The 72089-nt window shown below is 44.4% G+C and overlaps 2 protein-coding genes across 8 annotated transcripts in view; one reads left to right on the top strand and one right to left on the bottom strand.

The window, feature by feature from the left end:
• The window catches only part of rufy3 (RUN and FYVE domain containing 3), a 69827-nt gene extending 34752 nt beyond the window's left edge, over positions 1-35075 (top strand). For 4 of the 7 annotated variants that reach the window (XM_060851779.1, XM_060851778.1, XM_060851782.1 and 1 more), the window contains 12 exons: positions 3716-3781; positions 4681-4750; positions 5493-5594; positions 7545-7661; positions 10709-10876; positions 12722-12819; positions 19400-19519; positions 27214-27331; positions 29418-29503; positions 31068-31101; positions 31193-31273; positions 32882-35075. In XM_060851779.1, the coding sequence (XP_060707762.1) occupies positions 3716-3781; positions 4681-4750; positions 5493-5594; positions 7545-7661; positions 10709-10876; positions 12722-12819; positions 19400-19519; positions 27214-27331; positions 29418-29503; positions 31068-31101; positions 31193-31273; positions 32882-33028 (1207 nt within the window). In that variant the 3' untranslated portion in view covers positions 33029-35075. Of the gene's footprint in view, positions 1-3715; positions 3782-4680; positions 4751-5492; positions 5595-7544; positions 7662-10708; positions 10877-12721; positions 12820-17135; positions 19187-19399; positions 19520-27213; positions 27332-29417; positions 29504-31067; positions 31102-31192; positions 31274-32881 lie in introns of those variants that run through there. The other 3 variants (XM_060851783.1, XM_060851784.1, XM_060851785.1) reach the window with 1 other exon arrangement.
• Positions 35076-39462: 4387 nt separating this feature from the next.
• grsf1 (G-rich RNA sequence binding factor 1) lies at positions 39463-71755 on the bottom strand. Its single transcript, XM_060851391.1, has 10 exons — positions 71472-71755; positions 65699-65846; positions 62959-63114; positions 58363-58506; positions 54906-55044; positions 47617-47786; positions 45983-46095; positions 43644-43779; positions 42645-42728; positions 39463-39776 (listed from the first exon to the last, which is right to left on the bottom strand). Exons 1-10 carry the CDS (start codon positions 71664-71666, stop codon positions 39760-39762), a joined length of 1302 nt encoding a protein of 433 aa, XP_060707374.1. The 5' UTR covers positions 71667-71755; the 3' UTR covers positions 39463-39759.
• Positions 71756-72089: the final 334 nt, after the last annotated feature.

Raw genomic sequence — 72089 nt, 5'->3', positions numbered from 1 at the left:
GCACAGCAAGATCCCAGGCAAGTGACACACTGGTTTATAATGTTAACCAAAAACAGAAGTTGCTGGACAAACTCAGCAGGTCTGGAAGCAACTGTGGAGAGAAACACTTCAGGTCCAGTGACCCTTATTCAAAACAGGACCTGAAATGTTAACTGTGTTTCTCTCTGTCCATAGGTGCTCCCAGACCTGCTGAGTGTCTCCAGAAATTTGTGTATTGGTTTGATTTCCAGCATCCACAGTTCTTTATAATGCAGGTAAAAACAATGACTGCAGATGCTGGAAACCAGATTCTGGATCAGTGGTGCTGGAAGAGCACAGCAGTTCAGGCAGCATCCAACGAACAGCGAAATCGATGTTTCGGGCAAAAGCCCTTCACCAGGAATACAGGCAGAGAGCCTGAAGCGTGGAGAGATAAGCTAGAGGAGGGTGGGGGTGGGGAGAAAGTAGCATAGAGTAGGAAATGACCTGGGAGTTGCAGTGGGAGAGGGACTCCCTGAGATTCTTGTAGAGAGAAGAGGAAAACTTCTTCAAGGCAGGCATCCTTGCAAGAGGATTCGCAGTAGGGTTAAAATCAACAAGGTAAAAACAGTGACGTACCCTGCTGCAGAATAAATAAACAAACAAACACCATTACCAGACATCGATCTGCTGAAACACCCAGAGATGTGTCTGTCCTTGTACATTATGATCTGATTGTACTGTGTGCAAAACAGCCTTTCACTGTACTTGGGTACGACAACAAATCAAATCAAAAACTCCACCACAGTCTGTGCCTGAAGAGTTTGAGCTGGCTCCTAAATTATGCAGTGAATTTCACAGAATTCTGAGACTGAAGGAGGTCATTTGGCCCATTGTGCCTGTGCTGGATCTATTCCCTAGCGCCAGTCTCCTGCCTTTTCCCCATGTCTCTGACCCCCATTTCAATCCTAATAACTATCCAATGCCCCTCTTCAATGCCTCTGTTGCCTCTGTCTCTGCCACATTTCCACCACAGACCCTGTCTACTCTGAGCGAAAAACACTTCTCTCACATCACCCTTGCTTTAGTTGCAAGTCACTTTAAATGTATGCCATCTCATTCTTCTCTTCTCTTCCTTCCTTCCTTCCTCCCTCCCTCCCTTCCTCCCTCCCTCCCTTCCTCCCTTCCTCCCTCCCTCCCTCCCTCCCTCCCTTCCTCCCTCCCTTCGTCCCTCCCTCCCTCCCTCCCTTCTCCCTCCCTCCCTTCTCCCTCCCTTCCTTCCTCCCTCCCTCCCTCCCTTCCTCCCTCCCTCCCTCCCTCCCTCCCTCCCTTCCTCCCTTCGTCCCTCCCTCCCTCCCTTCCTCCCTTCCTCCCTCCCTCCCTCCCTTCCTCCCTCCCTTCCTTCCTCCCTCCCTCCCTCCCTCCCTTCCTTCCTCCTTCCCTCCCTCCCTTCCTCCTTCCCTCCCTCCCTTCCTCCTTCCCTCCCTCCCTTCCTTCCTCCCTCTCTTTCTCTCTCGACCCCCTCCCCACCCAGTACCCACTGCCTCCCCCTCCACCCCTGAGCAGAACCAGCTGCTCCCTACCCAGCTCCCTCACTAATTTGAAAACTTTTATTCAATCTCCCAGCTGCTTTCTCTCCAGAGAGGACAGCTCCAATCTCTTTAATCCCTCCTTGTCCCTGAAGTATCTTTGTCCTGGAGCCATTCTCTTACATCATGTGTGCGCTGTGTCCAGTAGGTTTACGTTCTTCCTGTAATGTGGGGCCCACACCTGTACACAATACTTCTCGTGAAACGCTGGCCATTCATGGTTGAAAATAACTCTTGAATTGAGCGATCCATGTAACATTTTGTCGTAGAGAACTTGTAAATTAGACTTGCATTTCTGTAGTACCTCTGGCAGTCTTGGGACATCCTGAGGCAGTTTACAGAAAATCTTTATAAGTGCAGCTGCATGTTGTACATCAGAAAATGTGACCGGTGATTCACACATAGCAGGATCCCACCAACAGCAACATGGCAATGGCTGGGTCATCTGATAGGGATGCTGACTGAGGCAGGAATGTTGCTTTTGACAGAGTAAATCCTCTGCTGCCAGATGTTTCCATGGGATCTTGTGTCAGCAAAGTACAGAAGCAGGGATATCTTGCTGCACTTATACAGGGGACTTGGTGAGATCACCCCTGGAATATTGTATGCAGCTTGGGCCTCCTTATCCAAGGAAGGGTGTTCTGGTAATTCAGGGAGTGCAGCAAAGGTTTCCTAGACTGACTCTATTCCTGTTCTGAGGAATGATCGTCAAACCAGAAATGTTAACTTTTGACTTTTCTTCACAGGTGCTTTCCAGCAAGTTTTTGTTTTTTTTGTTCCTGGGATGGTCAGACTGATTGGTTCAGTTAGGACTATATTCGCTCGAGCTTAGAAGAAAGAGGGGAACTCTCATAGAAACCTATAGAATTCTAATAGGAGTAGACAGGATAAACACAGGAAGGGTGTTCCCAATGAGCAAGGGGTCACAGTCTAGGGATATTGGGAAGGCCATTTTAGATTGAGATGAGGAGAAATCTCTTCACCCAGAGAGTGGGGAACCTGTGGAGTGCCCTCCCACAGGAAGTAGGTGGGGCCAAAACATTGAATGTTTTCAAGAAGGGGTTTGATATAGTTCTCAGGGCTAAAGAGATTAAAGAGTGATCGAGATGTACAGCTTGGAAACAGACCCTTTGGTCCAACATATCCATGCCAACCAGATAGCCCAACCAAACCTAGTCCCATTTGCCAGGATTCCTGATAAAAGGCTTTTGCTCGAAATATCGATTCTCCTGCTCCTCGGATGCCACCTGACCTGCTGTGCTTTTCCAGCCCCACACTCTGGTCTCCGGCATCTGCAGAATTCACTTTTGCTATAATCCTCTTAAACCCTTCCTATTCATGTACCCATCCAGATGCCTTTTAAATATTGTAGTCGTACCAGCCTCCACCACATCCTCTGGCAGCTCATTCCATACACGTACCACCCTCTGAGTGAAAACATTGCCCCTTAGGTCTCTTTTTTATATCTTTCCCCTCTCACCCTAACCTGTGCCCTCTAGTTCTGGACTCCCCGACCCCGGGGAAAAGACTTTGTTGATTTATCCTATCCACGCCTCTCATGATTTTGTAAACCTCTATAAGGTCACCCCTCAGCCTCCGACGCTGCAGGGAAAACAGCCCCAGCTTATTCAGCCTCTTCCTGTAGCTCAGATCCTCCAACCCTGGCAAGATTGTAAATCTTTTCAGAACCCTTTCAAGTTTCACAACTTCATTCCGATAGGAAGGGGACCAGAATTGCTCACAATATTACAAAAGTGGCCTAACTAATGTCCTGTACAGCCGCACCATATGGGGGAGAAAGCAGGAACAGGGACTGAGTTGGATGCTCAGCCGCGATTGTACGGGATGGCAGAGCACGGTTGAATCGCCTCCCCCTCTACTTCCTATGTTTCAGTCTCAGATGACAAGTGATCTGAGGTTAATGGTCTTGCCTGAAAGTTACTCTCTCTGAAAATGCAACACTCTTTCAGTATTGCATCAGAGTGTCACTCTGGATGTGATTGGGCTACATGGGAGGTCCAGCCCACATCTTTCAGATTCTGAGGGGGGAGCATTAATGAGGGAATGCCACCAGGAGTTGGTGACCAGGTCTGCTCGTCATGTTTTAATGTTTGCCTCACTGTTGCGCACTCGACCAATTTAAAAGAAGGAATTATCTCCTTTCCTAGGGATGGGCAAATTACTGCCATTTTGGATCAGAAAAACTACGTGGAAGAACTTAATCGACACCTAAGGTATGAAATGATGTGTTGGTCCAGGACTAGCTCTACATTAGAGTCAGGGTCAGACTTTCACAAATCATCACAGACTGAGCAGCCCCTCCCTGCTCACTGTCCCCTGGTAAAGTGATTACAGCCCCTCCCTGCTCACTGTCCCCTGGTAAAGTGATTACAGAGCTGCTGTTTGCAGCTGGAGAGCTCGGGTCTCCAAGTTATAGAAACAATCGAGGTGTTGAGGAAGGTGCCAATGAAGAAATGATTTAGGAAGATGATCCTGAAACTGAGAGGGTCTAGCTCAGATATCTGAACGGACTGGGACACTGATTGCAGAACAGAGAAGATTGAAGGGTGCACTTACTGAGGTGTTAATTATTCTCCAAGGCATGTAATAGGCTTGACTTGGAGGAGATGTTTCCATTTGTGCTGAAGTCCAGAAATAGGACGTCAATATGAAAGTCACTGATAAATCAATATGCGAATTCATGAGACTTTTATTTTAAGAATCAGAGAGTCCCCACAGTGTGGAAGCAGGCCACTCGGCCTATTGTGTCCACACCGACCCTCCGAAAAGCATCCCAACCAGAGCCACGCCCCTATCCTATCCCTATAACACTGTATTTCCCATGGCTAACCCTCCTGGCCTGCACATCCCTGGACACTAACCGCAATTTCCCATGGCCAATCCACCCTAACGTGCACATCTTCGGACTGTGGGAGGAAACCGGAGTACCCGGAGGAAACCCAAGGTGATAAGAATGTGGTGCCATTCCCACAGTGATTGCTCAAGGTGAATAATATAGACTGATGTAAACCTGTGAGGGAAGAGGTGGGCCAGTTGGGCTAAATGGCCAGTTTCTGTGCTGTAAATCTGAAACCTGCACGTTATTCAATTAACATAAATGTTTTTCTTGCAGTGCAACTGTAAATAATCTACAAGCAAAAGTGGATGCGTTGGAGAAATCGAACACAAAGCTTACCGAAGAGGTCAGTGGAAGTTGGTGCAGTTCATGCCGTGTTCTTCTGTGTGATCTGTCCGAGACAGTGTGGCAGGCTGGGTGTTAGAGAATTGCAGTAAATGTCTGACCATACTGGTGTAATGGCAGAGGAGGATTTGAATACCAGGGTGGACTTTGCTCATCCAGGTGCCTTTTGGGCTGGACTTTGACTTGTTGAGTACACTGAGCTTGTCAGATGAGGAGTAGCTGGGGATTCTGGGTCTGTACTTGATGGAATTTAGAAGGATGAAGGGATCAATACTGAGAGGCCTGGGGAGAGTGGACGTGGAGAGGATGTTTCCACTGGGAGGGGAGACTCTGATCTGAGGCACAGCCTCAGTGAAGGGAGATGGGGAGGAATTTCTTCAGCTAGAAGGTGGTGAATCTGTGGAAGTCATTGCCGCAGAGAGCTGTGGAGGCCAAGTCATTGAGGATATTAAAGACCGAGATGGACAGGTTCTTGATTAGTAAATGGATCAAGGGTCATGGGGAGAAGGCGGGAGAATGGGGGTTGAGAAATATGTCCGCCATGATTGAATGGCAGAGCAGACTTGATGGGCCGATTGGCTGTGTGAGACAGTCGCAGCTCTGTGAGCCATATTTTTTCGCTGTGTTCTGCCTGTCGGGGAGTGGGGGTGCAGGTCGCTTTCATACTATGGTAGTGCATCCTGTTTTTCATGGAAGATTAAAGTTTACATTATTTCCCCCCCCCCCCCCGCCCCCACTTACAGCTCGCTGTAGCAAACAACCGAATCATCACCTTGCAGGAAGAGACGGAACGAATTAAACAGGAAAATGCCTTCTACTCCGACTCGACTCGGAAGAAGATGGAAGTAGGTACATTAGGAGGGGCGCACAGTGTTGGTTAAAATTCATCTCCAATCACTTTGCCCCCCTTCCTTAAAACAGTAGGAAATTAATTTCAATAAGGAAAACCTGCATTTATGTAGCATCTCTGCTGTGGTGGGATATCTTGAGGTAGTTCAGTGTTTTAAATCAAACATGCAGGAACTAAGCTGCCGCGACCTATTCCTAACTTATTGGCTGAATAACTCACCCTGAGCAGTAGCTGGGTGAAGTTAATGTGTTTCCATTTTGTAAGAACTGTTAGAGTTTGATTGCTGTTTTAGCTCTGAAATGGGAATTAGTCTCAGCGGCCAGTTTCTGCCTGGCATTCCTAGTTGGGGCAAGAGCACTTCAACTCCTGTATTAAGTTCGCTGATTCATTTGGCTTTGCTGATCTAATAGTGATTTATTCCCACAAATTGGGTGTGGTTCGCTGAAGAGAACATCTCTGGAGGTATTTTATTCACTGGATCTTGGTGGGACAGTAGCGCCATGTTAACTGGATCCAATTATGAATATTCCAATCAGTCTGGACCTTTTAACTCTGCAGGTACACTTGATGGGATTCAGGCCACACTCTAGAAAGGGAACAGTTTATCATGTGTTAATAATCACTCTCAAGGTTCTATTTCTCTTGTTGTTTCTCTAGTTTCTTCTCAATTCTTTTAAATCCCCATTGGTTAAGGAGATTGGATGTTAGCCTGATGATAGATTGAAGGTTCTACACTCCTGTGTTGTCTTTGTGCTGTTATAAACTCTTGTTCCCACTGAACTTCTGCACCCTTTCATGGGACGTGGGTGTCCTGGCTGTCTGTCCCTAATTGTCCTCGATCTCGGTGGTTTACTGAGTCATTTTAAAAGGTAGTTAAGGATCAACCACATTGCTGTGGGTCAGTTAAGGACGGCAGATATCGTTTCCTCAAGGACTTTGGTGAACCAGGTGGGTTTTGCAGCAATCAGTGGTAGTTCACATGATCATCATTACTGAGACAAGATTTGTAATTCCAGATCTTTATTAACTGAATTTTAATTTGACCAGCCGTCCTGGATGAGTGTTTGATGTGTCATAACGTTCAAGGCTGTGAACTGAATGTGTGAAAGTCAGACCAGTGTAGACAGTCGTGTATTTTTGACAGTACAGACCTAATGGGCTGAAGGGCCTCTGCTATTGTGTCTGATTCTGTGAATCCATGTCTCCATTAGCCTAACCTGTGGTTTACTGGTCAGTCCAATTGTCATTACGCCACTGTCTTCCCATTGCGGTGTTCTAGGCCAAAGTTAAAAAGCGAGACATGAAGTCTACTGACCGAAATAACACATTGAGATAGCTCTCTTCGGCCAGACCTGAGCTGTTATTCCTGGTGGTGTTGCAATTCATAAATAATACACTTCTTAATATCTGTGTGTAGGGGTAGGGGTTAAGCTAGTTAATGATTAAAGGTAGTCGGTAACAAACAAAACTAGCAAAGCATGTGGAAGCTAAATGGATAGCATTCACGGGGCATTCAGATTATCAAGACCAGTGGCTAAAAGCCAGACTGTTGGAGGAGGTGGGTGAAAGAACAGCCAGTGTCTGTGAAGGAGGTAGACTCAAAAATAATATAGGACATGAGGATACTGAAGTGTGAGAATTATAATGTGCAAGCTGTAATTTCCGGGTGAACTGTATCCACTCAGTGTTGAGTGGCTCCTCTCCATACCTGAGCATTAAATAAACAATCATCACCCATCCCCCTGAGGTCCTCCATCAGTTTGTCAGAAACCACAACGGGATGATTCTAGTATCGGCAAAACACTGAATATAGCTGGTTTTTAAAAGGAAATCCAGGGATGGGATTTTGTGTCTGTAGGTCATGAAAGAATTCCGCACTGTTTTGTTGTTCTGACATTTTGCCCAGTTTCTGATGTCTAAAGTTCAATGCTTTTGTGTTTTGCAGGTGGGGAAGCCAGATGGGAATGCGGAGGGACAGGTTCCGAGACCCCCTCGCCAGGGGACAGATGATGTCCACACTGAGACCAGGAAACAACTGAAGGAGGAGACACAGCTCCGTCTGGTCGGTCACTACAATGTGATAGGGTTATAGAATGATCACAGCACAAGGGGAGACCATTCAGTCCATCTCCCGTGCTGGCCCTTCAGGAGCAGCTGACCTATTTCCCCTGCGGTGTGGTCTGTGTTTTCCCCGTCAGATAATAATCAGATTCGCTTTTGGAAACATGCATTGAATCTGACCTTACAGATTCTGGGCTACAATCCCAAGTCCTAGCCCAAAACGTGTCCTGTTCAGGTTTATCTTTTCCTGTTTGAATTAACTCCCTGGGAGGCCAGGATCCCGTCGCCCTTTATTTACACGGGGAGAGTCCTTGACACACACCCAGCTCTCAGAGTGAACAGAACCCCTAACCCTCCTGTTTATTTTATTTAATTTTCTTTCTTTTTTTCTATTTCTCATTTTCTTTTTTCTTTTTTCTTTCAATTTTCCTTGTTTCCTTTTTCTTTCATTAACCCCACACTCCCGCCTAACTGCGGTAGTGCTTATTTTTTCCCCAGTACCCATGGTGTGTGCATGCAGGTGTGAGACACAGTGCACAAATCTTTATTCAATTCCCACCACCAGGAAGATAGGAAAACACCCGAGTGGCCAGTGACAAGCTGTGCTCTTCATGTCAAAGGGCAATGCTGTGTGATCAAACAGTGAAAGGCAGGGCAGGGACTAAATCAAAATAAGAGTTGGAGGGGGAAATGCACTCCACTCCCTGCGGCACCCACCTCTCCCTGAACAACTCCAGGGTGTTGGTGGACACCGTGTGCTCCTTCTCCAAGGACACCCGGGCCCTAACGTAACCGTGGAACCCTCCTGTTTATATCTGTCAGCCAGGGCTCCCTGATTGTAGCTAGTAATTAGGCCTAATCAGGGAACTTGGATTCTCAAGTCCACGTTGTTGACATTGTTACGATCACTTGACTGTTCCTGTTCAATCAGCCAGTGAGAGGGGTCTAAACTCACCAGTACCCTGAGTCAGGTGAGGTTTTTTTGTATTTTAAATCCATTCTCTGGGTTTGTGTAAATATTTCTGTGGTTTAGTTTATCGGTAGGTTGGAAAGGCTGGGCGGGTGCTCCCTGGGCAGAGACAGACGTGAGGAATTTTGATTGAGGTTTTCAAAATCACGAGAGGTCTGGGCAGAGCAGAGAGAGGGAGAGAAAACCAGGTCCCATTGGTGGAAGGATCAAGAATCCGAGGGCATTGATTGGTGGAGACTGACCAAAGGAGTGATGATAAGATGGGGATAACCTTTTGTAGTCATTGGGTGGTTAGGGTGTGGGATGGACTGTCTGAGAGTGTGGGGGAGGGGGGAGTGTGTGTGTGTGTGTGTGTGGGGGGGGGGGGGGGGGGGGGGGGGGGGGGGGGGGGGGGAGAGGGGGGGGGGGGTGCGCAGTGTGGATGTCTAGTGCAGGTGCACAGTAAAGGCAGGCTGTTTCAGACTGAAAAAGAGAAGTTGCTTAGCTTTGAGGTTGGGGAATCTTTGAAAATTTCCACGCCAGTGTTGTTGACCGAAATTGATACATTTGTAGTTTCTAATGACATCAAGCAACGTAGAATAGCACAGTAAAACAACACCAATGTAGATAATCAGCTATAATCTCGGGACTGACTGGCTTACTCCAACTGTACTGTGTACATCACAATTTAGTGTTCCTGCTAACTGAGCTAACTAACTCCTGCTCACATAGAGTCATACAGCACAGAAATAGACCCTTCAGTCCAACCAGTCCATGCTGAACATAATCCCAAACTAAACTGGTCCCACCTGCCTGTTCCTGGTCTATATCCCTCCAAATGTCCCGTCTCCAACAGTATAATAAAGCAGTTAGAGCTCAGCAAGGCCATTCAGCCCGGTTTGGATGGGTCGTTGGGGTACAGAGTGATGGGCTCAATTCAGTGGTTAGTGTCTGGAATGGACCGTCTGAGATCACAGGAAGAACATTCTGGACCTCTCCCCTCGCCTGCAGCGCAGTGACCCTCTGGTTTGCACGTGAGCAGGGGTTACTGGAAGTGCTCTGGGATTTGATTCCACTTTATTATATTAAGTCTTTAAAGAAACATTTGTTTGAGTTTTAACTGCAAGAAACTACACTGTCGGGCTCACAATCCTTGAGTAATTTGTGTTGGTTGGGTTAGGAATTTGACAGGAATGAGAGAAAGGGAAGAAAATTTTGTAAAAGGTCTGTGGTTCTCAACAGTAATTTTGGAGTTGACTCCATGTTCTTTTGAGTTGTCATCTTTATGAATTGGTCAGGTGGCTATTACTTTGTGAAGTGAGATGCAGTGATCGTGGGGCAATTTGAGTGATTTCCAGTGTCCTCGAGGATCAGTAGCCAGAGGTTTATGGGAAATCCTAAAGAAACTACAAGGGAGCGATGAGAAATCTTTACACACAACGAGTTAGAATCATAGAATCCTGACAGCAGGACATTCAACCCGTTGAGTCACACCAACCCTAGGGACAGCATTCCTTTACCTTATCCTGTAACCCAAGGTGTTGTGCTGTGTGCAAAGCGATGTTGGAAGCAGATTCCATCAGAATTCTCAAAAGGCAATTGGATAGATAGATTCCCTACACTGTGGAAACAGGCCCTTCGGCCCAACAAGTCCACACTGACCCTCCGAAGAGTAACGCACCCAACCCCATTTCCCTCTGACTAATGCGCCTAACACTATGGGCAATTCACCTGACCTGCACATCTTTGGACTGTGGGAGGAAATCGGAGTACCTGAAAAAAAACCCACGCAGACACGGGGAGAACGTGCAAACTCCACATAGACTGGAGTTGCCCAAGGCTGGAATCGAACCTGGCACCCTGGTGCTGAGAGGCAGCAGTGCTAACCACTGGGTCACCATGCCGCAAGGAAGAAATTGCAGGGCTGTGGGGAACTCTCTCAAAGAGAGAGCCAAGACTGAATGGGCCCCAATGGTACCATCTCCAAGTGCTGTGCCAATTTGTAGTTTAAATACTCACTAAGAACCAGAATGGGATCTGGGAGAATATCCATTTGTGCGGAAACTAATTTAAACTTTTCACCTCTCTGGCTGGTTTAGGATGTTGAGAAAGAGTTGGAGGTTCAGATTGGTATGAAGCAAGAGATGGAACTAGCTATGAAAATGCTGGAAAAAGACATCTGTGACAAACAAGACGTGTTGGTAACATTCCGGCAACAGCTGGACGATGTCCAGGCTCTCAACCATGAACTGTCCCAAAAACTTCAGGTAAGCAACACAGCGAGTTGGTGTGGCAACAACAAAAACATTGATATGGTGCCTTATGATGTAGAAACACCAGCTGGTGCTTGACATGGGCAGTGTGTTCCCTCAGTATTTGTGTGCTGCTGATGATAGGAAACACTAGCCTTCATGCTGACCTGGCTAGCAGCTCTTTAGGTATAGCTATTCAACAAGGCAGCTACACCACTGTGTTTTCAAAAGAGCAATTCGCAACGGTTTCACCAGGAAGGCCTCACCAATGGCACCCACGTCTGGTGGGAGCGGTGACCAAAGAAGATTGACCCATTTGCCTGTCCTTAGCAGTGTCACACCACACAGTGCAGTGAATTAATATTGGGCAGCTCAAACAAGATTCCAAATTTAAAGCAGTCCTTGTAGATCAGAAACAAAATCCCAAATTTCTGGGAAAACTCAGCATGTCTGTTAACATCCGTGGAGAGAAAGCAAAATTAATGTTTCAGGTCTAGCGGCCAGGTCTGTTTCCAAGTTTAGTTCTGAGGGATGGTCACTGCACCCAAAACGTTAACTCTGATTTCTCTCCTCAGGTACTGTCGGACCTACTGAGTTTTCCCAACAATTTCTGGGATTAACATATATAATTCTTTGAGATTTGCATAGACAGGATCGTTAGGAAGGCGTTTGGCATACTTGCCTTCATTGCTCAGACCTTTGAGTATAGCATTGAGTTATAGCTTTGAGTTGGGACGTCATGTTGAGGTTGTACAGAACATTGGTGAGGCCTCTTCTGGAACACTGTGTCCAGGTCTGGCCGTCCGGTTATAGGAAGGATATTATTAAACTGGACAGTGTTCAGAAAAGACTTAGCAGGATGTTGCTGGGGCTGGAGGGTTTGAGTCAGAAGGAGAGGCTGGATAAAATGGGATTTCTTTTTCATGGAGTGTAGGAGGTTGAGTGGTGACCTTCTAGAGGTTTATAAAATCATGAGGGGCATATACAGGGTAAATAGAATGCTCTTTTTCCTGGGTTGGAGAGTCCAGAACTAGAGGGCATAGGCTTAAGGTGAGAGAGGAAAGATATAAAAGGGATCTAAGGGGCAACATTTTCAGGCAGAGAGTGGTACATGTATGGAATGAGCTGTCAGAGGAAGTGGTGGAGGCTGATACAATTACAAGATTTAAAAGGCATCTGGATGGGTATATGAATAGGAAGGGTTTAGAGGGATGTGAGTCAAATGCTGACAAATGGGACTAGATTAGTTAAGGATAACTGGTTGGCATGGACAAGTTGAACCAAAGGACCTGTTTCTGTGCCGTACATCTCTATGGCTCTCTCACACAGTCTCTTGCACTCTCAATGCAGCCAGACCTGGGTTTCTCCAGAATTTCCTTTTTGTATGCCCGATCTCCAACATTGGGAGTATTTTACTTTCAATAGGATGTCTTTGAGCAGGCAGGGAGAGGTGGGGAAGTGGTGGATTTTAGAGAAAGGTGGGGATGAGCTGGGTTAGGGTGAGGTTAGGAATCGAGGGTGATTAGAGTTCTGAGGTGTGTCAGAACAGTAGATAATGGTAGTGTTAATGGTTGTAGAAGAGACTAAGTTTACATCCACAGGAGGTGTTAATAGCGGAGTCGAAGTACATCAATTTGAAAGAGAGAAAGTGAGGGGGGCCTGGGGATGTGGGGGACATGAAACTTCCTCCCCCCCACCCCCACCGGGGGATTGAGATTAACATGCTCCGTATTGGGAGCTGTGGGTTATACGTTCCCTAAACACACTGAGGGACTCTTGTCAGACAGACTTGGGTCGGTCTCTCATGGTTTCGTTATTTAACTGTTTTGCAAATTGTGGTTCTTTTCTGAAATATCACAGGGCTCTGATAATGTGATTAGACAGAAGAATGAAATCATTACTCGTTTGGAGGAGAAAGCGAATCAGATGAGCTGTACAATTAAACAGCTGGAGCGAAGGTAAATGAACAGCGAGTCTGGGCACGGTTGGTTTGCGGGTTATTCGGGAAATCCATGTCTGTCCCCACTCTGAACAGCAGAGTGCTGTTTTATGAAGCAACAAATATCCCCATCCAGAACTGAGAGCTGGGATATAAGAGAGGAGGATTTGGGTGATTTTCCACTCAGGAGGGCCCCCCCTCTCAGTAATAGAAATGTAAATAATCCTGGATGGAATAACCATCACAGCTGAAAACCTGTCACCTGTGGGCTGTTTAATGCATAGCATGACTTTAATACTGGGGTATGTTTGGCCCTCTCTGCCTTTCACTCCCAGCACGGTGGCTCAGTAGCTGCAGCGGCCCAGGCCTCTCAGCACCAGGGACCCAGGTTCAATTCCACCCTTGAGCGACTGTACAAACTCCACACAGACATTCTCCCCGTGTCTGCGTGGGTTTCCTCTGGGTGCTCCGGTTTCCTCCCACAGTCCAGAAGATGTGCAGGTTAGGTGAATGGGCCATGCTACATTGCCCATAGTGTCTAGGGCTGTACAAGCTAGGTGGGTTAGCAACGGATAATGCAGGTTTACAGTGTTAGGGTGGGGAGTGGGGCTGGGTTGGATGCTCTCCAGAAGGTCAATGTGGACTCAATGGGCTGAATGCTCTGCTTCTATATTGGAGGGATTCTGATTCCTGTGACTGCTCCAGTCCCCTGTATTTTGGCTTTGATTGTATCTTGCTCCATTCCTTGATGCACGTTGCAGTCTAGCCCCATGCTGACACTCCCATTCCCAGCATCACTGTCCCCATTGTGTCATTGGCGCTACCTCGGTCAAAGGAATTAAACTGAATGGATCGTCCTATTCCAGTGTGGGAATGCTGGGAGCTGTATGCTCCCGAGTGTGGTCAGACCATGAGGGAGTGAAGTTGTGCGTGTGAGAGAGTGTGGATGTTAAAAATATGAACCTTATAGAAACTAGGAGCAGGAGGAGGCCATTTGGCCCGTCAAGTCTGCTTTGCCATTCAATATGATCATGACCAATCATCCATGTCAGTCCCCTGTTCCCACTTTCTCCCCACACCCTTCAATCCCTTTAGCCCTGAGAACTATATTGAGTTGCTTCCTGAAAACATTCAATGGCCTCAACTGCTTTCTGTGGCAGAGAATTCCACACGCTCCCCACTCTCTGGGTGAAGAGGTTCCTACCCCTTATCCTTACACTGTGACCCTGGCGATCGTTGGCAACTTGTTCTGTTGGAATTTTATAGGCTTCTGTGAGATCTCTTTCCCGACCCACCTCCCCAGTCTTCCAAGCTCCAGTGAATACAGTCCTGACTGATCCTGTCTGTCTTCATACCTCAGTCCTCCATCAAAACGTGTGGTGCTGGAAAAGCGCAGCCAGTCAGGCAGCATCCGAGGAGCAGGAGAATTGACATTTCGAGCATAAGCTCTTCATCAGGAGTGATGGGGTGGTCCAAGTGGGCTGAGAGACATATGGGAGGCGGTAGGACTGTGGGGAAGGTAGCTGGGGACGTGATAGAATGTCAATCTAATGTGGATTTCACTAGTTTCCTTATCTCCCTGACCCCCACCTCATCCCAGATCCAACCCTCCAACTCAGCACTGCCCTCTTGAACTGTCCCACCTGTCCATCTTCCTTTCACCTATCTGCTCCGCTCTCCCCTCTGACCTATCACTTTCACCCCCACCTCCCTCTACCTATCACATTCCCAGTACCTTACCCAAGTCCCACCCCCCTCCCATTTATCTCTCTGCCCCCTTGGGGCCATCCCCTCAATCCTGATGAAGAGCTTATGCTCGAAATGTCGACTTCTCCTGCTCCTCGGATGCTGCCTGACCTGCTGTGCATTTCCAGCACCAAACTCTTGGACTCTGGTCTCCAGCATCTGCAGGCCTCACTTCCTCTCAGTCCTGCCGTCCAGGAATCAGTCTGGTGAATCTTCACTGTGCTCTCTCCATCCCTTCGCGTCTGTCCCACCATTCTGTAGTGTCCCAGACAGTGACCACCTTCACGAGCTGGACAGGGGCCTGGGAGAGCTGAAACAAAGTTCAACACTGTCACTGAGTAGATCGATCCGAGATAAATAACAGTTGTCTCTGCAAGTTTTGAGGTTTGTAGCTCAGGGTGAGGTTCTGGATGTAGATTTGCTCGCTGAGCTGGAAGGTTTGTTTTCAGGAGGCCCACTGAAGATGTTACCGAGTAGGGTGACGAAACGTCTGGAAATGAACCTTCCAGCTCAGCGGGCAAACTACATCTAATAGTTGTCTCTTCGACAGACTCAACACCTTTGTTCAATTAATTTTTCCCAAGTTTTAAATAAACAGAATGCTGTTTGAGAGTTCCATTTCCAGATTCCAGTCGGGATCTCCCCATTGTTTTAGATACCTCTCATGGAGGCCATTCAGTCCCTTCTGTCTGCAATGGCTCTGTGAAAGAGTTGTTGGGTTAATCTCCTTCCATTGTTCTCCCAGTAAATTGTACTCGGTAACCTGCATTGCTCGTTTGTCCCCTCCATCTTGCATTCTCGCCACCCCCCCCCCGCGCGTTCACCCCCCCCCCCCCCCTTTTCGTGTGTCGCCTCTCACGCTCCCTGTCTCTGTCCTGTGCACAGTCTGCTGCACTTTGTGTTTGTGTGAGCTATAAGCAAACCTGATGCTGGGCGTTTGCCTGAATCTGTCAGAAATGCTGCTCGAGTGAAATTCGATCAGCATCGCGTCTGATGCCTGGAAGCTTTCTCCTCTGAGACGGTCCCCAGGGTTACTGCTTTCCTCTGCCTCAATTGTTCCCCTCTCGTGGTTTAGTTACAGAGTATGAGTGATGGGGCAGGAGGCGCTGTTTGTTGAAGATGGTTCCCCCTCCCTGCGCACTCGATTTGGATGGTTGGACATTTCAACTTGTCCTTTTATTCAAACACCCACCACCTGTTGCAGAGACAGTGTGCAGAATGTACACACCAGCCTCTGAGAACGTCAAACTCTGGGACAGTGTGGGTTGGAGGTGGAAGGGGGTCAGCACTCGCAGGGGCAAGGCCAGTTTATGCAGAGAAACAAAACCAGAAATTGTTGGAAAAACTCAATGGACATGACAGCATCTGTGGAGAGAAATCAAAGTTAATAATTTGGGTTGAGTGACCCTTCCTCAGGTCAGTTTACAGAGAGATCCATTTAATTCACCGACCAAGCAACTGCTTCAACAGTGCTCTGCATAGTCTATTGATTTTTGTTTTAAGAAAAAGGAGTCTGTATGAACTACAATCACTAACACCCATTATGGTGCGGAGGTTCAGTGGTTAGCACTGCTGCCTCACGGTGCCAGGGACCCGGGTTTGATTGCAGTCTTGGGACCACTGTTTGGGGTTTATACTAGGTGGAATGGCCACGGGAAATGCAGGGTTACAGGGATAGGGTAGAGGCTGGATGTGGGTGCTCTTCTCAGGGTCAGTGTCAACTCGATGGGCTAAATGGCCTGCTTCCACACTGGAGGGATTCTGTGATACAATGGCAGGCCCCTTCCTTCAGTAAGATGCAGCTGGTGGAGGGGAGTTAGGTCTTGTCTAAAAAAACAGTGAGTGGATCATTTTCCCCCAATCAATCCTCACCACTCCAGCCAGTGATTCTGAGAGGCTGCTTGCACCCAGAGGTGGGGACACTATAATTGAAGTAATTACCCCTCGCTGCAGACTCCATCCTGTTGTTCCTCCCCAGACCCCTCCAGTCAACACTGTTCCCTGCTTTCTGTATGAGAGAGATAGACAATGGGTTGCAGGAGTAGGCCATTCAGCCCTTCGAGCCTGCACCGCCATTCAATATGATCATGGCTGATCATTCCTAATTAGTATCCTGTTCCTGCCTTATCTCCATAACCTTTGATTCCACTATCTTTGAGAGCTCTATCCAACTCTTTCTTAAATGAATCCAGAGACTAGGCCTCCACTGCCCTCTGGGGCAGAGCATTCCACACAGCCACCACTCTCTGGGTGAAGAAGTTTCTCCTCATCTCTGTCCTAAATGGTCTACCCTGTATGGCTGGGAGTAGACCACGTGGACCTGATGGGGAGAGTACCCTGCACACAAGCGTTTCCAAAGCAGTGTTTGTACCTGTACAATCTCGGGGGTGATGAGTGCGTTGAAACTGATTTTAAGACTCAAGTGCTTAGCTCAAAAGACGAATTTGACCTGAACGTTTGTTCATGGAAGTTCTGTTTACTGTGTTTCTCTTTCTTTCTCCTTGTTTTTGTTTCATCTTCCCTACTTTTTTTTTATTTTTGCAATCTCTCTCACCCACCACCTTCCCTTTTTGCCCTGTCTCAAAAAAGTGAAAATGATTTGATGAAGCAAGCTAGGAATCTAAACACTGCAGCAGGAAAGCTGGTACAGAGACACTAGGCACCGAGAGGAGAAGACATTCTACTAGCCCGGCAACAGAAGAGAAAACCTTTTTTTTTCAAAGTTGTGGTTACAGTTTGAAGTGCAGCATTTTTTTCCCCAATTTAAAAACCAATACAGAGAGATGTTTATTATAGTATTTGAGTACTTCATGTTTCACTGGCAGCCCTTTTATAGCCACCATTTCCCCCTGGCCTGGTTTTGTTACTGCTCTGTGAATGGAGCAATACTCTTGAGAGTCACTGACCACTTGCAGCAGAGATCCCCTTTCAAAGTAATTGTTGTTTTAACTTGGGGCACAGGTTCGAGTGCAATTGAGTCGCTGTTGATTGGGCTTGTCTGAGTTGATGCGTTGTAGAACTTAAATTTTATAATCTTAGTTATTTAAGTTTGCACAGTGGATTTGCCTTATTATCTCTCACACATCTTCGCTGTCTCCCTACATTATAGTTTGACCTGAAGTGTTTCATTAAAAAGATCCATTTGACCAGTTTAGTGTATGGCGTGACTGCCAACTGGGATAACCTCCAGGCTGCAGAGTACTGCACTGGGTGCAGCGATAACCCCTCTGGCTTTAGCAGAGCAAGACCGAGTTTAGAGTTTGAAACAGATTGGGTTTTGATGGATTTGAGCTTCAGAGATCAACCGACAAGTTCACCCTCTTCCTGGTTTGTCCCTGACCAATTCTGCTCTGCTTTTGCTTTCTCTTTGTCGCTGAATGGCGCCCATCGGAAAGATCAGGAATGTTGGTTTCGCAAGGTCCTGAGTTGAGCAAAGTGTTTTGGTCCAGGCAAGTTTTTTTTGAGGTGTGCTGGAGTCAAATTTATTGAGGGCACTTTCATTGCATGATGATGATTAGCGGAGTGGACTCGATGGGCCGAATGGCCTGCCTTCCACTCCTATGAGTTATGGAAAGCAGTAAAGGAGGTGCAGCATGACCAACTATACTTGCGTTCTGTTTGGTAAAGTGGGGATTGCTCGTAGATTAGGAATGCCACCTAATAATGCCAGCACTGATTAAATGGGTGGGATTGTTCAGAAAGTATTTTTTTAAAAAATACAAACAGCTTGAGGGATGATGGAGACTGAGAGTAGGATCAGGTTAAATGGAAATGCAGAGCTTTGATGATACATGACAGAGAAATGTTGAGAAATGATACATTGGACACAGCAGTTCCCATGTTTTCACTTCATGGCTGGTTCACTGCTTTAAGCTCAGAGAATCTCAGTTTCATAACTTTAGACAAACACACTGACAATTTTTCAATTCCAAATTCTGCAACATGAAATGGTGTGATGATGCTGATAAGATTTCACTCTAATAATTTGGGATGCGATTATTTGCAAATGAAAGCTGCCACACATTGTAATGCCTTTTGGACTTCAACTGGACAATCCAATTTGGCCAAATCCCATTTTGGGTAAATTCTGTCGAAAGGGATCAGGTGCTGAAACCACTGTGTGAGACGCATGAAGAGGCCATTCAGCCCCTTGATCCTGTTCTGCCAGTTGCGATCTTGAATAATCTGTGACCTTACGAGTACACATTCCCAGGTGTTCCAACAGGACCTCCTGTTTAAAGTAAACTTGCAGTGGGCTGATGCCAAAACACAACTGGATTTTAACTTAACCTTAGAGGATCCAGAATTAAGTAGCATATGTGGAATTAATTGTGAGTTGTGTGGGACTAAATGGTTGCTTTCAGAGATGAACCAATTTTCAACAAATTAGATAATGCAGGAGGTAATCGTGCAACCGATATCAGCTTTTGCACAATCCTGTCCAGAATTATTTTTTATTTAAACATGCCTCGATCGATTGTGTTAATGATGATCTGTTGGCAGTTGCACTGGAGTTAATTCTGGTGCAAGATGTGTTTTTGCTGGGGGCAAAATAATGTCAACGAAGACTTGTTTTGTTAATTAACCATCATTATTGTGAACTGTGTAGTAATAGATCCAAATAAACACATTGAAAGAAACCTTCTCACTGTCTGGAACCCCTTTCCTTGGTCGAGATTGCCAGTGTGTTTCTTTTTCGTTGTTCCTAACCATCATTGAGTTGTTTTTTTTTTGTTTTTGTTTTTAAATTTGATCTATTCCCACCCCTTCACCCGCTGCATCCACCACATTCTCTTCCCCCCCCGTCTCTCTTTCTTTTGTTTTACCACAACCTCATCCAATTCAAATCCCAGATTGCAACAGACGCAACACAACTGGCAGTTGGCTGAGGAAGCCAACTATCTCTTCAAGCAGGAGTTTGGGGAGAAGATCATCAGTCTCCAGAATGAAGTGGAACAACTCACAAAGCAACGGTAGGTGAACCCCTGACCACTCTGTCGACTTGTGGGGGGGTGCAGGGGAGGGTGAAATGGCTGTTTACTGCAAACTGCAGCTTTGATGTGGATAATCCGGTTTGCTTTATCCATTGAATGTTCAAGGAAAACAAGAATTTGGGTCTGGAGTTGGCCGTGTTGGCTCTGGCTCTTGCCATCCAAGGAGAGATGTTGGCCAATGTGCTTCAGATTCACCCCCCAGATCCCATCATTCCTTTCGTTCCCTCCAAAGCTGTACTGTCCTCCGTCTGGAATAGACTCTGAGCATTTGTATCAGATCAGGTTAGAGAAATCCAAATAATAATTTTGAGCAGAGACATTGCCCCTTAGCTCAGTCCTAAATGGTTTCTAGACTGCAAGGTCTGACCTTTTTGTCAAATGCTCTCTGTTTTGGGGAGGTGTATAGTACAGGTCGTTCTGTGATAATGCACGTTCTGTTAACCTGAATTTGCTATAATGTGATTGACGACTTGGGGACTCTGTTTCTAAAGTGCAAACTTTTAGCAAAGTGTTGGCTGTAACGTGATTACATCACAAACGCTTCAAGTGCCATTTCTAAAACTGGCAATAAATGCCAGCCCAGCCAGCGATACCCACATCCCAAACAAATAATTTAAATATTGGCAAATTCTACTTGAGACAGCCTTGATGTCCACTCCATTCACTTGTGGGGGGTTTTTAGGTAGAAAGTGATCCAGGTAAAATTACTCCAGTTGAGAAAAAGACATTAGCAATTAATCAGAGTGTTAGTTCCACAAAAACTTGATTTGTAGGAAGTTAATTTTGTCCACAGACCACCCCAAACTCTTACTGAGTCCACAGGCCATAAAACAAAGGAACAAATTTAGACTATTTGACCCATCAAGTCTTCACCATTCAATCATGGCTATGTTTCTGAACCCCATTCTCCTGCCTTCTCCCTGTATCCTTTGATCCCCTGACTAATCAAGAATCTATCTCTTCCTGTCTTAAACACACTCAGTGACTTGGCCTCTGAAGCAATGAGTCCCACAGATTCCCCAGCCTCTGGCTGAAGAAATTCCTCCTCATCTCAGTTCTGAAGGGTTGTCCCTTCACTCTGAGGCTGTGCCCTCAGGTCCTAGTCTCTCCGAGTGGAAACATTTTTCTCCACATCCACTCTATGTTGCAGGTGTCTCAGTATTCTGTACCCTTCTGACCCTTCTAGAATACAGACCCAGAGACCTCAACCACTCCTCATGTGCCCCTTGCTTCCTGGGATCATTCTTGTAAATCTCCTCTAGACCCCCACCCAAAGCCAGGACATCCTCCTTAAGATATAGGGCCCAAACCTGCTCAATATTCCAAATGCAGCCTGAACAGGTCCTCAGAGTCTCTGCTCTTGTATTCTAACCCTCTCGAAATGAATGCTAATTTTGCACTGACCTTCCGTTAGCCGGCCGTCCGGTGAAGCTCGGCGTTAGCCGGCTGCCCAGTGGCACGGTAACCTCTTTGCCCACTCTCCCAGCCTGAGGCAGCAGAGCTTCAAAGGTGGGCGTTGAACTTTGACAGCCCGTCAATATGAATTTGAATATCTTAAATCGGCACATCCTACAAATGTGGAGATTCATTTGCGGCTTCCTGTTGAGAGTGATTTGTTTCGAGTCACTGGTTTAGCTGTGAGTTGTTCTCGGTAAATGAGTGACATGTCTGTGCCTGTCCAGGAAGTGGACTGAAACACCCAAAGCTGTGCTGCTCAATAAAGTGACCAGTAATGTTCCTAAAAACGCTGCTCTGCAGATTGTAATAATGATGGGAAATGAGACACACAAATGAATGGTGTCAATGTTTAAATTATTTGTTTGAGTTGTGGGTATCGTTGGCTGGGTCAGCATGTGTTGCCTGTCCCTAATTGCCCAGATGTTAGCTAACCGCATTACAGTGGCTCTGAGTCCCATATAGGCCAGACCATGTAAGGGAGGCTGATTGCCTTCCCTAAAGGACATTAATGAAATGTGATGTTGAGGAGTTGGTGTTGGACTGGGGTGGACAAAGTTTAAAAACCACACAACACTAAGTTATGGTCCAACAGGTTTATTTGGAAGCACTGGCTTTTGGAGCGCTGCTCCTTCTAAAGGTTTTCCATTATAACAATTGACAGTAGTCATCATTAGACCATTTTTCAAAAAAAAGTTCAACTTTCTGCAGTGGTGCTATTTAAACCAATGTCCTCATAAAATTAGCTTGCCACTCTGATTACAAATGCAATGACATTACAATTATCCCATCATATCACCGATAATTCTGCAGAGATTCATGAAAGGTTATTGGAGGAATTTTGTAAGGAGCACATGGTGATAGACTGTGTGTGAATTTAGTATGAAGCAGTATGGCAAGAAGTTAGCTTGGTATGAAAAGATGGGAGATGTCTCTGAGATTGAGAAATGTTCCATCCACCATTCCTTTTGTTTGACAGTGAGCACTAGAGAACAGCGGGAGGGGGCATGGAGAAGGGGCACCTTGTGGTCACTAACTGCTGCAAATGGATACATGTTTCAGACATTGTCCTGGACCAGAAGTGCCTTGGGTTGAGGTTTTGAGAGGCGGGTTGATAGTTTTTGGGTTGTCAGAGCTGTTAGTGCCACATAATGGTCCAGCAATTACTTCAGAAAAGTTGGGAATGTTTGAGCGAGAATGTCGTTGAACACTCAACCCTTACCATCGAGGGGTCCTGTAGAACGGGGTGGACCGGTTACAAACACATCTTGGCAGATGTGGTTCCCAGGGGAGAAACCAGGCTGTAATACCTTCTCTTTTACAAAACACCCCCAAAGTCTCCAATCTGCTCCCCTCCTAAGGAGTTAAGCTAATTTTAAACTTGCTCCTAAGGTAAGGTTAGTTTGCTTAAAGCCTGACATCAGAAACAAGGTAAAAGGAAACCAAGCCAAAGTGAAATGAATCCCAGCAGAGCAGGCAAGTTCAGTGGTGATTGGAAACTCTGGGTGCTACCCCATTCAGATGATGAGGAAACATTGTGATTGGAGTTGCATTCACCCAGATTACATAGAGAGGGACACCACCAGTGTCCAATTTCTTGGACGTGAATAATTGACAAATACTATCCGTGTGGGTTTCCCCCAGGTGCTCCAGTTTCCTCCCACAGTCCAAAGATTAGATTCCGCACAGTAAGGAAACAGGCCCTTCGGCCCAGCAAATCCACACCAACCCTCCAAAGAGTAACCCACCCAAACCCATTCCCCTACCCTATATTTACCCCTGATTAATGCACCTAACACTATGGGCAATTGAGCATGGCCAATCCACCCTAACCTGCATATGTTTGGATTGTGGGAGGAAACTGGAGCAGACGTGGGGAGAATGTGTAAACTCCACACTGACAGTCGCCCTAGGTGGGAATCAAACCCAGGTCCCTGGTGCTGTGAGGCAGCAGTGCTAACCACTGAGCCACCGTGTTGTGCAGGTTCGGGTGGATTGAGCGTGCTAAATTGTGCTGAAGTGTCCAGGGATGTGCAGGCTAGGTGGATTAGCCACGGGAAATGTAGGGTTATCGGGGGTTGTTCTTCGGAGAGTCAGTGCATACTCCACGGATCACACGGTCTCTTTCTGCATTGGCAGTGGGAGAGAATTAAGAAACCTTCTGTAGTCCCAATGTATCCAACAGACCAGTACACAAGCTGGAAAGGAAGCTAAATTCACCAGTAACAGAATCTATCAGTAGAATGAGCTGTAGTCAATGTCTGTTTAAGACAAATCATTGTCAGTCTGTCATGAATGGAATTGGTCACTAATCAGAATTGTGACCCAGTCAGTGCCGTTAAGAGAGCAGAGACAAGGTAGTGGAACTGGAAGGAAATACACCACTGCAAAGGATTGGGATGAATTGACTGAAGCATGCGGTTTTGCGAGAATTATGCCAGGGTTGGAGGATCATGGTTATATGTACAGACTAGAGAAGCTCCTTTGACAGAGGTTTGTTCGAGGGTTTAGGTAAGTAACGAAAGAGGAACAGTTTCTAATGGCTGAAGTGTTGTTAAGCAGAGACCAAAGATTACGATAATTGGCAAAATCGACAGGCGTAATAGGAATGAGCTATTTATCCACTGGAGTCAGTCGGACACTGGAAACCAATTCAGTAAAGACCTTTAGCAGAGAATTGGATAAATACTGAGGGCAGAGTGTGGGAATAACCTGGATTGGTCTTGATGTAGAGGCTGTGGGCTGAATGCTCTTTATGGTTCTGATGGAGAACAGAAAGCTAGATGGGCAGGGATATAGTCTGATGGGAGAATTATAACCAACAGCATGGACCTCGTCTAGTAGATAACTGCCCCCAAAGTGAAGAAAAAAATGACAAATAAAAGCAAAATCCTGTGGATGCTAGAAATCTGAAACAAAAGCAGATATTGCTGGAGAAACTCAGCAAGTCTGGCAGCATCAGTGGAGAGAGAAGTGGAGCCAATGTTTTGAGTCCTGTATGACTTGCATTTTGAATCTGTAATAGATGCCAGTGTTGATTAAGCAGGCTGCAATGATTATGCTTGGAGATGTCTAGACAGTTGAATACCAACAGTGGATAGAAATTAGGATTCTGGTTTAATGCAAACAGTATGCAGTGCAACATTTTCACTCAGAGGGTGGTACGTGTATGGAATTAGCTGCCAGGGGAAGTGGTGGAGGCTGGCACAATTATAACATTTTAAAAGGCATTTGGATGGGTATATGAATAAGAAGAATATGGAGGGGTATGGGCCAAGGGCTGGCAAATGGGACGAGATTAATTTAGGATATCTGGTCAGCTTGGACGGGCTGGACTGGTGGATCTGTTTGTGCTGTACAGATGTATGACTCTAAGTTGAAATGTTTTCATTCATACTGATTATATTTCAATGGGAACTACCGCTTTTATTTTCAGTTATTTACTTTGCTTTTAATTAAGCAATCAGTTAGGAGCAGATTGGATTTTTTTTCACCAGTATAAGATTAGAAGAGAATGTATTTCAAATTGCAGTTATAGCTGAATCAATCCCACGCTGTTTAGATTAGATTACTTAGTGTGGAAACAGGCCCTTCGGCCCAACAAGTCCACACCGACCCGCCGAAGCGCAACCCACCCATACCCCTACCCCTACATTTACCCCTTACCTAACACTACGGGCAATTTAGCATGGCCAGTTCACCTAACCTGCACATCCTTGGACTGTGGGAGGAAACCGGAGCACCCGGAGGAAACCCACGCAGACACTGGGAGAACGTGCAAACTCCACACAGTCAGTCGCCTGAGGCGGGAATTGAACCCGGGTCTCTGGCGCTGTGAGGTAGCAGTGCTAACCACTGTGACACCGTGCCGTTTAATCTCTCACTGTTGTTTGATTCTGTGCCCCCTGATGTGTTTACCTGAAACATCAACACGATTCTCTCCACAAGTCCTTGTCAGAGTAAGCTCCACATTCTCCCCACACTCTGGGTAAAAAAAAACTCTCCTGATCAGTTAGATTGATGAGTGGCTGTCTCTTTAACACTTGGATCTCCTCTGTAGTGGAAATATCTTTCCCGCCTCTCCCTATTGAACCTGGTGATAGTTTTAATCTCTTTAACCGTGTCACCCTAACCTGGTCACCTCTGTACTAGAGAAAAGACCCCTTTTTAAAAACACAACTCCACACAATGGGCATGTATCTAACACCATGCAGGTGAGGGTCTGGATACAATTGAAAACAGATGATGATATTTAGATGTTGATGCTTTTGATCTTTAATAAAGGTGTTGCTGTCTCCAGTACCCTGACCTGCCTGATACAGTGGGTGCGCACATGGGGATTGTAGGTGATTTTATAAAATGTGTTTATTGTGGTTTCTTTGGGTTCAGGAGTGTCTCACAGAGAAAACATGGGAGTGTTCCCCACCCTAAGCTACTGAATAGTCCCCTAGAACCATGTCTGACCTCTTCCTTCTCCTGTCCACTCTGGTGTCCCCATCCCAGTCTGTTTATTTGATTGCTAGGAGTCTTTTTTCTGTTGGTCCCTGTCCGTGATGTCTCCATGGCCCTGCCCACCAGTCACTGTGTCAGTCCAACTGAGCTGAAACCATTCAGTCCATTTAACATGGTCCAGCATTCACTGAGATTTGTGACTGATCTGTATTTTAGTGTCATCTGCAGGTCTCCCATCTACAGCTCTTCCAACGAACGAAAAAAACAATAGATGTCAAATTTTGTGTTGATGACACACACACACACACACACACACCCCAAATCTGGTGGATTTTGGGGAAGAGGGTGAAGGGTCAGTGTTTATTATCCCCACCTTGTGAAGAAGTGTCCCAGTGTCCGCATGGGTTTCCATGACATGCTGTGGTTTCCTCCCACAGTCCAGAGATGTGCAGGCCGGGGTGGATTGGCCATGCTAACTTACCCCATAGTGTCCAGGGATGTGTAGGTTAGGTAGGTTAGCCATGGGAAATACAGGGATAAGATGGTTTTGGGTGGGATTCTCTTCAGAGGGTTGGTGTGGATTTGTTGGGCCAAATGGCCTGTTTCCACACTGTACGCATTCTTGTTCCTGTCTCATTCACCAAACACAATTTGTGCTTTCTGATGTCACCCTGAGTTGCCTTTTTTAAAGGATGAAGGAACAGAAAGTGCTGGAAAGAGCAGCTCTGGCAGTGTCTGTGGAGAGAGAAACACAGCTTTTGTTTCAGATCAATGACCTTCCATCCAAACCCCAACATAACTTTTTTCTGAATTCCACCACTGTGTTGGAAATAATACCAAAGGATAGAGGAGCAGGAATAGGCCATTTCACCCATTTGAGTCTGCTGCACCATCAATGGGAACATGGCTGATCTAATCATCAACTCCACTTCCCTGCCCCTCTCTTCTCCCCTGCCCCCTATAATTCTTGATTCCTTTCCTGATTAAAAATCTCCGCCTTGAATGTACATAATGACCCAACTTCGACAGCCCACTGCGGTCAAGAATTCCATAGATTCACTCCCCTTGGGAGAAGATATTCCTTCTCCTCTCTGTCTTAAATGGGTGACCCCTTGGTCTGAGATGATACCCTCTGGTCCTACACTCTCCAACAAGGGGAAGCAAGCTGTCCATGTCTCCCCTGTCAAGTCCCCTAAGAATGTTGTATATTTCAATAAAGTCGTCTCTTCTTCTAAACTTTTAGTACAGGCTCAACCTCTCCTCATAAGACAGTCCTTCCATCCCTGGGATTGATCTGGGTGACCGATTGGGAGATATAGTCATTGTAAACATTTAGATCAGACTGCTGTTCAAACTAAAGGCATTGGGACACATGGTTGAGCGATTCATTATCGTAGTGTAACCCTTTTACTCCAATATTTTTGAATCTGCATTTAACCCCTGTCCAGGTCAGAACTCACAACTGAACCATGTTCCTGCAGGATGGGATTTGATGAAAGTTTGAGTGTCATTCCCTGTCTTTTATATTCCAGACTTTGAGATGAAGGCTAATATTCCAGTTACCACTTTTGGATGGGAATCTAATTTGGAAACCTGTCCAGTTGGTTTGCTGTTTTCCCTTGTCCTCGTGCTGCTATTTTTTTTGTTCGCTCTGGGTCTCATGCCAACTCAAAGCGGGAACCCCTTTGTGAAATTATTGTTGTCAAGCTAAACCATTGAAATGGTTTCTCCATCACTCAGCCTGATTGCATTCTTTCTCTCTACAGTTCCCAGTTGGAAACTTGTTTGAAGGAGCAGAGATTGGGTTTACACAATGATTCCATTTGTGATAACGATGTAGAACAAGTCCAGAGAAATCTGCAACAAATGGCCAATATGCAGAAGGTAAATGATCAATAAAGACATTGAATTGGCCTCAAATGTTAACAGGAGCAGAATGAATTTTCAGTTCTAGCGAGTTTTGAGAAGGTTTGTAGCTCAGGTTGAGGTTCTGGATGTAGATTTGCTCACCGAGCTGGGAGGTTCGTTTTCAGACGTTTCAGACACTGGGCAACATCTTCAGTGAAGCACTGGTGTTATGGCCTGCATTTTATTTGTGTGTCGATTTCCTTGGGCTGGTGATGTCATTTCCTGTTGTTTCTCTTAGGGTCATTAAATTTACCACCCCTGAGAAAAAAAGAACAGGAAAGACATCACAGGAAATGACATCACCTACCCAAGGAAACCTAAACACAAATAAAGTGGGCCATACCACCAGTATTTCACCTGAGGCTCACTGAAGATGTTACCTAGTATGGTAACGAAACGTCTGAAAATGAACTTTCCAGCTCAGCGAGCAAACTTACATTCAGAATGTTCAGTTCTGGCAGGTAACACCTCATGACCTTTTCCAATGCTGTGGCATTCCCTCAAAAACCTCTCCACTCCACCTCTTCAGTACTGTCCTTCAGCCCTAATTTTCTGATTCAAACCAGTCACCAAAGGTTCAATATTTCTCTGTACACCTTGGTGCTGCCTGCTATTTCAAACAGCAGGCAGCACCAAAGTGTACAGAGAAATATTGAATGTAAGTTTGCTCGCTGAGCTGGAAGGTTCATTTTCAGACGTTTTGTCACCATACTAGGTAACATCTTCAGTGAGCCTCAGGTGATTATATTCAAGATGCTCCGGTTTCCTCCCATGGTCCAAAGATGTGCAGGCTTGGTGGATTAGCCATGGGAAATCCAAGGATAGGGTTGGGGGTTGCTTTTCGAGGGGTTGTTGTGGACATGATGGGCCATATGGCCTGCTTCCACACCTTGGGGGATTCTATGTTGTACCAATCCAAGTGCCACATGAAGGTACAAGCTGTGGCTCGAGTGATTTGATGCTGTGAACGTTATGGTGATGATCGTGATTTGATGCTGTGAACGTTATGGTGATGATCGTGGAGCTGCCGTAGTGTGTACCTCATTCAGTGCTGAGAGGGACAGCAGTATTGGAGGGAGTGCAGATTGACTCCAGTGAGTGGCTGGCCTTCTCCTAGATGATGCTTCTTCACAGGAAAGTGTGGAAACCGCACTCTCAAGCAAGTGTCAGTCACCAGTTGGGGTGTAATTGAGTGAAAAGCATTACTGAGTTCTGAAAAGCTGTAAAACTCTAAAGATGAATATTATATAGAGTTTCAACCTGCCCATTATCTGGCCAGGCCAGTCCCTGAACACCTTTATTGACCAGGTGGGATCAGCAGGATTGACATTCCTACATCCAAGCAGTCCAGGTGTGAATGGAACAGATCCAGACTGTATTAAGGCTGGGCTTGTCATGTGGCAAATAACTTTCTGGGAGTTATCTTTGACAAGAAACTCAACTGTTGTACCATCTACAAGATGTCCTCCAGAAATTCACCAAAGTTCCTTAGACAGCACCCATGACCACTACCATCTAGAAGGACAAGGGCAGCATTTACATGGGAACGCCACCCCCTGCAGATTGCCCTCCAAGCCACTCGCCATCCTGATATGGAAATATATCGCCGTTCCTTCAGTGACGCTAGTTCAAAGTCCTGGAATTCTCTCCCTAAGGGGCATTGTGGGTCTACCTACAGCTCATGGACTGCAGCGGGTCAAAAAGACAGCTCACCCGTCTCTCTCCCTCCACCCCCCCCCCCCCCCCCCCCCCCCCCCCCCCCCCCCCCCCCCCCCCCCCCCCCACACACACACACACACACACACACACACACACACTCACTCTCTCTCTCTCTCTCTCTCTCTCTCTCTCTCTCTCTCTCTCTCTCTCTCTCTCTCTCTCTCTCTCTCTCTCTCTCTCTCTCTCTCTCTCTCTCTCTCTCTCTCAAGGGTCAACTAGGGACGGCCAGGTCCAATGAGTGAAGTTTTTAAAAAAAATTCCTGTATCATTGCTGCGTTTGCAAACGGCTTTTGTTTATCCCCCTGTCGAATGTTTTGTTTTGTTGACCATTTGTTTCTGGCAGGAATTGGAACAACTTCGGGAAGCAAACAAGAGACTCCAGGAAGTAGGAAAGAATAAACCTTCCAATGGAATGCACCAACGCAGGAGGTAATCTGACATACACTGTGTTGTGTTTATAAAAAGTGTGCAGGTGTTTATTTCTGTGTTGCAGAATGGTTGACCGTCATGCAATGATAATAGGTTTTGTAGAGGAAGGTGTTTGAGGAATAACTGAACAGCATTGGGAACAGAATTCCCACTGTGAGCAGCTCCTTCTATAACTAGGTAAAAACAATGACTGCAGATGCTGGAAACCAGAGTCTAGATTAGAGTGGTGCTGGAAAAGCACAGCAGTTCAGGCAGCAACTGAGGAGCAGGAAAATCGCGTTTTTGATGAAGGGCTTTTGCCTGGAACGTTGATTTTCCTGCTCCTCGGACGCTGCCCAACCTGCTGTGCTTTTCCAGCACCACTCTAATCTAGACTCCTTCTATAACTGTCTCACTAACACCATCCAGACTGAAAGTATTCATCAGTCTGAACTAATGGTCAAAAATCAATTCAACATATCTTAATTATTTTTATCAAAATTCAATCCACATGTAAAAATGAGAACTGACTGGTTCTGAAAGTGAGGGAGGTGAAATGTTCCAGATGCAATTTCCTCTTTGCCTTTTTTACTCATTTGTGGGACATGGGCATCGCTGGCTAAGTCAGCATTTACTTCCCATCCCTAATTACCCAGAGAGCAGGTAAGAGGTAACCTCATTGCTCTGGGTCTGGAGGTCACTTGTAGGCCAGACCAGGTACAGATGGCAGTTTCCTTCTCTGAAGGACGCGAGTGAACCAGATGGGTTTATCCGACAATCAACAGTGTATTTGTGGTCATCATTAGATCCTTAATTCCTGATAGAACATAGAAAGATACAGCGCAGTACAGGCCCTTCGGCCCTCGATGTTGCGCCGACCGAATCCTACCTAACCTACACTAGCCCAATAACTTCCAAATGCCTATCCAATGCCCGCTTAAATGACCATAAAGAAGGAGAGTTCACCACTGCTACTGGCAGGGCATTGGATAGGCATTTGGAAGTTATTGGGCTAGTGTAGGTTAGGTAGGATTCGGTCGGCGCAACATCGAGGGCCGAAGGGCCTGTACTGCGCTGTATCTTTCTATGTTCTATGTTATTTTATTGAATTCAAATTCTGCCACCTGCTGTGATGGGATTTGAACCTGGATCCCCGGGACACTGTCTGGGCGCCTGGACTAACAGTCCAATGTTAATACTGCTAGGCCATCATCTCCCCGTGTCCAGCTTCTAAAAGAATTCTCACTACCACAAAATTAAATTTAATTTTCTCCTCTCATTTTTTCATCCTATGTCAATTCCCCGACAAGACTTTAACGAAATAGGAACATATTTCTTTACAGACAGGCTCCTCTGCCTGTCTCTATCCCTCTGCGTCTGTCTGTGTCTCTGCCCCTCTGTGAATCTCTCTCCCCTGCCCCAACCCACCCCATCGCACCCCACCCTCCCACCTGTTTTTCCCCCTTTTTCAGTGTCACCTGCCAGCTCACCATAGGGCTGTAAAACGGCTTTACATAATGAGCTCAATAATTGATAGATTGTGAAAATTGTAACTGAATGCAAATCATCTTTAATGTGTTTTCAGGTCAAGCACACACACAGTGACAGAAGCAGAAAAGGTTAGCAATTTTTTTCTGTGACAATCCTTGCAGTTTTGTACATTTTCCTAAGAGGCTGGTTTTTATAACTGTCCTACATTGTGTCTCACAGGAACCTGACTGGTCAGTACTGGAAAAGCAGAATACAATTTGCAAACTCTGCCAAGAGGAAGCCTCAGTGACCAGGGAGAAGGTAGGTTCTTCATCATCATGTCCAAAACACTGCTGCCTGCATTTGAAATCTCCCCAGGTCCTTTTTCCCCTTGTACCTGTGTGCTCACTAACTGACCGTGACTGCTTGATGTGGTAATATCCTGATTTTTAAAAGCTTTCACCCTTGACTTCAGATTCTCCCCCTCGTGACCTAGCCCCGTTTCCCGTTCTGTCATTTCCTCTCTGGCCTCTTCTACATCCCGGATCTTGTTTTTAGTGCTTGCCTTCGGTTACCAAGGTCACAGGTTCTGGAAACCCCTCCCGGTCTCACTACCTTGTTTCCTCATTTTTTTCAGTTGCTCCTTTAAACATTTCTCTTCAATGAAGTGGTTGGGTGATTGTCCTAATAGTTTTGTTTTTGTTTAGTCACTTATTTGGGGACCTGGGTGTTGCTGGGCCAGCATTATTACACATCCCAACTTGCCCTTGAAATGGCCTCTTTACGTGGCTCAGTGTCCTAACTTATATAATTCTTTAATGTAAGGAATCAGAGTTGGATGGTGGGGGAATAATTGTACTTTTTAATGAGGGTGCTGGAGCTTTCAGTTTGAGCACCCCGAGTCAGGCCAGTACAGCGTGTCCTTCCATCAAAACACACCTGAGCTTTCAATAAACATAGCTGCAGATGAAGGGCTTATGCTCGAAACGTCGAATTCTCTATTCCTGAGATGCTGCCTGGCCTGCTGTGCTTTGACCAGCAACACATTTGCAGCTGTGATCTCCAGCATCTGCAGACCTCATTTTTTACTTTCAATAAACATAAACTACTGATAAACCAGGGGGTGGGGGGAACACAGGAAATGCCACTGGGGTGTGGGTGACACGGTGGCTCAGTGGTTAGCACTGCTGCCTCACAACACCAGGGACCCAGGGTCAATTCCACACTCAGGCGATTGTCCGTGTGGAGCTTGTCCATGCTCCTTATGTCCCGGTGGGTTTCCTCCACGTGCTCTGGTTCCCTCCCACAATCTAATGACGTGCAGGTTATGTGAATTGGCCATGCTAAATTGCTCATAGTGTTCAGGGCAATGCTGTGTTGTAGGGATAGCCATTGGAGGGGGATCCAGATGGGATGCATCTCCTTGGAGGGGTGGTGTAACTTGATGGGCCGAATGGCTTGCTTCCATACTGTAGAGATTCAATGATAGCCTAAGACATTTTGGATATTTCAGCCCATAGTGCCATTGTCTTCGACAGGTTGAGCACTGTAATCTTTCATATGGCTGCAATCACTTTTCTGTTCTCTCCTCTGTACGCTTTTACTGAACTTTCCCTTTGTTAAAAAAAACTAACTTTTGATAAAGCAATTGAATTGTAAGTGAATTCTAAATCTGTCCCTTAACTGTATAACTATTCATCCAAACCATCCTTCTTCCTATCTGTGTTGTTTAAATACTTGACCCAAGGAAATGTCAGCTCCTCTAACCATCATGTCGCTGGTTCAGACCAGAGTTTACCCAGTCCAGGTTTTAAAGATGGTGTTGTAGACCCTGACTAGTTCTTAACTGGGGTCACACCCGCTCCCTGATAACCTAAGCTGGATAATTTTCTGTGGATTTAAACAACAGCTGTGATTTATTTTTTACAGAAACGCTGCAGCAATTGCCTTACCATCGTGTGCAGTCAGTGCGCCGTCAATGAGCTGCCGCTACCTTCCTCCATCCAGCCTGTGAGAGTGTGCAACCCTTGCCACGGAGCCTTATTACAGCAGTACTCGACAACATTGCCACCCTGACCCACCCACGCGCACACACACACACACATAATTGATCAACCGACAGCTGTTGATTGAGTGAGTGCGGGGACAATTGAGGCACCTCTCAGCTTTTGTCTTTCTCATGAGATTAACGCACAAATTTGTGTAAATTCCACATTTCCCCCTTCTCCCCCTCCCCAAAAAAAACCTTTGTTTTGATACAGTTCTGAGTGATGCAGTTGCATGCTCATTCATGCTAATGGTAAACTCTCTCTCTTTTAGTGAGACAGTCTACTGATGACCAGCAGTAATTGTGTACTGCAAGGTGCTAAAAATATCTGAAATCCCTCCAACATTCAGCTGCTTAACCTTTGTCTAAGGATGAGGAGACAGTGGATTGTCTCATTAGTGTCATCAAAGTGCCCCCTTTTTAAATAAGGAAGCAATTAACTTAAAGGGAAACAAATAACTTAAATGTCTATTGTCAGTGCCCATCAACTGACCTCAGTCTGTTAAGGTGACCTTCATTAAAAATAAGAGACTAGATACTCACTTTCTGGGGCTATTGGGAGCATCTATTTGGCAGAGTGGCAGAAGCAGCAATCGGAACAGTCCAGCTCGACCTTGGACTGTAAAGACTTGATACAGAAGACTGCCTCCTCTCTCTCCATCTTGGGGTTGTAGCATCGAGAAGGCTATAGCTACCCCATTGAAACCAGCAGCGCTTTTTGGGAATTGTGTTCCTGTATTTCTTTCTCAGATCAACACTGATTTAAGGAGTGTTCTACAATTGTAACTTATGATTTTGCACATCAGGGAGAACAAATGTTTGTCAATCTCCAAGACTGTACCCAGCCACAAGGTTAGAGCTGGGAGATGCCAGCTGGAATAAAGCGACAGTTGTCAAATTTGTTCTTGCCACGTGGAGTAGATTCACAGAAAATTTCGAAGGCTATACCTGGAATCACATTTAACACAACGTGCTTCAATGTGTGGCTCAAACCAAAAGCAGAAGGTATTTATTTATGTGGCTAACGTTTGTTTTCCAGGGTAGTCTCACAGTTTTAAGAAGTGAATGTACTAGGACTGTTTATTATAAGATTAAAACTTGTTTGATTTAGTGATATTTACAGTCATTGGAAATCCAGCCATTATTAAATAGGTAGTATAATCTAAGATGAGAACAACATTCTTAATTTTAATGTCAGTGTAAAAGATGACTCTTTATATTTTTAATGTGACAATTGTTGCATTAACATCTCTCAAAGAAATGTGAGTTGTATTGTGGGGCTGGAGTCCTGTTCAGTATAAAACACCCCTGTGGAACCTTGGTGCATTTATTGTCGAGGTTTAACTGCGCCTCCTGATGTTGTCATTATCTGAAATAGTGTTTGAACAAATGTTTAATTGTGCACGAACCTGCGACTGTCCAGGGTTTTAAAACAAAACACCCCCTTCCAATCCAAAATCAAGATGGTTATATAAGTACTTGGTTAAAATTCAGTCATGGGATGTCAGGGCCAGTATTTATCCCTATCCACTGCCTTCAAGGGGTGATTTATTTTCTTGACTAACTACAGTCCACCCCTGAACTTGTCTCTGCAATAGATTGGTCAGATGGCAGCAGCATGCAACTGAGTGCAGCATTTATCTAGCCCCGAACAGCCTGCTGTTGAACTCATTATTCATATTATAAGCATTTTACAGATGTTACAAACCTATTTAGACCGCCTGTTCTCTCCCAGCATCCCCCACTTGAAAGCACAAGGGAACATTTTTATCCAAGCATGTCTCTTCTTCCCCCTACGTTTGGATGTTTCAGTTTACATTCTGGAATTGCCTTTCTTACACTTTGTTAGAAGTATAGCCATCGGCTAACTTGAATACCAACGTGTCCACAATGGGGGTCTGTATCTGTGCTGGAAGAACTCTTGACTCCACCTTGAGAACTGCAGAAGGGATACTCTCTGCACTGTCGCCTACACTGAGTATAATTACTGTTTTTGAAAAGACTTTTAAGAGTTTCAGGTCTGAAATCTTTCAAATACAATCCTGTGAAGTTATGTTTATGATTGCAGATGCTTGAAGTGTGAAATAAAAACATTGCTGGAGAAACTCAGCAGGTCTGGCAGTCTCTATGGAGAGAAACTGAGTTAATGTTCCAGGTCAATTGATTTTTTCTTTGGACTTCAGTCCTGATTCTGTTGAAACATTAGCAGTTCAATGGCCAAACTAGACCTAATCCAGGAAACAGCTACTGTATTTACACTGTCTCTCAAGATTTTAAATTGAATTGTTTATTATCACGAGTATAGTGACGTTTACAAGTTGCTACTTAGTGCTATCTGAGGTACAAAGATACAGACTCTTCAGAACAAATTCTTAGGAAAAAAATAAAATAACAAGTCCAGCAGTAAAAATCACAGTAATAAATCAGAAATCTAAATAAATAAAATGTTCAGAGTAACAGTCCTTCCATGGTAATATAAAGAATTCAGAGTCCACCTCGTCGCACTGGGCTGGAGGGCCCAATCCTATTGGAATCCTGGGCCTGATCACCACGATGGTGAGGAAAATGCTGCACAGACTGCCTGGAGCTGCCTTGAATATAAAAAGCACACTGAATATTCCCCACCTACCCACTACCAGCTGTACTAAGGGAGTACTGCATTGTAAAAGTGCCATTTTTCCATACATTAAACCAAGGATTGGAAAAAGCAAACAAGTACAGGAGCTGGGAGGTCACATGCGGCTGTACCATTAGAATAGCATGTGCAATTCTGGTCTCGTTCCTATTGGAAAGATGTTGTAAAACATGAAAAGATTTACAAGGATGTTTGAGGGTTGGAGGATTTGAGCTATAGGGAGAGGCTGAACAGGCTGGGGCTGTTTTCCCTGCAGAGTTGGAGTTGGAAGTTTACAAAATTGAGGGACATGGATAGGGTAAATAGATAAGGTCTTTTCCCTGGGGTGGGGGAATCCTGAACTAGAGGGCATGGATTTAGGGTGAGGGGGGAAAAATATAAAAAGGGGTCTAAGGGACAATCTTTCATACAGAGGGTGGTATGTGTATAGAATGAACTGTCAGAGGAAGTGGTGGAGGCTGGTACAATTACAACATTAAAAGGCATCTGGATGGGTAGATGGATAGGAAGGGTTTGGAGGGAAATGGGCCAAGTGCTGGCAGACGGGATTAGATTAGGATACCTGATTGGTGTGATGACTCTAAGTGAGGGGAATAGTTCATTGCTTCAGAAAATAAAAGTCAAAGGTAGGAGAAGAATGGATAGTTGTGTAGCAACAAGGTGTCACTATGAAACAGGCGGAACCTTCCAGATGGTCAGTGAATGGGCAGACTCCTTTCATATGGAAGCTGGCCATTGAGAAGGAAAAGGCCTGTAAAAGGCCCCAGCTGAGGAGGCCCAACAATAGTCAGGGGAAGGTAGCAGCAATCAAGTCCTTTGTGACTTGGACATGAGCAAGAAAATAGCCCCAGAATCAAAAGTCTTTAAGGGGTCAGAGAGGAGAACATCTGACAAGGCTGCTGAATCTCATGTGTTTACGGAACACAAGCTCAGAAGTAAATGAGTTAGGATCACAGTTTAAGGGTCTCATGAAGAGACAAAGGAGGTAACATTGAGTGAACAGATACCTTCCCTGAGAAACAACCCAGTAAAGCCCCCCCTGCCAACTGCAGGAGGAATTTGTAACAAAATCAAGGTGACCCCCCACTGACATTTGAGAATCTGAAAGACTCCAGTTGAGGATTTTGAGTATCTGAAAGACTGCAAAGAACAAAGAAAATTTATATCCCAGGAACAGGCCCTCCAAGCCTGAGCCAATCCAAATCCACTGCCTAAACCTAAAACCCAATTCTTAAGCATCTGTATCCCTCTGCTCCCCACCACCCACTCATGCATCTGGCCAGATGCATCTTAAATGAATCTACCATGCCTGCCTCTACTAACTGCTGGCAACGCGTTCCAGATACCCCCCACCCTCTGTGTAAAGTACTTACTGCATGTATCCTCCTTAACCTTTTCACCTCTCACCTTGAAAGTGTGATCTCTTGTTACTGTATTCTTCACCCTGGGAAAAAGCTACTCTCTATTTGCCCTGTCTATACTCTTCATGACTTTGTAGACCTCAATCTCCTTTGTTTTAATGAAAACAATCCTAACCTAACTCAACCTCTCTTCATAGCTAGCACCTTCCATACCAGGCAACATCCTCGCAAACCTTCTCTGCACCCTCTCCAAAACGTCCACATCCTTTTGGTAATGTGGCGACCAGAACTGTACACACAGTGTTTTTAATGCAGCCGAACCAATGTCTTGTACAATTTTAACATGACCTGCCAGCTCTCATACTCAATACCCCGTTCAATGAAGGCGAGCATACCATATGCCTTCTTGACCACTGTCCACCTATGCACAACCTTCAGGGTGTAATGGACCTGAACTCCCAGATCTCTTTGCTCATCAACATTTTTCCAAGGCTCTTCCATTTACAGTACAGTTTGCTCTAGAATTAGACCTTCCAAAATGCATCACCTCACATTTGCCTGGATTGAACTCTCTACCCAACTCTCCAGTCTCTGTATCCTCCTGTATTCTTTGACAGTCCCTTATGCTTTCTGCTACTCCACCAATTTGTGTCATCTGCAAACTTGCTGATCATACCAACAGTGCCTTCTTCCAGACCATTTATGTATATTACAACCAACAGTGGCCCCAACACTGACCCCTGTGGAACACCACTGGTCACCTTTCTCCATTTCAAGAAACTATCTTTAACTACTACTGTCTCCTGTTGCTCAACCAGTTCTTTATTCACCTAGCTAGAACACCCTGCACACCATTTGACTTCACTTTCCCAATTAGTTTACCATAAGGAACCTTCTCAAACGCTTTCCTAAAGTCCATGTGTATGAGGTCAATAGCCCTGCCTTCATCTATCAACTTGGTCACTTCCTCAAATAACTCTAAGTTGGTAAGGCACAATCTCCCCTGCACAAAACCATGTTGCCTATCACTGATTAGCCCATTCTTTTCCAAATATAAAAATTTTATTCCTCAGTACCTTCTCCAGCAACTTCCACACTACTGACGTCAGTCTCACAGGACTGTAGGTACCTTTCCACCCTTCTTGTACAGGGGGGACATGAGCAACCCTCCAATCGTCTGGTACCTCACCTGTGTTTATGCTACAAAGATATCAGTCAATTGAGGATTTTTCTGATAGTTGAACTTTTAAAAAAAAATTCAGGGAATGTGGACACAGCTGGAAAGGTTAGCATTATAACTGATCAGTAACCATGTCTGAACTGAGCAGTTTGTTCAGTCAGTTCAAAGGGTACTTCAAAGCCAATCACATTGCTGTGGGTCTGACCTCCCATGTAAGACAGGCCTGGTAATTACCTTCCCTAAAGGACATTAGTGAGCCAGATGGACAGTTATAAAAATTGACACATGGTCTCATTAAACTAGCTTTTAATTCCAGATTTTTTACAATTGAATTTAAATTCTACCGTCTGTCATTATGAATATGAAGCAAAGTCCCTTTGATGTTAGTCTAGGACTCCAGTTACTAGTTCAATACATTACCACGATACCGCCACCGGCCCGTAGAAATAAAACCATTTACATAGTTCTTAGTGTAAAAGAGTTGGTGTTGCTTCCCCCCACCACTCTCTCTCCCCCCCCCCACCCCCCCACCCCCGTTCGGGTGTAACAGCAGCTCTTCTGCTTAATGTGAGTATTTTCAATGGAAACAAATGGAAAAATAAACCCGATGGTCTATCAAGCCTGATTTCACTCAGTAATGTTAGGCAAGGCAAACTGCTATCAGCTGGTAACACTACACTTAAAATGTACTTCACTGTAAAGTCCTTTGGGAACATCCTGAGGTTTTGAAAGGTTGTGTGTAGCTGGTCTTTATTTTCTGAGGTGGCTCATTTAACGGTGGGTGAAACTGCAGTTTGTATTGCTGCACAGCCAGCCATTAGAGTGAAATGTGATGGTCCTCTCCCAGATTGAAGCCAAGCACCTATCGAGAAAACCATTTCCAACGCAGAGTCAGAAGACTACCTTGGAACATTTCTGTTCTGTGCTTTGTTTGTCATTGCAAATACAATGAACATTTTATTACATGTACAAATGCAATGCCTTTTTCAGTCAGTTAGGGGATTTTGAAAAACTAAACCACCACCACCAGGGGATTTCTTGCCATCAGTGCATTGTACCTTACAGTCACCCATGAAAACAAAATGTAAAATATTTCACAAGAGAATTGCATCTAATCCATTTTTTCTTTTCTAGCCAGGTGAGGGGAAATCGAGGCTGTAATAAGCCCTTAAACCTGTTCAACTAACATTTCAATACATTAAAAAGTTAGTTCACAATAATATAGATGTTGAAGTTACATTTCCGCCAAACACACAATACAGTCAGGCACTCATGATGTTAAGGATGTAAGTTGTTAAAATACCTGCATTTATTTTATCTGGTAATGTAACATTAAAACGTGTTACAAGAGGCATAATCCAGAATACAGGCTACAACAGGGTAGCAAACAAAATAGAGCTGACTCCTCCTTCATTACCAGTGATATCATCAATGCGATTGATCTGTCAGTCGGTCCACCACAATTGCTGTGCCTGGTTTTGATGCAGCAGTGAGTGCCTGTGCCACTTTCTCCTATTAGTTTTTCTAGTGTTTGGGTAATTTGCTTAAGTTTCATATCCAAAGCATTCTGAAAGGAGTGACTACTTAACTTGCTTCAGAACCTGAAAGAAAAAGAAATGTTAGTTTAATTAACCATAAAGCAGAGGTTTTGGAGTATAATGAACAATTTGAACAACATGTCAGTGTTTCAGACACATGTACAGAATGATACAGTGATTGAAACATTGTGATGTGCACATAAACCCAGGCAATACAGTAACATTTGCATTATTTGGCACCATGGCAACCAAAATCTCTGGTAATTCCTCAGCATGTCAAAAAGTGTTTATTATTTACAGACATTTGATTGAGGGTGGTTTGCACGATTTGGAAATGGTGCACGTTTTCCTGCTTTGAATCTCCTTCTCTTCTGCATCCATCAGGATGTGTGGCTGAGTTGATCAAAAAGTGCAACAACACATTCCATAACCAGCCAGGAAGCAGTGTAGGGAAGCAACCCAGCAATGACAAATGTGGAGCAATGTCTTTTCAAGGGTGTTTCAAAAAGGGTGCAGAATGTTCTCAAGGGGGAGAGGGGCCATTGTCCACTTTGAAACCAACGACATAGGAAGGGAAAATGTTGAGATTGTGAAGGGAGAATATAGAGAATTAGGCAGGAATTTAAAAAGGAGGTCCTCGAGAGCATTAATATCTGGATTATTTCCGTTGCTACAAGCTAGTGAGGGTTGGAATAGGAGGATAGAGCAGGTGAATGCATGGCTGAGGAGCTGATGTATGGAGAAGGATTCACATTTTTGGATCATTGGAATCTCTTCTGGGGTAGAAGTGACCTGTTCGAGAAGGATGGATTGCATCTGAATTGGAAGAGGACTAATATACTGACAGGGAGATTTGCTAGAACTGCTCGAGAGGACTTAAACTAGTAAGGTAGGGGGCTAGGAGGTGTGACCCAGGGAGATAGTGAAGAAAGAGATCAATCTGACACTGATACAGTTGGGAAACGAAGAGAGACAAAAAGGGCAGGCAGGGACAAAGCAGAGCACAAGGTAGGACTGATAAACGGCATTTATTTCAATGCAAGGGGCCCAACAGGGAAGGCAGATTAACTCAGAGCATGGTTAGGAATACAGGACTGGGATATCCTAGCCTGGGATATCCTCCAGAAACGTGGCTCGGGGATGGACAGGACTGGCAGCTTAACATCCCAGGATACAAATGCTACAGGAAGGATAGAAAGGGAGGCAAGAGAGGAGGGACAGTGGCGTTTTTGATAACGGGTAGCATTACAGCTGTACTGAGGGAGGATATTCCCAGAAATACATCCAGGGAAGTTATTTGGGTGGAACTGAAAAATAAGAACGGGATGATCACCTTATTGGGATTGTATTATAGACCCCCTAATAGTCAGAGGAAAATTGAGAAACAAATTTGTAAGGAGATCTCAGTTATCTGTAAGAATAATAGGGTGGCTATGGTAGGGGATTTTAACTTTCCAAACATAGACTGGGACTGCCATCGTGTTAAGGGTTTAGGAATTTACTAAGAGGGTACAAAAAATGTTTCTGATTCAGTATGTGAATGTACCTGCTAGAGAAGGTGCAAAACATGACCTACTCTTGGGAAATAAGGCAGGGCAGGTGACTGAGGTGTCAATGGGGCCAGTGACCATAATTCTATTAGTTTTAAAATAGTGATGGAAAAGGATAGACCAGATCTAAAAGTTGAAGTTCTAAATTGGAAGAAGGCTAATTTTGACAAGTGTTAGGCAAGAACTTTCAAACGCTGATTGGGGACAGATGCTCGCAGGTAAAGGGACTGCTGAAAAAATGGAAAGCCTTCAGAAATGAGATTAAGGGGTCCAGAGACATATATTCCTGGTAGGGTGAAAGGAAAGGCTGGTAGCTGTAGGGAATGCAGTATGACTAGAGAAATTGAGGGTTTGGTGAAGAAAAAGAAGGAAGCATATGTCAGGTATAGACAGGATACAGCAAGTGAATCCTTAGAAGAGTATAAAGTCAATAGGAGTATACTTAAGAGGGCAATCAGGAGGGCAAAAATGGGACATGAGATTGCTCTGGCAAATAGGGTTAAGAAGAATCCAAAGGGTTTTTACAAATACATTAAGGATAAAAGGGTAACTAGAGAGAGAATAAGACCTCTCAAAGATCAGCAAAGCAGCCTTTGTGTGGAGCCGCAGGAGATGGGGGAGATACTAAATGAGTATTTTGCATCAGTGTTTACTTTGGAGAAGGTAATTGAAGATACAGAATGATTAGATTAGATTCCCTACAATGTGGAAACAGGCCCTTCGGCCCAACAAGTCCACAATGACCCTCGAAGAGTAACCCACCCAGACCCACCTAACACTATGGGTAATTTAGCATGGCCAATTCACCTAACCTGCACATCTTTGGACTGTGGGAGGAAATTGGAGTATCCAGAGGAAACCCACGCAGACACTGGAAGAATGTCTGTGTGGAGTTTGCACAGTCACCCAAGGCTGGAATCGAACCTGGAACCCTGGGGGTGCTGTGAGGCAGCAGTGCTAACCATTGAGCCACCATGCCACCAATGTGGGGAGATAGATGGTGACATCTTGAAAAATGTCCATATTACAGAGGAAGTGCTGGATGTCTTGAAACGCATAAAAGTGGGTAAATTCCTAGGACCTGATCAGGTGTACCCTAGTGCTGCTGTGGATGCTGCAAATCCAAAACAAAAGTAGAAATTGCTGGAAAAGTTGAACAGGTCTGGCAGCATCCGCAAACAGAAATCAGAGTTAACATTTTGGGTGTGATGACCCTTCCTTACCAGGAAAAAAAACAACAAACAACAAAATGTCTTCATACAAATAAAGACCAAACCAAAGCAGACATCTGACTCAGAGGAATATTAACTCAGCAATGAGCCCTGGAAATTATTTACATATCAGCAGTTTGACAATGAAGCGAAATAACTAAAGGTCTTACCCTTTACTTGATTTCCCTGGTCATTATACGGGCTATTAATCCCAGCACATGCCGAATTCAGGTAAAGTTCTATGTAACGATGTTCTGAAGGAAAAAGCATCAAAGGTTAGCAGCTATGCTACTGAGCAAACTGGCTAAAACCTGGGCATGTGGATATGGATGAGATTATACAACACTCTGATGGAACAGATGATCATACGGATGAAGGGGGTTCTCTTGGAAGGAAAAGTCAAGTAATTTGAGTTTACACTCTCTCTGATTTAGAAGGAGCGTTGATCTTACTGAGATGTACAGATTCTGAGGGACCCTGACGGGGTAGATGGTAAGTGGATATTTACTGGAGAAACCAAGAACAAGCAGGAGATTGAAATGAAAATGAGAAATTTCTTCCTCAGGAGGTCTGATAGTGTTTGGACCTCTCTCCCCCGTGAGTGGCAGAAGTCAGGCCATGGACTGTGTCAAGGCTGATTTGGACAAATATTTGACAGACAAGGGAATTCCCATTTGTGGGTTGGAACAACAGTCAGATTGGCCATGGTCTCACTGAACAGTGAAGTGTTGGTGCGAGGGGAGAGAACTGGGGGGCCTTAATCAACGCCAAGCAATTCAGGAAAAAAGTTAGGAAAGTTCTGCTTCATATTGAAGGGAGACCGAAGTGTGAAACTCTCTCCAAATCGATAATGATTGATAATGTTTTACTCTCTGGAAGGTTGGTGGAAAATGATTCAATAGAAACTTTCAAAAGGAAACAGGATAAATATTTGAACTGGAGAAGTTTACAGAGGCTGTGGGGGAAATTAGAGGAGTAGATCTAATCGAATAGCATTCTCAAAACAGCCACATTAACCACAACGGATGGCCTCTCTGCGGTACAACCCTATATTGTGGAATTTACTCAAAATTGGAATTGAGAGATTTATTGTGAAAGAGCACACCTTCAATAAGATGGTTTAACTCTGAAACACTGCCTTAGAAATGTGAAATGAGTAACGTGCTTACGCATGTGAGATTTATCTTTTGTCATGGCAGCAACAGCATCATCATGCGTAGCAAAATGTACATCAGCTTCTCCAGTAGCTTTTCCATCAGGACCATATTCCACAATAATCCGTACTGGCCTCAATGGTTGGAAGAACTAGAGCAGAAATATTTAACATTTCCTGAGAAGACCTTTAAATCAACTGAACAAATGTCTTTTAGTTTATAGCAGATTTTTAAAAAAATTACATATAAAATTAACATTTCTACAACCCCTCTTGCTGTAGTGCCATACTCCTGTAAGAGAATCATCAGTCATGCAGAGCATATCCCATCCCCTAGACACACACCAGCTCAACTTCAAAACTTCCTTTCATGCTCTTACCTGGCCTCACGCAATGGGGTTCTGTGGTCCCCTGGCTCCTGAATCCCTCCTTAAACCCCGCTGCCTGAATTTTCTCCTTTAATATACACCTAAAAACTGAGCTTTTTATTATCTGATCTAATATTCTATGTGGCTAGATGTCTTTTTCATATAACACTCTGGTAAAGGAACTTGGAACATTATATCATGTTAAAGGTTCTATACAAACTCCAAGCTGTCAGTGTTTCTGCAGTGTGAGACACTGCCTTATTAATTAGACACTATTACCATTTAGGTCCCAGACAAAAACAAAATGGATTTACTTTGGAAGCAACACCTCATTTGGTGAGCTCATTTAATCTCCTTCCTGGTTCACCTTTCCAATCTCAGCAGGAAGCTGATGAGGGCCCTTGTCACGCAGTGGTATTGCTTGTGTCTGTTATGGGGCAGGCCAGACCCCTCAAAACATTTTAAGAAAGTAGCCCAGACCCTAACTTTGCTGGTTGCTTTAAGCAGGTGTACAGTGGATGTTCCAGGAGAGATGCAGCTGGCCCAATCACTTAGTTTTAAAACAAAACACTATTTATTTGCAAGATTACCGAATGAAATACAAAACAAAACAGAATGCAGAATAACAAACTATCTGAAAGACCAACAGACTATTCCAACTTAATGATGCTTTTCCAAATCCTTGCTACAATCTCCATAAACACCCCTTGGCACTAAAGGAAAAATCAAACCCAGGGTTTTACAGGTGAGATGTCAGAGAGCGGGAGGATCAGCATGGACCGGTTTCTGAGTCCAGCAGCTTCACAACTGACTGATTGCTAAAACCAAACCAGAGAAAAGCCACTCCCCTTTCATTGTACAAGTTTTTTTTATTGAAAGCCCTTTTGTCTGAGGGAGTATCTGTTAGCTATAATCAAATTGGACCTGAAACCCTTCAAATCTAGATGTTCCAGAGTCTACTGCTTTACGACCACACTTTTAAAAAAAAACAAGGACAACATAACCTTGTTAAAGGAGCAGCATCATCACACATTTCTGAGCTAGAAGGATTGGGTTACAGTCCCAACTGCTCCAGAAGTGTTTCATTACATTTCTGAATAGGTGGATACACAGCTTTTTTTAAAAAAAAGTCAATAAGGAACTAGCTGTTTCTCACCTGGTAGCACTCTCAATTCTGAGTCAGAAGTTAGGGGTTCCAGCCCCGCTCCAGAGACCGGAGCAAAATCCACACTGACATTTCACTGCAGTACTTAAGGAGTGTAGCACTGTGCCATTTTTTGGACTGGACATGAAACCACAACCCCTCTCTCATGTCTACAGGATTAAAACAGCTGGCTATTGTGCTTTCTTGCTCAGCCAACATCACTGCAGCAGTTGTACTGGTCACTCCCATTAGGTTAGGTCACAGGCTGGAGGCTCACACTGCTTTCCAATGTCCACTTCTTGCTGTTTTGATTTTGTCTGATCTGTTTACACATTGTGCAATACCAAAGCTAGACACTTAGGATTTGCCTAACTTGGGCTCCTGAGCAAAAGGATATGTTTTTAAACTCTGAATGCACACAACCAATCACAAAGGTTACAAAATGTTCAAGTCCAGAGTCAACAAGAAAAGCCCTCAGCCATGACAGGGTTCTAGAGGTCACTGGAAATGGAATGGGTGGTTAGTAGTTAGGACATATGTAATTCTGATATATAAACATGTCTAATTGCCCAAAATAACTGGTACAATTAACAATTTCAGCAACACATTTGTAATCGCCCCTTGTTTAAACAACAAGGAACTCGCAATCTGCATTCATGCAATATAGGCAGCTTTCAGGAACAGTGAGAGTAAAGAGGCATTGTGTCACTCTTTTTACAAAGGTCGGCGGAGACAAGTGCTGTCACGATGCAGATAAACATACATTCCTGGTCACTGACTGGAAGGTGTGACACAGCACGTGCTACAAATACAAAGATTATTTTTCATGAACAAGGCACTTACCTTTACAATGTCCTGTCCATTAACACGAAATGGAAGGCCCCTCATATGTACATTATGTACTTCAGATCTTTGAACACAGTGATTCGATACTAAATCATTTGTAGGTAGCTGCACTATTAAAAGAAAATCACAATTCTATTAAAAAATGATTACCAAGACAGCTTTAACATTAAAATGCCAAATATCTTAGAAACGTAGCTGGTTAAACACTCCAAACTAACCATTAAAGCTAAACAACATTCCAGAGTCAGATGCTGAGGCATTAAGTAAGCAAATACAGAGGGACCTTCATTATCTGAAAGACACAGGCAGGGAGTATTCCGTTCGGTTAATTGAATTCTGGATACCAAAATGCCAAATAACAGTTTAGCCAAGCATCGGGACCTTGAGATCTTGCCGAGAATCTGATATTTGGATAATCGAATGCCGGATAATAGAGGTTCCTCTGTACAGTGTTAGCCTTCATTCCAAAGGGACTGGAGTGAGTATGGGAGAAAGCAAGTATACACAATTGTATAGGACTCTGGAATGGCCAGGCTCGAAGTAATTTATTTGCCTCACCTAAATTAGGATATGTTTACTTTAGAGGGAGTATGACAAAAATTCACTCGATTGATAAAAGAGGAGCTGGTCTTAAGAACAGAAATTCAATTGACTTAGGCCTATATTGCCTAGAATTGACAAGAATGTATCTTGTTAAAATACACAGAGAGTCCCAAGTTGTGACTGGATTTCATTCTGGAGTGTAATATTCATGTGTTGGATCAGCATGGGATCGCATTCCTAAGTATCAGCAGTTGTCAAGGTGAACATTGATGAATTGGGTTCCCCTGAATTACATTATTATTGGGATTGACAGGGAGATGTCGAGAGGATTTTTCTCCCTGGTTGGGAAATCTAAAACCCAGCAATCTCAATCTCAGAACAAGGGATTGAGGTGAGATGCAATCCTTTAAACTGACTATCAACCTTTGGAATTTGTGGCTCAATTGATTCAAGACAGACCAACGGACATTAAGGAATGTGTGGTCAGGGCAGAAATATTAAACTGAGGTTAAAATCAAACGTGATCATATTAAACAACGCAGTAGGCTTGAGGGACCGTATAATCTGTTTCAGTTACTATTCCATATATTCTTATTTATGGATATGAAACACGAAGACAGGGCAAGTCTTCAGGCAATCTAATATTAAATTGATTCAGACCCCCAGCCTGTTCCATCATTTAACAAGACCATGGGTCATTTAATTATACATCCTATCTTGGTCCCACATCCCTTAATATCTTACTCAATAGAAACAAAACTCAGTTATAATGGAACCGGAGCTTAAAGTTTCCTGATGATTTCTTGTTCAAACTGACCATAATTAATTAACTCACGCCAACATCTGACATTAACTTTTCACATCATCTTTCACACAAAAGTGGAAGAACAGGTCTAAAACTCTCACTAATGCTTAAAACACTACAATTAGTCAATGCCAGTGTAGCATGTCAAGGATGGAATATAATTCCACAGCTCAGATGGCAAACATGCTATTGCAAATTAAGGTAGTTTTCAGAACCTGAATGATTGGTTCACAATTGTGCCAGAGTACTGATTTTTTGCAGTTAGCTCATTAATGTATCTTACCATTCTGAATACTCTCTTCTAGAACCCCATTATTACTCTCATTGTTAGCTATGGTACAGCTTTCATCATCTGTTACGATTTCCCGTGCTGTGGGACACCGAGGCAGTCTCTTTGCAGGACTGATGTATAAACGGAGATCATTCTTGGTGCTCCTAAATATTTCAATGTACCTGACCAAAAATAACAAACATAGCAAAGATGTTATTCAGAATAAGTAGTGCTTACAGCAAGCTAAGGCAATGCTCTCTCTTTAACGTGGTTCCTTTGTTTCAGGGCAGCCTTATTAATAAATTAACCTTACACCTATTTACTGAAGGAGCTAGTGTAGTGACCTTTGTAATCTAAAGCCCCAGACTAATCCTTTGGGGACATTGCAGCAACCACTAGAGTAGCTGGTAGCCTTTAAATTCAAATCAAAGTGAAAATTAAGGAAAGTTTCAACGTGGTGGCCATGATCATAACAACTGCCATCTGTTGTTGAAAAAGCCAGTATGGATTCTGAGGGAAAGAAATCTACCATCTGCCTGGTCTGGCCTATATGTGACTCCAGACCCACAGCTGGTGATTCTTTGGAGTTCTCTGCTTCAGGAGGGCTGTGTAAATATACTCAAGACAGGAACGGATAGATTTATGGATTCTAATGACATCAAGCAAAATGAGGGTAGTGAGGGGATATGGAGGAGGGGAAACATGGGGTGGAGTGTGGTGATCTGCCATGATCGATCGGAATGGCAGAGCAGGCTTGAATCACCTCCTCCTGCTCACTTTCTGCATGGTTGACTCTGATCCACCCTCTGAACTGACCTAGCAAACCACTCAGCTCATGGGTAATTAGAGGGGAACAAATGCTGACCTCGTCAGCGGCACCAACGTCTCACTAAAAACCTTGGCAACACTGCTGCTACACATACTGAACAGCATCAGAGCCAATGCTATGGAGGAACAGAGGGATGTGGAGGCACACGCTTACCGGTCAAAAGGATAATAAGAATTGTATTAACTTTTTAAATTCTTATCTCAAAAAATACAAACATGAAATGAGGGAGATGTTGATAAGACTGTAGAATTGCATTAAGAATGCAGCGAGAGGACAGTAATGGGCTCATCCCTAGGAAGGTAAGAGACTTGAGAGACAGTACAACCTGACTCACTAGAAAGCTGCCTGGGATGAGGAATTACAAATACAGGGGCAGATTTGAAACATTGGGGTGATGTTATTTGGGACAATGAAAAGTTACTAGACATGGCGGAAATGTTCACAAATGCAAAAAGATGGAAAAAAGAAGAAAGTAACAGACTGATCTCAGCTGAAGAGTCATGAACATGGAACCAGAAATTTACTAAACACATGGGATTTAAGACAGGCAGCAGGAGAAATCACTTTACCCATTGAGTCGAGGTACTGTAGAATTCAAGGGTTACACAGAATTGCATTTAACTTACAGCAAAGGAGCAGGCCATGTGGGTCAACTGCTCTAGGTCTCCACCCGCTGACTTCACCACACAGACTTCTATTCCCTTTTCCTTCCTGTCCTTACCTTACTGACCTCAGGAACTCCCCGTGGTAGCACAATTCATAGTCTAATCAACTTCTGGGTAAAAAATGTCTCTCCTGAATACTACATTGGATTTAACAGTAACAACTATTTTTCCGAATGTAAATACTGCAACTAATTTGCACAGAGCAGAATCTCAAGAACAACACTGATCGTGACCAGATATTTCCTCTTTATATCTTCAATGGGATGCGAGCAGAACCAACAAGGCCACCATATGTTGTCCCCTTTCCTAACTGCCTGACAAACTAACTGGCTTGCTAGTTTGTTTCAGAGGCAATCTATGGGTATGGAGTCACAGGCAGGCCAGCTCAGTTAATGGAGGGTGGGGGGGCAGATTTCCCTCGTCATAGGGCACTAGTGCACCAGATGGATTTTTATAATCATCAATCATAATTGTCATTAGTTCTGAAGAGAAGTCTAATTGGGTTTGAAAGGTTAACTATTTCTCTCTCCTTAGATGCTGCTTAACTCCAGTATTTTGTCCTTTTATTTTAGATTTCTAGCATCCACAGGATAACTGCCTGAGGTGGCAGTGGGGAGCACTTTGGGGCAAGTGATCATAATTCAATTAGTTTTAAATTAGTTATGGAAAAGGAAAGAACTGATTTAAAAAGTTTAAACTGGAGTAAGGTCAATTTTATTAGAAAGGAGTTTTCAAACATTTACTGAGCGAGACCACTCGCAGACAAAGGGACAGCTGGGAAGTGGGAGGCCTTTCAAAACGAGATAACAAGGGTTCAGCAACAGTATGTTTCTGTTAGCCTGAGGGGTAAAGCTGATGGGTGTAGGGAATGCTGGATGACTAGAGTTTTTGAGGATCTGGTTAAGAAAAAGGAAGCATATGGCAGGGACAGGCAGCTGGGATCAAGTGAATCCTTAGAGGAATATAAGGACAGTCAAATATACTTAATAGGGAAATCAAGAGAACAAAAAGGGGACACAAGGAATGGCTTTTGCACCTAAACATCAATGTGTGAAACCACAGGAGATGGGCAAGATATTAAATATTTCACGTCAGCATTTACTGTGGAGAAGGACATGGAATCTAGGGAACTTGGGGAAATAAAGTGATGTCTTGAAAGGAGTTTGAATTACAGAGGTGGAGGTGCTGGAAGTCTTAAAATGCACAAAGGTAGATAAATCTCCAGGACCTGATCAGGTGTTTCCCAGAACGTTATGGGAAGCTAGGGGAGAGATTGCCCGGTCCCTTGTTGAGATATTTGTATCATCGACAGCCACGGGGTGACTTGCTAGAAGACTGAAGGTTGGCTAACATGGTGCCACTATTTAAGAAAGTCTGTAAGGAAAAGATGGAACTATAGATCGCTGAGCCTGACATCGGTGGTGGGTAAGTTGTTGGAAGGGATTCTGAGGGACAGGATTTACATGCATTTGGAAATGCAAGGACGGATGAGGTTTAGTAATTTGCCTTTGTGCGTGGGAAATGGTGTCTCATCAACGTGACTGAGTTTTTTTGAACAAGTGACAAAGAATATTGATGAAGGCAGAACGGTAGACATTGCCTACATGGGCTTCAGCACAGCGTTCAATAAGGTTCCACATGGTAGGCTGGTTAGTAAGGTTAGATCACATGGAGTACAGGGAGAGCTGGCCAATTGGATACTAATTGACTTGAGGGTAGATGACAGAGGGTGATGGTAGAGGACTGTTTCTGAGACTGGAATCCTGTGACCAGTGGTATGCCACATAGATCAGTTTTGAGGCATGGTTAGTAAGTTTGCAGATGACATCAAAACAGGTTGTGGTGTAGTGGATAGTGAAGATTATTTGTGTGCAATGGAATCTTGATCAGGTGGGCCAATGGACTGAGGAGTGGCAGATGGAGTTTAATTAGATAAGTGTGAGGTGTTGTATTTTGCTAAGGCAAATCAGGGCAGGACTGACACAGTTAATGGTAGGGCCCTGGGGAGTGTTGCAGACAGTGACTCAGGGATGAAAACGCATAGTTCCTTGAAAGTGGAGTCACAGGTAGATTGGATGGTGAAGACAGCATTTGGCATGCTTGCCTTTATTGGTCAATACACTGAGTATAGGAATTGGGAGGTCATGTTGCAGCTGTACAGACATTGTTTAGGCCACTGTTGAAAATACTGCATGCAACTCCAGTCACCCTTCTATAGGCAGAATGCTGTTAAACATAATATGGTGCAGAAAAGATTTACAAGGATATGGCAGGGATTACAAGATTTGAGCTATAGGGAAAGGCTGAATAGGCTGGGGCTTCTGTCCCTGGAGTGTTGGAGGCTGAGGGGTGACCTTATAGAGGTTTATAAAATCATGGGGAGCATGCATAGGGTAAATAGCCAAAATTTTTTCCTCGGGTTGGGGAATCCAAAACTAGATGGCCTAGGTTTAAGGGGACAGGGTAAATATTTTAAAAAGGGAGTGAGGCATAACATTTTCACACAGAGGGTGGTGACTGTATGGAATGAGCTGCCAGAGGAAATGGTGGAGGCTGGAACAATTACAACAGTGAAGTGAAACTATCACGGTATTCTGACAGATGAAAGGCTTAACAAACAATCAATTTTTCAAAGTATAATTTCAGTTATATCACACCGTAAAGTTTTGCTATAAATTCTGTGTGTTAGGATTGAGCCCTCCACTACCACCTGATGAAGGAGCGTTGCTCCGAAAGCTAGTGTGCTTCCAATTAAACCTGTTGGACTATAACCTGGTGTTGTGTGATTTTTAACATTGAAAAGGCATCTGGATGGATACATGAATAGGAAGGGTTTGAGGGATATGGGCCAAGTGCTGGCAAATGGGACTAGGTCAGATTGAAATATCTGGGCAGCACAGAAGAGTTGGACTTAAGGGTCTGTTTCAATGCTGCACATCTCTATGACAGTCTTTCTCTTTTATTGAAGTACACTTTGAGTTGCAGTCACTGTTATAATGAAGGAAACGACCATCCCACAAATAACCATGAGATGGATAATCAGACAACTTGGTGGCTGGGGACACTTGTTTTTCTACATCCTTTTATGGGATGTGTGTGTTCCAGGCAGAGCTAACATTTCTGGTCCACACCTAATTTCCACTGAACGGAGTGTCTCATTAGACTGAGCAAATGTGTTCAGTTGAAATGAACTTCCTCACTTCTCTACACAAGTAATGGCAGGCTGGATTGATTACAGACATAATTCATTGACTGCAGCATTTTGGAGGTGAAAGACACAACTTAATTACCAATTTCTTTTCCTCCTTTTTCTACTCAATCAGGTCATTAGCTACTAAGACAGTTAAGTTCAGACAACAAAGTAAAGCTGAAACTATTTTGTTTGAATTACCAATAAGGCAACAGGAGAGCGAGGTTCAAGTTCCCACCTGCTCCAGAGGTACGTAACAACATCTCTGAACAGGTTTCTTAGAATCAAAAAAAAGGTGGTACCAGGTCACCAATCATCCTGGTCTGGAATGGAGACTGGAATTACAGGACATTTTTTTCATGGAATTCCCCAAACCATGAATTTCCAACTATAGTCAGAGTATTAATAAGTGTGATTTATTGCAAAAAGATTGTTGATTTTTTAAATGAGGTTTTCTACAGTGATTTCAGTTTGTACTTGGTCTTTCCATCTCTCCGAGTAAAAAGTGAGGTCTGCAGATGCTGGAGATCAGAGCTGAAAATGTGTTGCTGGTTAAAGCGCAGCAGGTCAGGCAGCATCCAAGGAATAGGAAATTCGACGTTTTGGGCACAAGCCCTTCATCAGGAATCTTTCCTGATGAAGGGCTTGTGCCCAAAACGTCGAATTTCCTGTTCCTTGGATGCTGCCTGACCTGCTGCGCTTTAACCAGCTTTCCATCTCTCCCCCCACACTCTCTATTTCAGACTTCCAGCATCAGCATCATTTCACTTTTGTTTTGATGTTCAATACAATGTCACTTCTCTCCCAGGAATACCACTTCCTCACCCCAAAGACGGCCTGCAGGATTTATACTCTTATCTGTAATCTCCACATCAATGGTAACTCTGCAACCTGAAATGCTCAGAATCCCCACCATGTGGGAGCAGGCCATTCGGCCCATCAAGTCCACTCCAACCCTTCAAAGAGCATCACATCCATTCCCTGTAACCCTGCATTTCCCACAGCTATCCCACCTAGCCTACGCATCCATGGACACTACGGGCAATTTAGCACGGCCATTCACTGAACCCGCACATCTTTGGACTGTGGGAGGAAACTGGAGGACCCAGAGAAAGCCCATGCAGAGACGAAGGGAACATGCAAACTCCACACAGGCAGTTGCCGGAGGCAGGAATCGAACCTGGGTGCCTGTTGTTATGAGGCAGTAATGCTAACAACTGAACCACCGTGGCACCCCAATGATGCACTGTGTCACTCTCTCTTCAAAGATCCTACACAATGTGCAGCATTTCCAGCATCTTTTGTTTTTACCTTTTTTAAAATTCATTCAGAGGACAGCATTTATTGCATGTCCCTAGTTACTCTCAAGATGGTGGTGGTGAAGTTGCCTTCTTGAACCACTGCAGCCCATTTGGTGTAAATTACTCCCAATGCCCTCAGGGAGGAAATTCAAGGATGTTGATCCAAAGACACTGAAGAAACAGCGCAATATTTCCAAGACAGCATAGTAAGCAGCTCAGAGGGAAAGTTGTAGGTGTAATGTCCCAACGTAACCACTCCCTTGTCTTTTGGGTGATAGTGGTTATGGATTTGGAAGGTGTTGTTGAATGAGCTTTGGTGAATTTCTGCAGTGTGTCTCATAGATGGGACCGCTGTTAGTGTGTATCAATGGTGGAGGAAGTGAGTGTATGTGGATGTGGTGACAATCAAGCAGGGTAGTGGGTCCTGGATCACACCAGGCTTCTTTTGAGTGTTGTTGGAGATGCATTCATCCAGGCAAGTGCAGAGTATTCTAACACACTCCTGACTTGTGTTTTGTAGATGGTGGATAGGCTTTGGGGAATCAAGAGGTGAGTTACTTGCCACAGGATTCCTAGTGTCTGGCCAGTTCTTGCAGCCACAGTATTTAAATAGTGTGAATATTCACAGTGTGAAATTCAATGATGGTAATGCCATTGAATGTCAAGGAGCAATGGTTAGATTCACATTTGTTGGAGATGGGGATTGCTTGGTACTTGTTACCTGTTAATTATGAGCCCAACTTTGGACATTGTTCATGTCTTGCTGCATTTGGACATGAAATGCTTCAGTACCTGAAGAATCATGAAAATTGTACAATCATCAGTGACCATCCCACTTCTGACCACGAGAGCAGCTGAGGTGACTGGCCTAGGACACCGTCCTGAGGAATTTAAGAGGGTTGGTGGTGCTGTGGTAGTGTCCCACAAGTCTAAGCAGGTGGTTCAAACATATCTACCTTGGAAAACTGCAGTGACGTCCAGGAGCTTATAGAAGTTTATAAAATAATGTGGGGTATAGATAGGGTTAATGGTAGTGCTCTTTTCCCTAGGTTGGGGATTTCAAGACTGGGGGAAAATTTATTAAGGTGACAGAAGTAGATTTAAAAAAGACTTGGGGGCAAGCAACAATGAGCTGAAGTGACTGACCTTCAACAAACAAAACCTACTTGTGTGTGGCCTTGTTGCTTGCATTCTAGTGCAAGATTTTTTTTGACTGAAATAAAGACGATTCATTGGTTGCTTAACAGATGCTTTAGAATCAGGACAATTCCATTTAGAATGCAATTTTGTTCTTTCACTTCGAAGCGAGCACCTACCTGGAGCCTATCATTTGTCGGTCTTTCGTCAGGGCCTGTTCTGCGACTTCCTGAGACACAAACTGCACAAAAGCATCTCCTGTATTTCTTCCACGGTGATCCCTCGTTATGGTTACACCATCTTCGACAATCTCCAATCCTAAAGTTAATGATATTCAGAAAAAAACATCCTTCGATATGACTAGTAGACAATACAGTGACATGAAGCTAAGGTTACAATGCCCTCCCTTTTATTTCAGGAAGCTGGAACTTCTGACAGAGTTTGAAGAACTCATCCCTTTGTTACCAACAACCAGAGTGAATCAGAACACACTCAAACCATTTGCTACTGAGAATACAACTCATAACTGTCTACAATTCCATGAAGGTGGCACTAGGTTCCTGTAGCAAATAGTGTCAAGGGTGTGGTGCTGGAAAAGCACAGCAGGTCAGGCAGCATCCGAGGAGCAGGAGAATTGATGTTTCGGGCAAAAGCCCTTGACTCTAATGCCCAGAACCTGCAGCCCTCACTTTCGTCCTGTAGCAAGTACTCACAGCATTTGTGAAGGTGGCTGCTCCGTAATACGCACTATTTGAAAGTAGTGCACAGCAGCATTCGCCATCAAAATTAGAATGGTGTTCACCAGTATGTGATGAACACAACATTAAATGAAAATAAATTCTGGCAAGATAATTGAGATATGTCAACACAGTGCAATAACTCTCTAGTTTACAATAACATTTATGTCTTTCTTTAAAACTCCACGTGCTGTACCGAAGGAGCACACAGAAATATACAGAATAAGTGCTGAAGTAGACCATTTGGCCCCTTGAGCCTACTCCACCATTCAACAAGATCATGGTTGAATCTGAAAGGCGTACAAATCAATGCCCTCATCTACCCCTTGATTCCTCTGTTTAACAAGAATCTACCTCGGTTTTAAAATTATCAAATAAACCTGCCTCCACCACCTTCCAAGGCAGTAAGCTCCAACGCTGCTTAATCCTCAGGGCAAACATTTCTCCTGCTAATGGAGTTAACAGTGTCTCCTAGATCTGGGCTGACCTGCTGGTGGAAATATCCTACCCACATCCACCTTGTCAAGACTACTCAGGATCTTGCATACTTCAGTCAATAGACAATAGGTGCAGGAGTAGGCCATTCTGCCCTTCAAGCCTGCACCACCATTCAATATTATCATGGCTGATCATCCTTAATCAGTATCCTGTTCCTGCCTTATCTCCATCACCCTTGATTCCACTATCCTTGAGAGCTCTACGCAACTCTTTCTTAACTTCCCTTGTCAGCCACGGCCACCCCTGCCTACTCCTCGGATCTTTCTTCCTTTTTGGAATGAACTGATCCTTCATCTTCAGCATTATACACAGAAATATCTGCCATTGTTCCTCCACTGTCATGTATTGCACCATTGAACTTTGGCCAGCTCCTCCCTCATAGCTCCATAGTTCCCTTTTATTCAACAGAAATATTGTCACTTCCGATTGTACCCTCTCCCTCTCAAACTGCAGATTGAAGCTTATTGTATTAAGGGTGTCAACTCACCCTTCACTCCAATGGACACAAGTGCAGCCTGTCCAACACATCCTCAAGTCATTCAATCCAGCAAATCTCCTCTGAACCAGCAACAATGCTGTTAGATTATTCCTTAAATAAGGAGGCCAAAACTGCACTGTATTTGACACGTGGACTAATGTCCTGTATAAGTGAAGCATAACATTCTCACCTTTATGTTTTCCCATTCTTCTCATAATAAAGGCTAGAATCCCATTAACGTTCTTGACTACGTGTTTTATCTGCATCCTACGGTTTTGTTTCTCATGTACCCGAACACCTAAATCCCTCCGCACCTTGGGATTCCACACATTCTGCATTTTCATTCTTCCTGACAAAGTGAATTTGATGTTGCTCCAGGCTTGCTGCCAGATTTTTGTCCACTCAACCTATAGGTGCAAACTGCTTTTGTCTTGTTCAGACTCTGGGGCTCGATGGGTGCCCCCTTCCCTCCATGGGTGTCCTTGCTAAAGCTCAGAGCTCTATCACAGACAGTGACTCCCACAACAAACAAAAAACAATGTACTTTCCCTCCTATTTTAGCAGATTTTGCCACCTTGCCTCTGCACAGCTTTCCAACAAATATCATCAACCAATCTAAAATTGTATATATTAGGATTTAAATGTAGAAGTAAAGCACTGTCTTCAATTCCCAATGGCACAGTTCAGGCTCAGTCACAGTACAGACTGACGAGCATGCTGCACGTGGTAACGGTTGAAAAGTGGGGCGCTGGGAGAGCACAGCCGATCAGGCAGCATCCGAGGAACAGTAGAGTCGACGTTTTGAGTATAAACCCTTCATCAGAAATGTCGGAAGGAGAGGGGGCTGAGAAATAAATAGGAGGAATGGGGTGGGGAAAGGTCACCGGGAAGGGGATAGGTAGGTGCAGGTGGGGAGTAATTACAATAGGTCAGAGGGGAGAGCATGTGATGAGGTCAGGCTTCATACAAATTATTCAGGGATTTTATTTCAAGCCAGATAAGAAAATGAGAGCTCACAATCATGATTAGATGATCATTTTAATCAATTTGGCCTGATTCAATAAGATAGGCCAAAACAGCTGCATTCCTCTTAATCCTTTTATTTGAAAACAAGAACTCCTTCAGTTTACCATTCCAGATCTTCACTAAAATGCTTCAACTATTTTTTGCCTTCTATCAAAGAGATGGACGAGGCTTCCAACACAGTGGGTACGGGGCATAAAAACTGAGAAATACATTTTTACTTTAAGCAAATACATATTAAAGCAACTAATAGGACTGTCAGAATAAATGGGCAGAAGATCCTGATTCACAGAACTTCACAAAGACCAAGATGCAGCAATTAAACTAATTCTCTCAAAACAGAATCAGCAAGAACAGCAGTTTTGATCTGGAATGATTAGATTAGATTACTTACAGTGTGGAAACAGGCCCTCCGGCCCAACAAGTCCACACCGACCCGCCAAAGCGCAACCCCCCCATACCCCTACATTTACCCCTTACCTAACACTACGGGCAATTTAGCATGGCCAATTCACCTGACCCGCACATCTTTGGACTGTGGGAGGAAACCGGAGCACCCGGAGGAAACCCACACAGACATGGGGAGAACGTGCAAACTCCACACAGTCAGTCGCCTGAGTCGGGAATTGAACCCGGGTCTCAGGCGCTGTGAGGCAGCAGAGCTAACCACTGTGCCACCGTGCCACCCTAATGCAGTAAATTAAAATATCAATGGAAACAGATTCAACAGTAACCTTCAAAGGGGGGGACTTTGATAAATATTTGTAAAAAATAATTGGTAGTGCCTTGGAGAAAGAATGCTAGGATGAGTTGAACAGCACCAAAGCGCATTTAACATAAATAAACACAGACAGCTACAGGTCAAGAACAAAAGATGTTGCAAAGAAAAAGTCAACAAACCAGCAAAGAACTGAGTGATGTCCTCCACAGTACAGCTAAACGGTAGGCCCCTCAGACGCACAACGCGACCATCAGTCAATTCACTTTCACTGGAGTGGAGCCTTTTCAGTAGGACGCTGACATCATTGTTGTTCAGTTCAAACACTGGGGCAGGTCAGGCAAAATGTTTGATTAGTTAACTTCTTTTTGTGAAAATTACTCTTCAGAAAAACACATACTTTATTCTAATCTGTACAACTTATAATTTATCTCAATATTTCTCCATTTTGACTTTTGTTCTCTCCATTTCATGCCAAAAATAAGTAAGGTGCTTTTTGGATTCTGCTTGATGGTACAGAGAGCAATAGAGAGATAATCTGTCCAGCCCTGCCCCTCCAGTCAAAGTAAGAAACTCAGGAGAAGCTTAGGACAACTTTAAAAAAGCTCATGGGCTAATTATAGTACGTTGGAAAACGGCTAGCATTTACTGTATATACTGTAGTACCTTTAACAGTAAAAAGCTCAAGATATTTCACAGGGACATAAATTAGACTGAGTCTGACACTAAGCCAGATAGGGAGATATTAGGACTAAGGACAAAACCTTAGTTAAGGATGAGTCAGAGGCGGAGTAGTTTAGTGAGGGAATTCCAGAGCCTAGGGAGCCAGGAAGTTGAAGACACATCCATCCAATGGTGGAGTGACGAGACAGTAACAAATGTTGCTGGATGTTATGGAATGAATCAAAAGGATTTGCAAAACAATTATGCTTATTATTATTTCCCTAAGTCAAATGAAATAACACAAACTGACAACTTCGCGTCCATCCTTAGAGATCACCTTTCAAACTACTTGCACCAGTAGGACAAGAGTAACAAATACAGAGGGACACCACCTTCTGCATGTTCCCCTCCAAGCCTCACCATCCCGACTTGGACATATATCACCATCTCTTCACTGTCACTGAGTCAAAAATGCTGGAATTCCCTCCCTAAGGGGGGGGATGAGTGACTACCTACAGCACATGGACTGCAGGAGGAAGCTCACCCCCACCTTTAAGGGGTAACTGGGGCAGGCAATAGAAGTCTTCAGGAAAAATTGGTTTCTCTTGATTTAGAGTAAAAATATTAGTGACGCTCTTAAATTAACGGCCTCTAATTCCAGCCTCACTGATAGCCTTTGGTACAGAACTTGCAATCATTCAGATAGAGGAAAGAGCTCCTGACAATGTCTACCCTATCAGGGGGTTTTAATAGCATTCTATTTGTAGTCATCAAATGGCAGTATTGTACTGGGACTGGATAATGAGACAAAGTGATTGATGTTACATCAACATCTTAACATGGCTGATGATTAACTGTGCTTAAATGTGGGCTGCGGCCATAAAGCTCATTCTATTAAAGAACCAGGATGATGTATATATCACGTACAAAGCAAAATACTGATGTTGGAAACCTGAAATATAAACAAATCCTCATCAAATCAGACAGCATCCGTAGATACGTCTCTGCAGATTTGTCTTCCCTGAACATTTCTAGCATTTTCTGTTTATATTTTAAACACCAAAAGCAAACTACAGTAGATGCTGGAGATCTGAAATAAAAATAGAAAACAGGCCTTGCAATATCTGTGGTGAAAGAAATAAAATTAACGTTTCAAGTTCAAAGACTCTTCTTCAAAACCAAAAGATTCAGATTGGACTGAAAACATTAATTATACACTCTGGGTTGTTTATTGCTGAGCAGACGTCGATGCAAGGCAAAGTCACTTTTGCTGATTCCATTTGGAACCAAAAAAAAATCCAACATAACAAAATTAAGCCACTCAGCCCAGCCACTCTCTCCTGGCCTTTATCACCATTATTCTACCATAATCTGTAAGGGCTGCTTTTCTGAGGCACTGGTTATGCTACCGTTCATGTTTCAGTTACATATCAGAATAATTTGATCCAAGCCTGCAAACTATGAAGATTATATCGGTTATTAAGGCTAAAAAGGATTTTATTTCAACTGCAAGTGTTGCTAAACATTAGTGGTAACATGACAGTATCACAGGACAGAGTCCTCTGGATAAGTATATGGGACAGGGGTTTCTGTACAATAGCCAGTGATCATTTATAAAAGTCAGCGATTGTCAGAGCCTGCAGGATGTTGACCCAACCTCTACCTCCCTCGCCTCGGAGATGCTGCACAACAGAATAGCATTCAGCCCCTTGGGACCATCACAGCAAATGGCAACAAAGACTCAGCTCAATGTCAACACATGGAATAACACCGTGGCAGTTCATAGTAATAGCAAGGAAACTCAAAACTTCATGAAAATCTTAGACTACACCAGGCTTGGCCACAGGTGACTAAGAAAATCAGAACGTGGCACGGTGGCTCAGTGGTTAGTATGACTACCTCACGGTGCCAGGGACCCAAGTTCGATTCCAGCCTCCATGTGGAGTTTGCGCATTCTCCCCTTGTCAGCGTGGATTTCCTCTGGGTGCTCCTGTTTCCTCCCACAGTCCAAAGATGTGCAGGGTAAGTGAATTGGCCATGCTAAATGGCTCATAATGTTCAGGGATATGAACGTTAGGTACAGTAGTCAACGTCGATGGTGGGCAAGTTGTTGGAGGGAATCCTGAGGGACAGGATGTTCGCTTATTTGGAAAGGTAAGGACTGATTAGGGATAGTCAACATGGCTTTGTGCATGGGTAATCATGTCTCACAAACTTGATTGAGTTCTTTGAAGAAGTAACGAAGAGGATTGATGAGGGCAGAGTGAGAGATGTGATCTATATAGACTTCAGTAAGGCACTCGACAAGGTTCCCCATGGGAGACTGATTAGCAAGGTTAGATATCACGGAATACAGGAAGAACTAGCCATTTGGATACAGAACTGGCTCAAAGGTAGAAGACAGAGGGTGGAGGTGGAGGGTTGTTTTTCAGACTGGAGGCCTGTGACCAGTGGAGTGCCACAAGGATCGGTGCTGGATCCTCTACTTTTTGTCATTCATACAAATGATTTGGATGTGAGCATAAGAGGTACAGTTAGTAAGTTTGCAGATGACACCAAAATTGGAGGTGTAGTGGACAGGAAAGAGGGTTACCTCAGATTACAACAGGATCTTGATCAGATGGGCCAATGGGCTGAGAAGTGGCAGATGAAGTTTGATTCAGATAAATGCGAGGTGCTGCATTTGCGAAAACAAATCTTAGCAGCACTTATACACTTAATGGTACAGTCCCAGAGAGTATTGCTGAACAAAGAGGCCTTGGAGTGCAGGTTCATAGCTTCTTGAAAGTGGAGTCGTAGATAGATAGGATAGTGAAGAAGGCGTTTGGTTTGCTTTCCTTTATTGGTCAGAGTATTGAGTACAGGAGTTGGGAGGTCATGTTGCAGCTGTACAAGTCATTGGTTAGGCCACTGTTGAAATATTGCGTGCAATTCTGGTCTCCTTCCTATCAGAAAGATGTTGTGAAACTTGAAAGGGATCAGAAAAGATTTACAAGGATTTTGCCAGGGTTAGAGGATTTGAGCTACAGGGAGAGGCTGAACAGGCTGGGGCTGTTTTCCCTGGAGCGTTAGAGGCTGAGGGGTGACCTTATAGAGGTTTATAAAATTATGAGGGGCATGGATAGGATAAATAGAGAAAGTCTCTTCCCTGAGGTCAGGGAGTCCAGAGCTAGAGGGCATAGGCTTAGGGTGAGAGGGGAAAGATATAAAAGAGACCTAAGGGGCAACATTTTCACGCAGAGGGTGGTACATGTATGGAATGAGCTGCCAGAGGATGTGGTGGAGGCTGGTACAATTGCAACATTTAAGAGGCATTTGGATGGGTATATGAATACGAAGGGTTTGGAGGGATATGAGCCGGGTGCTGGCAGGTGGGACTAGATTGGGTTGGGATATCTGGTCGGCGTGGACGGGTTGGACCGAAGGGTCTGTTTCCATGCTGTATGACTCTAGTCAGGGCTAAATATAGAGTAATAGGTTAGGGGAATGGGTCTGGGTGGGTTACTCTTTGGAGGGTCATTGTGGACTTATTGTGCCAAATGGCCTGTTTCCACACTGTAGGAATTCTATGATCTACATTAGATCATTGCCAGACTAGAAGACAGTTTCAAGTGAAAGAACCAGAGGTGGCAATAGCAGTAAACCTTTTTAGACCGTGAGCTATGATCTGAAATGTACTAAAAAGGCAGTAGTAACTTATTCAACAGCAACTTTCAAAAGGACAACAGATAAACATCTGCGAAGGATGAACAGTTGCTGGGCAGGATGGAACTTGAGTATCGCTGAGAAAAATGAGTCATGTTGTCAAAATCTTTTGTCTTGCCCTCACATTAACAGATGCAAGAATGCAAAATTTGAAGGGAGGAACAACTTATTCTGCATGAGAACAAGTCGCTGATCGGTTGACAAGTCAATTCTGACTGGCCTTGGGGAAACGCACCAGGGAAATACAAATAATTTTGAAGAAATCTGTAAATGGTTACGAGCACATTGGATAAAATAGACAGCACTTGCAAAGTGACATTGAGCTGAATGACTTCTTCCTATGATGTATAATTATACAGGAGAAGAAAAGGTTCCTCAGACCTTGTAATTCAGGATTCATGATACTATACCTTCAATGTAACGCTGCCCCAAGTATTTCTTGTGCTTTTCCAGAGCTTTTTTCACATCTTCTGCAGACTGAAGTTCAATAATTGCTTCTCCACTTGGCTTGCCACCTCTGCTGCACAGGAAGTGCACACCTTTAATACCATCCACAACGCCACAATCTAATCCAGAGAAACAAAGAGATATGTAGACAAAGAGAAAGCCTGAGTCCACACCCAGAGACACAGCAGAAAACCGGACTACCAGCAGACCAAACAGGTTTGACATCTGCAACCCAACACATGTACACATATCACTGACTGATTGGGAATAACACTAGGTGAACAAGGGTGGCAGAGGATTGCGTGGAACATAGACATTACCACGCACCAGTCAGCCAGCGCGTGTTGCATATTCTCGAATCACAGCATCTACACACTTACCACTGTGCTGCACTGTCTCTGACAGTGCTCTGTGCCAACTGGTCCATCAAGCACCCATTTTACACATTATTACTGACTTGTTGCAAACAGAAGCGAGTTAGATGCAACACAATACTCTTTAAAATACTCTGGACAGGAAACTCTCTCACCATCAGTCCAAGATGAAACTATTCAGGGTTTGTGGAAAGGTTAGTAGCTCAGGTGCCAGTTGCCGTGGTTGCAGGTCTGTTCGCTGAGCTGGGAAGTTGATCTGCAGACATTTCATCTCCTGTCTAGGTGACATCATCAATGAGACAAACAACATGACAAGGCCATACCATGACTTGACTCACTAGCCATGCCACCTTACATAAAAAAACGTCATGGAACTGACAGCCAGACCTCTCTGCCCACTGGATTCATGACAGCCCATAAACCGACAGTCCCACTCAGACAACAACTCACCAGGACAAAAGACCAGATACCTAAGGCTAATGTAATTTACAAGATTCCATGCAAAGACTGCACAAAACACTATAGAGGAACCTCGATCATCCAAATTTCAGATTATCCAGCAAGATCCCGATGCTTGGCTAAACGGTGTTATCCGACATTTGATTATCCAACAATATACTCCCCGCCTGTGTCATTCGGATAATCGAGGTTCTTCTGTATATAGATCAAACAGGCAGACAACTGGTAAACCGCATCCACAAACACCAACTTGCCACGACCAGCTGTCCCCAGTAGTCACAACACACAGATGACAAGGACCACAAATTCGACTGGGACAACACAATGATCATAGGACAAGCCAAACAGAGGATAGCCAGAGAATTTTGAGAAGCATAGCACTCATCCACAGACTCTTATCAATAAACACGTAGACCTGGACCCAATGTACCGGCCATTACAATGAACATCCAGAAGCAGCAGGAACGGAACCAAATAAATTCCAGAAGACACAGTACAGCAGCGCTTCACAGGGGGCTCCAAAGCACTGAAGATATCACCTAGACAGGGGACAAAACGCTTGCAAACCAGCTTCCCAGCTCGGCAATTATACTCCAAACCAGGAAATTATGCTATTGAACGGAACTGAGCTGCATCATCATTTGCAAACTAACAATGACAACCAGAAAACATGCATGTGAAAGAACCAAGTGAAAGGATTTGTATCTACTTCAGTTCTCCATGAGCTATTGCAACTGTTGATCTCTTATCAAGTTCAATGGCTTCAATTTTTGCTACAAACTGCCACTGAGTCCATCCCTCTCCCTGGCCAGTGTCAGATGCCCTAAGCTGACTGCAATGTCAGTATCAATATGTGACCCCCAGCACAACATGCCACCTCATTATTCCCTCCATCGTAAGACCATCTATCTACAGCATGACTCTGTCCCTGCTTCAGCACACTTACTGCTGAAACTCACAAGGTCTGACACCTTCAGACTCAACTATACTAATGTTCTCCTAGTCAGCCTCACACACTCCTTACATTTGAGTTCATTCAAGACTCTGCTACCCCTATCCTAACTTGCATCAAGTCCCATCACTCCATTGATTAATCTATTCTGGCTTCTGCTTCAAGTAACACCTTAATTTTAAAGTTCTTATCTTTGCCTTTGAACCCTGGAAACTGGTGCTGCACTGAGGTAAAGACTAGGAAAATCACTCTCACAATGTCCATTGTGACATGCTTGCAAACAATTTAACCCTATTTATGCTGCAATTTTCTCCTTAATGTTATGCTTCGAGTCCAATAATGACTTCCTCAAAACTAAAGGGGACTTGATGGGTTTGAGATGGTGGAAAAAGATGGGGAGGAGCAAGTGGAACAGGGGAAATTTAGAGGTTGAAGGACATTAGAAATCACAGAACAAAAGGAATAGGGAGTGTTAATAGTGACAGAGAAGGCACATCTGCACGACCACAACAGGATGTAGGGCAGCTCTGAAGGGCAACACAAAATGCAAGAAAAGGTTGGGAGATCAAACTGCAGGATAAAGTTATATTGGACTGTAAGCTGCCACACCTGAGTCTCCAGCAATTTTGGTTTTGATTAACTTAAATGGAAGGTCAGCTCGGAGGCCGTGTGTTCCCAGAAATAGGGACGGCAAGGCTACAAAAGCATTTGGGCTTGAGAATGAGAATGTTACCGTTGTTGGACCAGCTAGCACAGAGGTACTCTCTGTCTTCAACAAAAACATCGCAATACAAATCGGACTCCACAACAGATTTAAAACAAACAACTCTTATAAAGCAGCTGTCACGCTACTATCAGTCTCAAGGGGCAGAAATTAAATGGATAGGATTTAGATCTAGATTGTGGTAAATAGCTTACCTGAGAAAAAACTCAGCACATCTTCTGCAGAGCAGGACCACGGCAATCCCCGAGCCCTGACTACAAACACATCGGTCCCCATCTCTACTGGAGCTGGCACATAATCAGGGAGTGGGGGATAGTCTTCGTGCACAGGTTGAAATGGCTCCTGGAAAACAAACAAGGAATAGAGTACGGTGACTGGCTACAAACAGCACAGAAGCAATGCCTGATATAGAATCACACAGCACTGCCATTGCTGGAAATCTGAAACAAAACCGGAAGATAATGCTGGAGAAATGCAGCATCTGTGGAGACAGAAACAGATTTACCATTTTGAGTCCACAATGATGATTCTTCACAATGTATATCTGGGCACCGAGCCACAGATTTCCATCACACAACTGTGAGCTGGCCCATATTTTGTCAAAACCTGGCCCATTTTTGAACAAGGTGTATTTTCAGTGGACTGAAGTCTAAACAAAATCTGTCCAATTAACAAAAATCGAACAGTGCTGACTTTATCATGACCAGCTTGGTGAGGAATACGCTGGGCCCTTTGGAAAAACAATCACTGGAAAACAATGATAAAAGGCTGGAGGGTGATGAGGTGGGAATAAGAACCCAGAGGGATTGCGTGGGGGGAGGAGAGGATTTTACATTTCATTCTGGGGTTATGCAGCAACCAGAGACAATCACGGAGGATGATGATGAGGATGGGCAGGACTTTAATTGAAAAGGAGATACCAGAGGCAGATATTTGCACAATTTGACGATTAGCAAAGTCCGATGGCTGGAGACTGGACAGTTGGGTATTTGAGAGTTTGAGTAAATGTTTTGACAGCAGTGGAGGTAAGGTAGAGGTGGGAGTGAGCAATATAAAGGAGGTAGTTGTGAGGCTGGAGGCTGCAAGACTGACATTGATCACTGAATCAGAATGAGACTGGGAGGGAGGGCGAGACTTATCCCCCAAAATGGCTGACCTAACTTACAGCCACAAATGAACTTATCTGAAGCTTGACCCTTTTCTTCACCCTCCATTCAGTTTACTCCCAAATTATATACAAATGCTTAGCTGGTCAGTAGTGTGTATGGAAGGACTTCGCAACAAGACTAAAATTCTAACAGGATTTCACAGGGTTGTAGTCATTGAGATTTACTTCATGGTAAAGATCTGTTGGCCACTCTGTATGCACCAGATAAAAAGAACCAGCTGATTATTTTCATCCCATTTTCCAGTGTTTTTTCCATTGCACTCTATGCCATGACACAAGTGCACATCTAAAATACTTCCTCAATGCTATGAGAGTTCCTACCTCCAGCACCATTACAGGCAGCTTCCCCATCACCCCCTGATTGAAAATATTTTTCCTCACAGCCCCTCTAAACCCTCCAGCCCCTTCTCTTAAATGTTTCATCCTTGTGATTCATCCCTCAACCAAGGGGAGATGTTCCTCTGTCTATGCCCCTCATCACTTCATACATCTCAATCATGTCCCCTTCAGTCTTCTAAGGAGATCCATCCCAGTCTGTCCAAAATCTCTTATAGAGTCACAGAGATATACAGCACAGAAACAGACCCCTTGTTCCAACTCCACTTGCTAACCAATATGCTAAACTGATCTTTATAACTGAAGCTCTCCAGCCCAGGCAACATCCTAGTGACTCTCCTCTCCTCTGTACTCTCTCCAGTGCAAACACATCCCCCTACAATGTCCATTCCAGAACTGTACACTAGTCTCTACCTGTGATCCAACCAATGTTTTATACAGTTCCAGTATAAACCTACCTGATTTTCAACTCTCTAACTCAACTGATAAAGGTAAGTATCCCATGTGCCTTTTTAACAACATTATGTACCTGTCTCACTACCTTAAGGGACCAGTGGCTGCACATACAAGGTCCCTCTGGTAATTGGTGCTTCTCAGAGTCCTATCAAACACCATGTATACCCTTGCCTGGTCTTCCTGACCCTTGCCTGGCCTTCCTGCCCAAGTACATCATCTCTCAATTATTTGAATTGAATTCCATTGGCCACTGATCAGCCCATCTATATCCTCCTGTAATTTAAAACTATCCTCCTTACTATTTGCCAACACTGCAATTTTTGTATCATCTGTGAACTTACAGAACAACCCTCCTGCATTCAAGCCAAAATTGTTTACAGATACCATAACAGCATAACAGCAAGAGTCCCAACATTGAACCCTGTGGAACTGCACTGGACACAGCGTTTCAATCACAAAAATACTCCCTGAACATTATCCACTGCTTTCTGCCACCTAACCAATTCTGGAACCAATTTACCAAATGTCCTTGCATCCCATGGGCTCCTCCCTTTGTTATCAGTCCACCAAGTGGATCCTTAACCAAAGGCCTTGCTGAAATCTAAGTCGAGTACAGTGAATGCACCCTCTCACCTACATACCTGTTTCCTATTGACTGCGGGTCACAATCTAAGGGTATGGGGAGGTCATCTCGGACTGATACTGGAGAAACATCTCCACCCAGAGAATGCGAGCCTACGGGATTCTCTATCAAAAGAAAATTGAGATCACAGCCTAGAACCTTCTTAAGACGGTGTTAGATTCAGATCTTAGGGCTAAAGGGTGTGGAAGAAAACATGAACAGGGGACTGAGTTGGATAATCAGAGATATCACACTGGAGTGGTGGGGCAGGCTCAAAGGGCTGAATGGCCTATTCCTGCTCCCATTTTCTATGCTTCTATGATCAGAAAGTTAATACTGGGAGAATCCAGCTTGTATACAGAGTGGAGTTGGATCTCCAAGGTTGGCAGAGTAGGATCAAGGAGGAAAAGGAAGCAAGCTGAAGGAGATTAAGGTGCACAAAATACAAAAGGGGAGGGTAATAGTATGGGATGTGCTGTAGTGATGAACCGCATTTCATGAGGCACGCAGAATGCTGGGGGAAACTCAGCAAGTCTGGCAGCACTTGTGGAGATAGAGAGAGTTAACATATCAAGTCAAGTATGATTCTTCTTTAGAACATTAAATGAAGCACTCGGAACTGGTTGTAGATAATGAACAAAGAGTGAGACCGTGTCTTTCATTCACTCACAGGATGTAGGCTTCGATGGTTGGGCCAGCAGTCTCAGTCCATCCCTGGTTGACCTTGAAGGTGATAAAGCTATAGACTTGGGTTTTAACAGCAGAGAGAGCTAAACCAGTGACAATGCAAGGCTGTGCTTCAGAGTTAGAAAAATCTCAATAAGACATGGGGGGGAAAAGCTGACGTTGCTCATGTGTAGGGTCTTAACTTGGACCTAGCACCTGAGATGTGGATGATGAAGACATGCTTGAGTTTGATTTCACCAGGTTCCCCATTTCTCCTCGCCCCACCTTATCGTAGTCTCAACCTTATCGTAGTCAGCTTGAACTGCCCTATCTGTACATCTTCCTTCCCATCTATCCACTCCACCTTCCTCTCTGACCTATCACCATCACCCCCATCTTCAGCTACCTATCGGATTCCCAGCTACCCACTCTCGGGCCACAAGCCTCATTCCTGATGAAGGGCTTATGCCCTAAATGTCGATTTTCCTGCTCCTTGGATGCTGTCTGACCGGCTGTGCTTTTCTAGCACCACACTCTCCAGCATCTGCAGTGCTCACTTTCTCCATCTATGAGTTGCATTGCAGAGATTTATGAAGGATCCTTCAGCATCATCTTCCAAACCTGTGTCCACTACCATCTGGGGGGAGGGGCAAGATGAGTGGCTGAATGGCCTATTCCTGCCCCTATTTTCTATGATCAGAAACTTGCAAGTTCTCTTCCAAGTCATAGGTCATCCTGACATGAAAGTATATCCAGCATTCCTTCACTGTCAAAGACACAAAACCCTGGAACTCTCTTCCCAAAAGAACTGTGGCTGTCCCTCCACCTAATGAACCACAGCAGTTCAAACAGGCAACTCACCAGCAGCTGCTCCAGGGCTATTAGGGACAGGCAATAAATGGTGGGCCAGCTGGCAACAACTGCACGCCAAAGATGAATATCATAAGAGTACCAATGAGCCAAAAACAAAATGGAAAAGTTCAGCTAAATGTTATCTAGGTAGATGAACACAAACATCCAGACAATATTGCTGAACTGATGCACCCACTGGAGTGAATCAGATGTGATCAAATGAAGAGGCTTTTAAAACTCACTGGTTAGGAGAAGGCTGGTGAGCAACAGAGTGTGTTACCTGCATCCGTTATAGTTAACCAGTGTTTACTAGGAACATGAATAAATACACTCTCACACTAATACATTAACGTTGTGCTAGCTGCATTAGTTCCCAGTCTGGACACACCTGTATTTTAAAAATTCTCATCCTAGTTTTGAAATCTCACCTGGGCCTCATCCCTCCCAGTCTCCAGTTAGAACATCGAACAGTACAGCACAGAACAAGCCCTGCGACCCACGATGTTGTGCCAAGGATTAATCATTATGTAAAATAACTCAACCTACGTACCCCTCAACTCACTGCTCTCCATGTGTATGTCCAGCAGTCGCTTAAATGTCCCGAATGACACTGCTTCCACCACCACCACTGGCAATGCATTCCATGCATTCACAACCCTCTGCGTAAAGAACCTACCTCTGACATCCCCTCTATACCTTTCTCCTAATATCTTAAAAATAGTTCTTCAAACTTCAGATCCCAGAATTCATATCCCAACAAATCAGGAGTAGGCTATTCAGTCCCTCAAGTCTTCTTGTCAATTAATATCCTGACTGATTTGATTAACTTCATGTTCCTGCCTACCTGTTACCCTTTGACTGACTTGTTAGTCAAATAATCAACTAACCTAGCTTTAACATAGTCTTAAATAGTCAGTGCCTTATTTTTAAACTGTATCCCCTAGGTCTAGTCTCTCCCACTAGGGAACCTAATTCTGGTCTCCAGTGAACAAATCTCCCTGATTTGAGTCACTCTGTCGTTGGCAGCTGTGCCTTCAGTGGCCTGGGTCCTAATTCTGAAATCCCCTCCCTAAATCCCTGCATCCCCCTCCTCCTCCGTTAGAAACCCCTTTAAACTGAACTCCTCCTTGATCAAGTTGTGGTTATTTATCCTAATACCTAGCTGTGTGTTGTGTTGTAAAACTGTCTGTAATGATCAACCAAAGGGCATTTTAGTGGGCGGCACGGTGGCACAATGGTTAGCACTGCTGCCTCACAGCGCCTGAGACCCGGGTTCAATTCCCGACTCAGGCGACTGACTGTGTGGAGTTTGCACGTTCTCCCCGTGTCTGCGTGGGTTTCCTCCGGGTGCTCCGGTTTCCTCCCACAGTCCAAAGATGTGCGGGTCAGGTGAATTGGCCATGCTAAATTGCCCGTAGTGTTAGGTAAGGAGTAAATGTAGGGGTATGGGTGCGTTGTGCTTTGGTGGGTCGGTGTGGACTTGTTGGGCCGAAGGGCCTGTTTCCACACTGTAAGTAATCTAATCTCATCTTTACAACATTAAATGCTTTGAGTACAAGCTGCAGTAATACAGCAATTACACACAATTATCCATAAATAAATGCATATCAAATACAATATTATTCTCAATGCTGACACACATAAAATACTTTATATAAGTATTTTACTAAGATTTTTTTGAAATGGGACATTTACATCATGAGTTTATATTTTCCATAATTAAGCACTTAACACTTTAACAGTATTTTATAAATACATTTATATTTCTTCAATTGCAAAGATGTTTATGTGGATTTAAAAGGTTTATGTGGATTTATGAGGGTGCATTTCTGGTCGTAATCCCCATTTCCCACCAGCAGCTTCTTACCTGATGTGAGTAGCGGGGATGGAGCCCGGCCCTGACTGTACTCGAGGCCGAGGCCCCACTCCGGGCCTGCGGCTCCTTCACTGACACCGACACTGACGGGAAGCAGGGACTCCGGCCTCCGGCCACCAACAGGCTGTAAGCCCGGGATAGAGCACGCAGATTCAGGAAGACACCAAACCTGGAGCTGACGGCCATGGAGACCGGATCAGGACCCGGACTGAATCGCTCGCCAGAGCCGGTACCGCCAGCAGCCTCTCCCCTCTCTCAGAGGCCCCGGCATCGGCTACAGGACCTCCACACACAGCGCCACCCATAGGACGGGAGGCTATCCATTGACCTCCACTCACAGCGCCACCAATAGGACGGGAGGCTAACCATTAACCTCCACTCACAGCGCCACCCATAGCACCGGAGGCTACTCATTGACCTCCACACACAGCGCCACCCATAGCTCGGAAGGCTGCCTCATTAACCTCCATACACAGCGCCACCCATAGCATGGAAGGCTGCCTCATTAACTTCCATAACACAGTGCCACCCATAGCACGGGAGGCTACCCATTAGCTCCACACACAGCGCCACCCATAGCACGGGAGGCTGCCCATTAACCTCCACACA

This window comes from Hemiscyllium ocellatum, chromosome 36 (assembly GCF_020745735.1).
Source record: "Hemiscyllium ocellatum isolate sHemOce1 chromosome 36, sHemOce1.pat.X.cur, whole genome shotgun sequence".
Taxonomy (NCBI): Eukaryota; Metazoa; Chordata; class Chondrichthyes; order Orectolobiformes; family Hemiscylliidae; genus Hemiscyllium; species Hemiscyllium ocellatum.
This window is presented reverse-complemented; position numbering and strand designations above follow the sequence as displayed.

What these genes read in the sequence shown, in the direction of transcription:
- grsf1 (XM_060851391.1), bottom strand. Translation starts at nt 71,666, where the DNA reads ATGGCCGTCAGCTCCAGGTTTGGTGTCTTCCTGAATCTGCGTGCTCTA. An exon ending in CATCACTCAGTTCTTTGCTG is followed by an intron (nt 55,045 to 58,362) that starts GTTTGTTGACTT and finishes CATTAACTTTAG; the next exon opens with GATTGGAGATTGTCGAAGAT. An exon ending in ATGGACAGGACATTGTAAAG is followed by an intron (nt 43,780 to 45,982) that starts GTAAGTGCCTTG and finishes TTTCTGCTCTAG; the next exon opens with TTCTTCCAACCATTGAGGCC.